At 31.7% G+C, this 72,089-nt stretch overlaps 5 protein-coding genes across 5 annotated transcripts; all 5 read right to left on the reverse strand.

Moving 5' to 3' along the window:
• Positions 1-845: 845 nt before the first annotated feature.
• LOC105155637 (tetraspanin-8-like) lies at positions 846-2,774 on the reverse strand. The gene is made up of 2 exons (XM_011071539.3): positions 2,186-2,774; positions 846-1,283 (listed from the first exon to the last, which is right to left on the reverse strand). Exons 1-2 carry the CDS (start codon positions 2,681-2,683, stop codon positions 981-983), a joined length of 801 nt encoding a protein of 266 aa, XP_011069841.1. The 5' UTR covers positions 2,684-2,774; the 3' UTR covers positions 846-980.
• An 18,209-nt stretch (positions 2,775-20,983) lies between these two features.
• On the reverse strand, positions 20,984-25,389 carry LOC105155638 (Acyl-CoA N-acyltransferases (NAT) superfamily protein). Its single transcript, XM_011071540.3, has 5 exons — positions 25,010-25,389; positions 24,103-24,258; positions 23,081-23,176; positions 22,671-22,791; positions 20,984-21,396 (listed from the first exon to the last, which is right to left on the reverse strand). The coding sequence occupies exons 1-5, from the start codon at positions 25,313-25,315 to the stop codon at positions 21,224-21,226; spliced, it is 852 nt and encodes a 283-aa protein (XP_011069842.1). The 5' UTR covers positions 25,316-25,389; the 3' UTR covers positions 20,984-21,223.
• Positions 25,390-29,338: 3,949 nt separating this feature from the next.
• On the reverse strand, positions 29,339-29,716 carry LOC105155874 (uncharacterized). Its single transcript, XM_011071858.1, has one exon. It carries the CDS (start codon positions 29,714-29,716, stop codon positions 29,339-29,341), a length of 378 nt encoding a protein of 125 aa, XP_011070160.1.
• An 11,692-nt stretch (positions 29,717-41,408) lies between these two features.
• LOC105155639 (cytochrome c oxidase subunit 6b-2) lies at positions 41,409-44,336 on the reverse strand. The gene is made up of 4 exons (XM_011071541.3): positions 44,177-44,336; positions 43,666-43,754; positions 43,091-43,172; positions 41,409-41,763 (listed from the first exon to the last, which is right to left on the reverse strand). The coding sequence occupies exons 1-4, from the start codon at positions 44,183-44,185 to the stop codon at positions 41,710-41,712; spliced, it is 234 nt and encodes a 77-aa protein (XP_011069843.1). The 5' UTR covers positions 44,186-44,336; the 3' UTR covers positions 41,409-41,709.
• Positions 44,337-63,257: 18,921 nt separating this feature from the next.
• LOC105155640 (putative E3 ubiquitin-protein ligase XBOS32) lies at positions 63,258-69,593 on the reverse strand. The gene is made up of 10 exons (XM_011071543.3): positions 68,182-69,593; positions 67,985-68,044; positions 67,731-67,802; positions 67,447-67,622; positions 67,201-67,361; positions 65,919-65,977; positions 65,791-65,837; positions 64,667-64,807; positions 64,340-64,431; positions 63,258-64,243 (listed from the first exon to the last, which is right to left on the reverse strand). The coding sequence occupies exons 1-10, from the start codon at positions 68,383-68,385 to the stop codon at positions 63,714-63,716; spliced, it is 1,542 nt and encodes a 513-aa protein (XP_011069845.1). The 5' UTR covers positions 68,386-69,593; the 3' UTR covers positions 63,258-63,713.
• Between the last annotated feature and the right edge of the window lie 2,496 nt (positions 69,594-72,089).

The following is a 72,089-nucleotide window of genomic DNA, read 5'->3' on the forward strand; positions in this document are numbered from 1 at the left end:
AAACACTGGTCCCCATCATTCAACTAAAAATGTCTCCCTCCAACTACAACTTCCTACTTCTCATATACATGCATTTTCTATTTCATTTAATATATACATATTATATATATAATTATTTTTTAAATAATATAAATACTCTAATATTTGTATACACAACTTGTATATATTAAATATTATCGAAAATTACAGCCATCTTCCTTCAAATTTAATATAACTACAAAAATATTTTCTTTTTTAGCGAAATTGCAAACGCCCTTATGATTTATACATCTATTTAACAACGAAATTATTACGTTAACTTCCATTATATTTTCATTTAATTTTGTAGTTAATTAGTCAAAATATTTTTTTAAATTCCAAATTATAATTTATATATTTTTTTTACTCACCCAAATCTTTTTTATATTTTTTCAAATGTTTATAAAAAATCAAGAAAAAAGAAGTAGTAATTTCCACGTATCTAGTTGTTTTTTGGAAATACTTCTAATTTCCTAAATAACACAAAATATTATAATTATATAAAAAATCGATAGATGTAGTATAACTTATCCTAAATAGAACAGAAAATAAAAAAAAAATTGAAATAGAAAATCCAATTCGTGGTCGACAACCAAATCGGCTGTTAAAAAATACTTTTTCTTCAAGGTTAGAATTCGTGATTCGGGTATTATTCGAGAAAACAAATTAAAACAGAAATAAAATTTTGCTTATATGCAAGCAGGAGAGATACGCAGAGGAATCAAACTAGAGCATAGACGACGAATAGTACAATGAGCTAACAAGAAATATCCAAACAAAGATATGATCGAAATCTATGGTCTGAATATGGGTTGCAAGAACCCAAAGAAAATGAAGAAAAAAATGCACTGTACATCTAATGATCCAGCAGGTTTATATGTAAAGTGCAAGAAATCAGAAGGAGAGTCGAAAACTCTCTCCTGATCTCTCTACTCAAACACACACTGTCACCCTCACCACGTTCAAGGATATCGTTTCCAAGAATTGTCCTCCCTGTTGTTCCTGAACGCGCAGCATCCCACGGAGTAGACGATGATGAGGAAGACGAGGAATACGATGTTGATAACGGCCACTCTCTTCCAGTCGCTCTTGATGTTGTCAAGCAGCCCGGCCTTGCATGATTGGCAGTTGTAGCAGAGGGCGTTCGGGTCGTTGCTCCATGTACTGCAGTCGGGATTCTGCAAGGACGATGTCGGGGTCTGAGTCCAGTTTGTCGGGCTGACATACTGGAAGTTGCAGTCGTTCGATGGCTTACAGCAACCAGACTGTTGACCAATATCACAATCGATTAGTACCATGTGAAACAAGTTAGGAATGGGAATGCAGGGTTGGGATATATATAAGATTAGAACATAAGAATAACATCACGAAAACGTAATCGTTCGAACCAAATTCATGTAGGATCTGCACCATCAGGACTCCGCAACGAACAATCAAGAGCACACAATTCTACAGATTCACATAAAGGAATGTTCTCTGCCTCTCAAAAATCAACTCTTGATGCATATTCATTCCAGTGTTGGACAAATTATTCATGGGACAGTTGATAAATTTTTGGGGGTAGAGAGCAAATAATTTGGAAAGTGGGGTCAATTTGAAAACAAAAAAAAGGAACAACCTTCAGGAAATGGCACAGTAAGTAATCAGGCTGAGGCGGCAGACAAGAGAGAAGAATTTGAAAAAAGGCACTGCACATTTGTGCGAAAAGGAGACAACTTTATGAAACTTACTATGCCAAAAAATCAACTTAAAGGTACTCAACTTTCCAACCAAAATGAATAAATTCGGGAACAAAAAAGTTCTCTCAATTTTTCAAAGAAGTATGCATTTTCTTTGCTGTAACAGATATAATAACCATAAGTCAAATGCTATTGATAAACTTCCACCGTTTCCACCGATTCTTGGATATCAATCCCCATAGAAAAATCAGATGATTTTTCACACACTCACTCCATGTTAATCCACACAAAAGCTATATTCAGACCCGTATCAAGATCAGATTTGTAAAACAGTACCCAAAAAGGCAAACAAATCACACCAAGATCCAGAACCATCGCAATCGCCTATCGTCAAGAAAACAGAAACCCCTCATGCATATGAACAAACATCCGGAAAACAAAGATTGATCCGCCTAAAAACAGAAACAAAAACACAAAAACATATATACCTGAAGAGCAGAGAGGTGTTCTTTGTAAAAATCTTCAACAGGGGTTGAGCCAGAATCAAGAAGCTTCTGGCAAATCTTACTATCAACCAGACAACTCCTGATCTTGGTCCAGTGATTGTTGACCCTTTTCTGCAACCAATTGGAGTAGTCTCCAAGCCTGTATTCCTTGTACCCTTTATCAGAAAGGGCCTCACCAGCACCCTTATTGGTAACCACAAACGCGAAAATCGTGAAGCAAAACAGCAAAACAATCAACAAGAACATAACCAACAGATACAGCCACAGAAGCCAAGAAACTCTGCAGCAAGAGCCCACCAACCCCGCTATGGACACCAGCAAAATGAACACTCCTAACGCGATCACAGGCTTATCTAGAAACCGCTCGCACTCGGTGTTCGCCTGTTTCGACAGCCATATCCCACCTCCAATGATCGGGATCGACAGAAGGAGAGTGATGATGTTCAGAAGTCCCACTAAATTGTTACTCAGACGCACCATTTTAATCCAAGAATCTCAGATAGGAAGAACAAGAATGCGAAAGAGTTGATGGGATCCAAGGAAAATATCAAATGGGATAGGATTTTGAGTGGGGAGGGGATTTGGGATATATATCGGGGAAGGTTTAGAGGTGAGGACGAAAGAAGAAACCGACATGAAACGACGCGTTGGCGAGTGGGGCAATGACGTGTAGAACTTGAGAGTATGGTTCAAGAATCTCACTCGCTGTTTGATTGGGAGATGTTTGTAGTTGAAAATTTAACTTGAAACATAAGGGGAGCGGGCCCCACCGGTGGGTGGTATGATATAACGGTCAACTCACCTAACGGCGGGGCTGTCACGGGTTTCGGTGACCGTCTGTTAATCTGGAGTATGTCTGAGGTTTTAATTCTGTATGTTTTAATATTTTTTCTCCTCTTCCGAAAGGTGGATTTATATTTTTGCTACCCAAGTGGTGAATATAAATTTTTAAAAATTGATATTTTCTTCTTAATTTACTTTCATTATTTTATATTTTGATAAATATAACAAAATTCAAAACGACCTTAAAATTATTGAACGCGTTTGGTGTTAAGATCAGTTATTTTTTAATAAATATATTAAAAATTTACTGAAAGTAAGAGTTACGTTGATATCAAATTAATTTCTATTTTTATCATGTAAAATTTTAATTTGTTATGGAATTTTTAATTAAGGAATTGATGTTGGGTAAGGTAATTACACTCTAATTAGAAAATAATACTCTACACTGTATAAAGTAAGAAACAAAGTTCTCATAATATGTTTAATTTGAGTTAATGGGATCCAAAGAAATTCATATCTTTAAATCTAATTTAGATATTTGAAATGAATAACTAGAATATAAATTTTAGATTGTGTACAAAGCTATTGAAATCCATCAATATATGTGGAAGTTAAATAAATTTTATTTAAAAAATTGTCGAATCTATAGATATATATAATACGAACAAAAATATTTGAGTCGATGAATAGAGTAGGATCATTTGGGCTTTTGGCAATCTTCACAAACTAGAACGTACAAAAAAGATATAAGCACTTCGATACCTAAATTAATAATAGATCAAAAGTTAAAAAAAATGATAAAATAGAGCAATAAAATAGTACGTACAATTTAAGTATGTGGAGTAAACACGAGTTGAGACCTGCTATTTATAAGTCTAGTGGTGGATATATAGGAGAGGATAAGACTGAATCCCCGATTTTTTTGATTCATTTAGGATAGATACGCCTGACTCTAAGTGGAATCCCTGACCTTTCGATCAAATGATTTTATTTTGACCAGGGTTGAATCCCTATTTCTTCTCTGTTATTGCCAAGTATCCAATGGAATTAGGATTGGTAATTGGTGCTTATCCCTTTTCCCGGCTGAGGTGGTGATGGTTTTTCATCCTGTGTGGACTCCCACGATGCAGCCATGTGGCTCCAAGTTCTTCTGGGCTCCAGGACGCGCTACTAGACTTCTCTCGAGAAAGTTGCGCTAAGGTTATTTGGTACCGTCTACGCAGCTTCGTCTAATCACTTTAGGCCTACTCCTCAATAATCGAATTTTGAAAACAACAATATATATATTTCAAACGAGTTATTAAATAATCTATACTCTTGTCTAATTGAGTAAATACGGAGTAGTATATTTTAAAAATAATAACTACATTTTAATTTTTTTGATTAATTATGCATAAAATAGTATGTATACGTACCTCAAGAAACAACGGAACAATTTGAAGGACGGAAAAATAAAAATAAAAAATGGTTGGTGAGTGACTGTAACGAAAAGTCTGTGAGTTTAGCATGCAGAAAAGGTTACGGGCATGGGACGGAACGACACGACGTGTAAATAGGAAACCCCACATTTTCAATTCAACTGCTTATTTTATTTTTCTTTCTCTTGCTTCCTCACTTTCTTATTTATTTATTTATTATTATATTAATTTATCCGATAATAAAAATAAAAATATAAACAAGTCAGGTTTCCACGTGGCTTTAATTTATTTATTTATTTTTTTTAAAAAAAAAAGAGATATAGAAAGAGAGAGACCTTTGATTAGGTCATTCCGCGTATATTTGTTTGGATTTTGCAATTGGCACATGTGTTGTGTTGCCCGTATACAAATACGAATGAATTATTACCCTAAGATATATATATATATATATATATATATGAGATGATGCGAAACTGCTTGGAAACTTTGTATATTCTTTGTCTATGATTGAGTTACATGTGTTTGTTTCGAAATTTCGTGTACTATGCACATGCCTATCTAATTTTATACTCATCCCTACTGTCTATATATATATATGATTTAATGTTATTTATCCTCTGTGATATTGTAAAATAACAAATTATTTTTATACAAAAAAAAAAATTAACGATTTACCTCCTAGTTAAGGGGTCAATTATTTTATTTTGAAAAATACAGAGGGCCAAATTGCTGCATTTTCAAAAATACAGAGAATAAATTGTTAATTTTTTTTCATAGGGAAATAATTTATACATTTACAATATTATAAATGGTAAATTTTATTTTTTTCTATACATATATATATTTAATTATTTTAAAATTAAATTTAAATGACGATGAGCATTTGCATCGAGTCATAACTATTTTGAATCTAATCCCGCCTTTTGAAAGACCGAAAATTTCGACATTTTGTTAATATCCGTTGATTTGAACTTAAAGATTTTAAATTCGTACTAACAAATTCATCAAATATGTTTGTTTGGAACTTGACACCATGAAATATTTCAAATTCTTAAACATTCACCTTAAATTATGTTTTATGTCATCGTAATGGTTTCAAATTTATTTAATATTGAGTGGTTTGAAATTCTTTCAATTACTCTAAATCCCATCTCTTAAAATTCAAATTCTTGAGTTCATATAAAGTGGTATGTGGACTAAACGTTACGTTTCATCCAATATATTTGTTTAGGGTGAACTACAATGGACATCTTTGATATTTATTATTATTATAAATATTTTCTTATTATTTGAACGATTGCAAATAACCTATGTAATTAATAATCATCTAATAAATATTCTTTTATAATGGGCTGTCGCTACTGGATATTTGCTAAACGATTGTTAATATTATAGAATGTTTGTAATTTTTTAAATAATAAAATAATAATTATAATTAAGGTAAATTACAATGATTTTTCCTGAGTTTTGACATAATTACGAATACTCTCTTATTGTTTGAAAAATTACAAATACCCTCCTAATATTTGATGAAATTATGTGATCCTTGAATTGAGATATGAAATTGTCAACTTTACCCTTACAATATTTTTTTTATTTGTTTAAAAAAAATTAAAAACTTATAAAAAGATCGAACGGGGCTGATAAAAAAATTTTAAAGATTATAAAAAAAAAATTATCCACTTAGTCCATAAAAAATTAAAAAAATAAATAAAATTATAATTTTTTATTTATAAATGCATTGTGGTCAGTTTACCACAAAAAATGGATGAAAATCTAACGGATTGAGCTAATTATTAGACGATCGTTAAAATCAGGGGAATATTAATAATATTTCAAACAACGATAAAGTATTTGTAATTAAGACAAATCTCATGCGAGATCATTGATATTTATCCTTATAATTGTTATAAATTTTAAAACAAAATTATTGTAATTTATCAATACGTATATCTTGCTACCGTGTCAAACAGAAGAACCAAACTAGGAAGCAGCTTTCTTGCAGCAGTGGAGGTTGTTTCTGTTTGTCCGCCTGCAGCACCCCACGGTTTTACCAAACACAACCTCCTCGATTTCTCCAATTTCATTCATATCTATTTATATATAAAAAAAAAAAACGTACGAATTATGCTAATTGCCATTACATAAATAAAAAAAAATACAAGCAACTCCCTTGTGATATTACAAATATGCAAATTACATCCTTATAAAAAAATAAATAGCGATTTACGTTTCTATATTTTTTAAAATACAACAATTTATCTCCATATGATTTTTAAAATGAAGATATTATCTCTCTGTATAAAGAGGTAAATTGCTTCATTTTAAAAATTATAGGGAAGTAAATTGCTATATTTTTTCCATGGAAAAATAATATGCTCATTTTCAATATCACATGGAGATAAATTACTATTCACCCCTACATAAATTAAAATAATATTTCTTTATCGTTTATATCAAACTTAGATTATTTGTCTTCAATTTTACCACAGTCAATATTATTTTACTTACGTTAATTCTATCGTACTTATTGCCATGCACGTTATTATTACAATATACAAACATTCTTTTCTTTATTTTTTACTATCTTTTTTACACTCAATATTTTATCTCTATATATATATTTATAGCAAAACGATGGTTAATCAAAATTAAGTAATTTTGACCGAATACTAATTTTTGATGATTTTAAATCTTTTAATTGTCAAGAAAAGACGATATTGGTTAGAAACATCATCTATTTAAATATATTAAATATTTACTTTGTATTCATTTAAAATTTTATCTTCAGGATTATAACTGAACTTTTTAATTGTCAAAAAAAAAATTATTGGGTTAGAAATATTATCTACTTTGAATGTCTTAAATATTTATTTTATTTTTGTTCGAAATCTTATCTCTAATATTATAATAAAATTTAAATTATGAATAAAACATCAGTTGGAAACATCACCTATTTTAAATATTTTGATTCGTTGTAAATATTATCTATTTTCAAAATCTTAAACATTTTTTTGTACTTATCCAAAATATTATCTCTAATTTAATATAAATTTTATAATTGTCAGAAATTTTTTTTATTAATTAGAAAAATCATACATTTTATATATTAAATATTTATTTCGTATTTATTCAAAATTTTATATCCAATATTATAATTAAATATTTAATTATTCAATAAAAATCTAACTCGCTGAAAATATTATCTATTTTAATTATTAAATATTTATTTTATTATCTATTTTAATTATTACGAAAATATTATCTATTTAAAAATTATTAAAATTATATATTTTAATATATTAAATATATATTTTGTATTTATTCAAAATCTTATATCCAAGATTATAAATAAATTTTAAATTATTCAAGAAAATCTAATTGGCCGAAAATATCATCTATTAATTATTAATTATTTATTTTATATTTTCCTAAAACATATCTCCAAGATTGTGATACTAACTTAATTTTTATTTATCTTAAATAATTACCTGAAGATTATGGTCTCCGTCATATTTGTATTTAAATACGAAAAAAAAAATATTTGCATCTCTTTGTTCAATATAGATGGATTCAGTTCTGTTAATTTTCTCTTCTCCATTAAATGATTTCTAAAGTTAACCTTCATATGCATTTTTTCATCATCTTTTTGTGTCTGTAGTGACATCTTACCCTTTTCTATGGTATTAATTAATTTATTTTTCTATTTGATCTTTAAAATTATGTTAATCTGTATCCCTTACTCATATATTTTTGTCTAATAATAATATTGCTAAAATTTTCTTATATTCTCTTGTTAAATAATAATTTTAATATTTATTCCGCTTATGGTGATCTCTATGGTGATTTCTTGATTTTTTTTTCTATAAAAATTAATAGATTTATTTGATGTTATAGGGTACAAAATCCAAGTGGTATCTCTTTCCAACAGAATGCCTAATCAACTACTATAAGTGATTTTTGGAGTACGAAACTCCTTAGAATACAAACCGAAGATTATAGACCAAAGAATAACAGAATATTAACAGAAATAAACGAATAAAACAATAGTTTGAAAATGGCTCAGGAACTTGGCCAGATTTAGTCAGATTAGGGTCACGGTCACTTGGCACCGCACCCACAAAGCCAACCCACGGTTGCTCCTCACAAAGTCGGGATCACAATGATCAACACAGAAAATCAGTGGTCACAACAGACCCATAGTTCACTCGGAACTTTTCAAAGGTAGAGATCTTAGTAAGAAAGGCTTGGATTTAATGGTGAAGAGAATGAGGGTCAAGGCCTCTACTTATAAGACAAATAAATCAGTGGAAAGAGGCAAGTTGCGGTGGCTTTCCTAAAGCCATTGTTTTGGCTTAGGAAAGCCACCGCCATTAACGGCGGTGAAGGGGTGAAAGGCAGCCATAGATGGCGGTTTGAGAGAGAGAGAGAGAGAGAGAGATACAGTCGGCATAAGAATGTAAGAGGGGAGAAGGAGAAATGGGTTAGGTTTAGGGTTAGGTCTACGGCCCAGAACAAAAGCATTTTGTGCAGGACTAATTAATTTGTCAAGCATCAACCGAATTCTCTTGACTAATATCTTAGTAATAACTTTGTAAGGCACATTACAGCATGATATAGGCCTGAAATCACTAACAGATAAGGGATTATGTACCTTGGGAATGAGAAAAATAACCGTGGAGTTTATTTGCTTCAACAGCCGACAATGATGAAAGAACTCCAGTATTGCATTTGTGACCTCCCTGCCAATGATAGGCCATGCAGTTTTATAAAACCCTGCCGAAAAACCATCAGGCCCCGGTGCCTTATCCTCCTCAATGTCAAAGAAGGCCTCTTTAACGTCATCTCTGGTTACTTGTGTTACAAGCATGTCCCCTTCCTCCTCCGTTAACACATGCATGGCCCTTGATCTCAAATGTTCTTGGTTGAGCTCCCTTTCTTGGTGAACACCGCCTAATAAGGCCTCGAAGTAGCGCACAAATTCTGCAACAATATCCTCCTGTTCGTTGATCATGTTATCATCAGGCCCTTTTATTTGGTAGATCCATTTTGTTGCTCGTCAGGTGGCCACTTTACGAAAGAAGATTCTCGAGCATTAGTCTCGCTCCTTCAACCATTGCATTTTAGCCCATTGTCGGAGCATGCTTTGCTCTAACTTCACAGCTTTTATGAGCACGATTCTACAATAGTGCTCCAATAACAACAATGTCTCATCATGTCTGTTGTGAGCAAGGAGTTCCTAGGCTCTAGCGAGGAATTCCTTGGCTTGCTGTACATTGAGCGAAAGATCCCCTTTTTGTTGCCGCATCGACCTAAAAATAGGCTTAAGGGCACGTAACTTTCTAGTTACCGCATACATACGAGTACCCTCGATTTCATGCATCCATACCGAGTTAACAACATCCAAAAATTGGAAAAATGATGCCAAGTAATTATCAAATCGGAAAGGACTTGCGTAATTCAGTCTGGATCCACCTTGCAACAATAGCGGAGAATGATCTGAAGTAGTAGGGGCAAAGCACCTATAATACGCATTCGGCCACATGTGTAACACCACATCATTGAAAAATTACTTCAGATCATCCCTTAAGCCTATCAGATCTAGTTTATCTATGTTTTGGTGAACAAACGAAGAACATCCAAAAACACGCAAGGATGAAATATCAGATTTTTTACCAGTCCAGACAAAATTAGGATTTTTATCAGATAGAGGCACAAAAGGAGACATATTTATTAAATGAGCAGCAGTAAGAATTGCTTCACCCCAAAAAGATTTAGGTAAACCTGAAGTTGTCAATAAACATCTAACTTTATTAAGCAAAGTGCGATTCATACATTCAGCCATGCCGTTTTGTTGAGGGGTATAGGGGTTTGTTCTATGCCTTTTTATTCCAAATTTTTCACATAGGTTTGAAAAATCTTTATTACAAAACTCAAGCCCATTTTCAGTCCTAAGAGATTTTAATCACTTTCCAGTTTGGTTTTCTATTATCAATGATAGATAGAAAATAACAATTACCACCATGCGTTGGAACACTAGAAGGACCCCACACATCAACATGTACATAATCCAGAATGCATGTAGACATTGAAGGGTTTGAGGAAGATAAAACAGGAAAATGCACTTTATGGTGTTTACCCATTATGCAATCATCACATAATTCCAGTTTTTCGATTTTATCGTTTAAAATCCCTTCCTTTTTCAGAATTTCAAGTCCTTTCAAACTTATGTGTCCAAGCCTTTTATGCCATAATGCAGTCATATCACATTCATTAACAGAAGCAGTCATAGAATCATAAGTAACAGAGCATAGATACAAGTTTCGTTTCTTTTCAGCTTTGAAAACAACAAGTGAACCTTTCATGATTTTCATTTGTCCCTTCCCCACCTACCTTCTAAACCCTCTTCTTCAAGAGCAGCACAAGAGACAAGGTTATGACTCAAATCAGGGACATATCTAACAATTTTCAAGGTTAACCTATAATCTTCTTTAAAATTCAAGGAAACGTCACCAAGACCCATAATATCACATTTCTTTTTGTTAGCCATTGAAAAAAATCCAGAGTTTTCATATCTAAAATTTGAAAAAATCTCTTTAACAGGAATCATATGAAACGTGGAACCAGAATCAATAAGCCATTCACATTTGTTCAAAGTGCACAGAGTTTGCTTCACACACCATAAAAACTTCTCCATTATCATCAGAAACATTATTCACTTTTTTTTTTTTTCATCAAAATTTCTATCACTGTTATCACGTTTAGGTTTCCTACCGTTTTTAATGTAATGACCCTTAATATCGCAATTGTAACAACGCCTTTCTTTGATTTTATCTTCTTTGTAGGGATTTTCTCTTGTTCTACATTTACTCCGACCACTTCTACTTTTACCCTGCTTCGACTTCTACTGTTGTTTCTAAAATCAGTGTTTCTAAACTTGGTCCTACCTCTAGCAAAATTAACCTCATAATGGTTTTGACTAGGTTTAGTAGCTTTAAGTCCATTTCTTTACTCTTAAGGCCATTAATGACTGTATTCAGATTTACACTATCCCTACCATATTTTATAGCAGCTTTCACATCAAAGTAGGATTCAGGAATAGTATTCAATAACACATTAGGAGAGTATTCGTCAATGTTTTTATCACCGGTAAGTTTAATATCTTGTATCAGTTTAGTAAGGTCATCAATGTTTTCATCAATCTTTTTGGATATATCAAGCTTATACCGAAAAAATTTTTCTAAAAGAAAAAGCTTACTGAGCAGGGATGTTTCAGTATATAAATCTTCCAATTTTTTCCGAAGATCTTTAGAGGTATTTTGTTTTCCTACTTTTCTAAGGACAGTGTCCGAAAGATTTAAAATAATAGATGAGTAGGCAAATTTATCATTTTTCATTTTCTTTTCTTCAGAAATGTTATCAGTGTATTTTTCGTTTATAGTTTTAAACACTTTTTGCTGAATCAAAATACCTTTCATCTTTTGTTGCCAGATTGAAAAATCACTTTTACCGTCAAAAGGTTGTAGGGTATAACCGGCCATTTAAAAAAAAAAGTTTTAATAGTTTTTAATGAAAAACAATTGTAATAAAAAATAACAGGTTTTAATATACCAAAAGTATTTTTCGGCCTTTAAGAAAATTAAGCAGATAGCAGAATCACAACAGATTTAAGACAGTAACCATAAATTTCAAACTTAATATCAGAAAATTTCGAATCACACAAATCACAGTAAATATCATATATAATAACCAAGGATGATGTCAGATTTCGACAGATCAAAATAATCAGAGATCACGATAATAATCTTAGATCAAGATTATAATGACAAATCAAGATAATAATCACATATCAAGATTATAATAAAAAATAATGTACGATCACAACAGATCTTAAGATAATATCAATAGATCCAAGGCATTTTCAGCCTAAGTCCCAACCAGATACCCGCGACCTCAAGGGTCCGGCCAAGTGGGGTATTAGGGGAAAAAAAGTCCTCGGTTAATAGATAGAAAACTTAAAAAAAAATTGCAGAAATTAAAGAGGAGGGGTTTATAGAGTTACCACCACCACGGCGAGAAGAGGATCAGAATGAGCCTCTGATACCACTGCATGGTACAAAGCCTAAGTGGTATCTCTTTCCAACAGAATGCCTAATCAGCTATTACAAGTGATTTTTGGAGTACGAAACTCCTTAGAATACAAACCAAATATTACACACCAAAGAATAACAGAATACTAACAAAAATAAATGAATAAAATAATAGTTTGAAAATTGCTCAAGAACTTAGCCAGATTCAGTCAGATTAGGGTCACGGTCACTTGGCACCGTACCCACAAAGCCAACCCATGCTTGCTCCTCACAAAGTCAGGATAACAATGATCAACACAGAAAACCACCGGTCACAACAGACCCACAGTTTACTCAGAACTTTTCAGAGATAGAGATTTCAGTAAGAAAGGCTTGGATTCAATGGTGAAGAGAATGAGGGTCAAGGCCTCTATTTATAGGATAAATGAATCGGTGAAAAGAGACAGGTTTAGGTGGCTTTCTTAAAGCCATTGTTTTGGCTTAGGAAAGCCACCGCCATTAACGGCGGTGAAGGGGTGAGGGAAAGGCAGCCATAGATGGCAGTGAGAGAGAGAGAAATACAATCGGCGCAAGAATATAAGAGGGAAGAAGGAGAAATGGGTTAGGTTTAAAGTTAGATATATATATATATATATATATATATATAATTGCACCTAGGTTGGGTCGTGGGTTGGACCGGGTTAGGTAAGGACCTCCAGGTGGATCGGCCTTGAGTGGGCTTGGTAAATTGGGCCTACCAATAAAATGGGTCCTAGGCCATAAATTACAACAGATGTTAATAGTACATATTTTATTTTAACAATTATTCGTATGATTTTACTTAATTTGTTATTTAGCTTTAATTTCTACTTAAATATTTAGTCTTTTGTATCTTTATACGGCTATTTTTATATATTATAGTTTTCATCCAGTATTTTTTTTTTAAATTTACTTTTGTTGTTCTTTTTCACATTTCATTTTTTTTTTTATCTTTCCTATAAGAATGACATACTAATATTTAGTGTTAATGGACACATATTTCATTTAATATTTATTTATATGATTCTACTTAATATGCCATTTAGTATTTATTTATTTAAATATTTAAACTTTGTTTATTTTTAAGCACCAATTTTTTTATATGTTATTTTTCATCTTTTAAATTTTTATGTTACAGTTTGATTTTGATGTTTCTTTTCACATTTTATTTCTTTTTTTAACAAGGAATAATTTATTTTTAGTGTTAATAGGTAAATATTCCATTTATTATTTTTTGTGTGTGTTGATTTTACTTAATTTATTTGATATTTGATTCTTATTTCTATTTAAATATTTATCCTTTTGTATCTTTTTATACACCAAATTATATATATATATATATATATATATATCAATGTATTCATCCATTGGGTTGTTCGAACTTTTTCTTTTTTTGTTATTTTAATTTAATTGAAAAAATTCTAGACGTGTGTTAAATTAATAACAAATCATGTAGAGGTTAATTCGATAAAATTTTTAAAACTATTCTTTTAACTATATTTATTTATTTTGTAGTTAAAAACTTTTATAAGATTTACATTTTGAACTCTTTTAGACACTAACTAATGCAATATATTCCCAAATATTTAAATAAATATCATTTCTTGAAATTATAAACGAATAGAGAATAGTTATTTGTAAATTATAATGTTGTATTAATATTAATACAAATTTAAATCAAAATCAAAATACATATTAATACAACTCATTTTTGGTATTTTATTTAAGCAGAATAGTTATTGCCTACTTATACATTTCATTCTATTTTTTATTTTAAATTTTTTATTATTTCATCTTTTTAATTATTGAAGTTTTTCTTTTATCTGCTAATTAACTTTTTTTTTTTATTAATGTATTCGGGCTTTTAAAGAATGCATGACAATGTTTGTTGTTATAATTATTGATTTATTATTTTTGTTCAATTTATTCTTTTGTTTGCATATTAATATTTCATCTTTAGTTTAGGATTTATTTGCACCAATGTAATTGAACTTAGTCATTTTTTTTATTTATAATTATTTTATTTTGTCATTCATCGTAGTTAATTTACTCTGCATTTTGTTGTTCAAATTGATGAAATAATATTGAGATTTTAAAATTATTTAAAGTTATTTTTTCTTTTTTTCGTCCATATTTCTTTTTTTTTTTTTACCATTTCGGTTGTCTTTTTTATAACTCATTAAAAATAAGTTTCTGTTTTTCTTTATATTTATTTTTTTAATAATGAAGATCATTTTCAGATTTATATATTTTAATATAAATTTTTTTATGAAAAACAAATTATATAATACAAACAATACATTTAACTAATATTTTATTTTTTATATTTTTATACAGGAGTGAGTATATATAAAAAGTGATCTATATATTTAATAGAATGCCATAATTGTGGGAAAATAATCATCATACAATACAAATTTTGGTAAACCGAATATGTTGTATATGTAAGACATTATCTTTGTCAATAATAATTAAAATAGATTAAAAATTCAAACTACTATATTTTATGTATTAAAAATAAAAAAATTTAATTTATATAAAAGGTTCTTTTTATAGCACAATATATTATAAAAAAAATATTATTTTAAAAAATAAAAATATATAATCGTACATATGTAGCACGGGTCCAGACTATTTATTTGTAGATGACGTGAAAGATGTGTCTAGATCATTAATTTTCCAGACTATTGATTTGGGACGAGCCCATAGTTCTTATTTGTACAGAAAATGCCAATAGTATGGCTTACGATATAATCGATCGATGCTCTTTTACACTAGGCTTGTAAATGGGTAGGTATTATCCTACCCATACCCAGAAAATAATTTTCAATTCCATATCCATACCCTACCCAATGGATAGAAGATCCTACTGTATTCTAAACTCAAGAAATTGAATGAGTGGGTATGAGCAGGATCTAATACTCCAAATTCCGATGGGTATGCACAATGGCTTAACAGCCTAAAATACACGTGGGTGTTAATATATATAGTTTAACCCAAAGATGTTTATTTATACAATAATTTTAAAATTATTGAATTCGTAAATTTTTAGTAAATCAATCGACTAAATTTATTTAATATTTTAATAAAATTAACTAGTATATAATCATTTCATTATATATTTATTTATATTAATCACATATTGGAAATTTGACCAAATATGCTACAACTTTTCATATTGATTCCGTAATTACTCAAAATTAATTTTATAATCAAATTAAGCAAAACTTAACTAGATATTTAGGGAACAAAAAATGCAAACGAAAATTAATTTAGTTAAATTTGAGTAATACATGGAATAAATAAAATTTATTTGAACTCAAATTATTATAAATTCATCAAATAAAAGTTGAATGCAAATGTAAATTCAAATTCTACTTAAGAGATTTAAATGAAAATTAGATATATTATACTTAGTTTCATTTATTTTTACCAACTCTAAGACCTTCAGTATTATTTTGGACTTGTCTCAATTTTATAATTAATTAATACTATCAGTCCATTATTGGATAAATTTAAGATTCTTATTTTAAAAATTTTATTAATATCGATTCGTCATTCGAATATAATAAAATTCATTATTTTAAATTTCAATGATAATCAGTTTGCCCCTATTGAATTTAAGTAATTAATTTTATTTTATCGATCGATCAATCATGAAAATCCACTAAAAAGTTAATTTAGTAATAGACATTGTTTGACTGTAATGAAAGTTTTAAATTTGAGAACTTTTATTTTTTTTAAACATATTGTAAAATAAGAAAAAGAACAAATGAGTCTCAAATGCGTAAGACCCTAATTCTACCAAATTCTTTTGGTATAATTTGGTTAGTACCCTAAATGTATTTTTATACGGTAGGGTATGGGTAGCAGATGAAAAATTACTATGGTATTTATTGGGTCCGACCGGATAGGGCGATACCCACCCATTGACAGACCTACTTTATGCAGGTATTGTCTGCTCTAACTTCCTATAAATTTTAAATTTTTATTCTATAAACACGGAGTTTGAATAATTTATAAGCCGTAGGACCTTCTTTCGCTAGCGACATACCTTTTCAAAAAAAAAAAAGGTAAAAAAATAAAATTTGTACGAAAATCAAAATGAACAATATCTATGGTAGATCAATCACATCGCACGGCACATCACTATATTTATATATAGTATTATATTTTTAACCTTCAAATTTCATTAAGGAAATAAAAAAGGAAAAGGAGAAGGAGAAGTATATTTTAAAATAAGCACAAAATTAGTGTTTAAACCTTTTAGGTTATGTTAGTATGCTAATGTATTCATTTGAGCAGCAAAAGGGTTAAGACTGATATCTCATCATGAGGATTTCGAAAAATGATGACGTCAGCAAAAATTGCTATGAATTTTCAGTTTTACCTCTTATTCGACATTCATCTAGTAATATTTTTATGTTTGTAAGGATGTATGAAGTATATATCAAGTCAAAAAGATGTAATTATAATAAAATATTATTTTAAAATTATGATCATTGAATAAAACATATTCATTGATGAATGAAAAAACTATTCATTTTTTGGTGCTTTTTTTTACTTTTTTTATATGAAGTGAGGTTAACATTATTCTTGTATATATTTCTTGAAAATGTCTTGTGCAAGTACTTTATCTAATGTTCCAAAGTGTAAATCGTAATTAACACTTATTTATTAAAATGATATTCACAATAAATTTCTGAAAATTCCATGTTTACTTTTGAGAATTGAAATTTATGTAGGCGGGCCTTACATCGGTTGCTGGGAACAAGGCCATGTGCTCGTCCGAGCCCCTTGTTTGAAGGGCTGATGATGTAGCATACTTTCCACATCAATTGTAGATGGAAAAATAAATGGCTTATAAATCCCAATATCTCATCCTTAAAGAGACGTCATTTCAACATGAAATTATAATACTCCTAAAAAGTCATAACAAACATATTTTACGCAATGAAATGTTCATCGTATCACATGTTGCATCATTTTTTATTTTATTCTTTTACCAAGTTCACACTTTTATCTGTCAAAATCACTTATGTAAAAGAACATAATCCCAGTTTCCATCTCATTTCCTCCAAAGTCCAACTATATTTAAATGCAGCAGCTGGCAATGTTGATTGTGACTGCCAAACGCGGCTTATCTTCTTCTCTTCTTCTATGATTTGACTTAAGAAAAAAGAAACACATTATTTAAAGGGGAAGAATAGAAAAAGCTATGCTGCTTTCCAGTCATTGAATTCATCCACTTTTGTCTTCGCCCAAAAAAACAACAAATAAAAAAAAAAAAAAAACTCTCTAACTCAAAAGTGTTGATTATTGTCCTTTTCATAAAGTCGTCATATTGATCTTTTCATAATTTTAATTTTTTGTAGTGAAATTTTATTGAAATAGTAATATTAGATTATTATTTAAATAAATTAAATGATTGAACAGTTGTATATTTATTTTATTTTATGTGATTTTTTATAATTATTACAAATTATTTTTTATTATATTGATGTATTAATGGAATATTGGTGTATTTATCGATTTGTGTTACTAAATTTATAAATTTTAATATTATCACATAATTATCTTTTCATTAAAAAAAAAAAAACAAGAAACAAGCCGTTTACTTTCTGAATCAACGTGCTTAGTTAGAAGAAGGAACAAAGTTTAACTAAGAAAATTTTGTATATAAATAAGGTATCATCATGTTACATCGACACTCTTTGCGATTAGGTCAAAATACATAAATAATTTCTATTTTTACAAGATCACAAATTCACCCCTTGAAGTTATAGTTACAGTTAGAACTAGACCTCCTCTTCAAAGAAAAGCTTACACAAACACCTTTTGAAAAACACAAACACCGTTTAAAAAGTGTAGCTATAATTTTACAAAAAAATATTTGTACATTTTGAACGAACATCAGAAATATCAATGTAATTTGCCCCAGCAAATAAGATAGTGGAGGAAAGAAGAGTTTATAAAGGTAAAATGGGCTTTTACCAATCAATAAGATCAAAGGAAGACCACACGATTTTTACTTTTTTATCTACCGAACAGATTACTGCATAAACCAACAATCACATATTAATTATTTGAAAGACAAGATTTTACATAATTATTTTTATCTTACAATCTTTTACAGTTTCATATCTTATTACCATCTTATTATATTTCACAATTTGTTGCAACATCATTTATTTTGTGATATTTTGTCTCCCATTCTTTTGCCACATTACAAAGAAAATATTATCTTCTAGTAATTTAATTTTGTATTTGATTATTTTTTTTAGGTCATAAATATATCTTCTTTTATAATTAACCTATAATTTTGTCAATGCCTATTAATTGTTTCACTTCATTCCATCTAACTCACTCAACTAGATATAATAATCCACTTAGATAGATGCTATCCGAAATTGACTAAAGAAATAATCAAGGTTTCAAATTGGGGTTGATTACATGCGAAGATTTATCTCATTTTATATAATTTATTTTTAATAATATATTGATGCAATGGTGTTGATATTTTGATATTTTTAATAATATATTGATGCAATGGTATTCTTTCTTTTTTTTTTTTTTTGGACTTGAATATTTGAGTTAGAGTATTATTTGCAATTTATATGTTGAATTTTTCTTTTCTTTATATTTGTAGAATATTAATTTAAAAAAAAAAATAGGTCTACCAGGTCAAATTGGCTCTAATTATTTTTTTAAGCAAAACGAGTCTCAAGTCCTTCCCAAAATTGGCGGGACAGGTCCTTGGTCCACCCTGCAACCCACTCCATGCTCACCCAATTGCCACCCCTAAACACTATGAAAATCGTAAGAACTAGTAAACTTGATGACGGAATGCGTAGACATCGTGTAGAAAAAGATAATAACGACAAAAAATTGTAGAAATCATGTGAGAAAGTCATAGAAATGTGGAAATGCGAGTGAAGTAAGTTGAAAAAAATAAGTTCTCCCTTGACCTACTTAAATAGGGAGGCAGTTAAAATATTTTTGAATTTTTTGGAATGTCTATTTTTTTGTAATATGATTGTTCCAATTATATTTCACGCCATTCGTGCTCCATGTCAACAAGAACAAAAAAATTAGCAAGTAAGCAACTGAAAATAAAGTTGTTGGTCGTCGTCTTTATTCAGCAAGCTACAACTAACATATTTATCTCTATTATGTGCCTTTGCAGTGACTGGTCATTCGAAGTGTTCAAACTGAGTGCGTCGTATTTTTAAAATTTATTCATTTTTTTCTTAAATTCAACCTGATGGTGTTTATTTATTTTTTTTTAATGATAAATCATGCCAAAGGAATTGAAATTAAAAATATAGGATACTAAAATCCAGCCGAATGGTGTTCAATTTTCATTTTAATGAAAATTTGATGTTCAAGTTTCAATTTATCAAACCGTTTTCAATATTGAAATATTAATTATATATATTTTTATTTAATTTGAATTTACATATTCTTATACAATTTTTGTTACTGTTGCTAAATAAATAATATAAGTACGAGTCTTAGCATTTAAATTTTTTTAACTATTTTATATTCTGTAATAAAAAAAAGTCTAATTTACCAAAATACCAAAAAAAGAAAAGTTAGTAATTATTAATTTTGATATTCAATACGGAATTTTGGCTTATCGAATTTGTTTATTTACAAAATTTTGGTTCGATACGATTATATTTATCGAACGAACATCTTTAGTTGTTTCTTAAGAATTTTTACACAGTAAATAGAGATGAAATTATGCCACAAAATATGGTCAAAATTTACCATTCCTACATTATTGTTGCAAAAGGCTTTTGGCAAAATTAAATAAGTGTTAATTCTCACGTAATTACACTGTAGTCTTTCACAATTGTTGATTAGCTGAAAGGACCTTATGTGCTACATAGGCACAACACAATTCTTCTCAACAGGTCTATGCGTGTCACCCTATTTTCCTATCTTTTATGCAAAAAAGGAAAAGAGAAATACAGAACTTAACACGTAGAAAATATTTATTAAATAAACTTGTTTTAATTAAATAATAAATTTTACATTTTCAATATGATTCAAATTCGTGAAATTTAAATAAATACTTCAATTGACCATAAAGAATAATGAAAGCCAATGTACAAACATTTATTTCATCAGGAAGCATGTCTCTTATATTTGGACCTTCAATTATAATTAGGAAATGGAATAGGAAGGGAAAAGCACTAGTAAAATGAAATTCCAAGACACTTTTCTTTGGTTCAAAGTCATATTAATTGATTCTAATGCTAAATCAAATCTTGCGATGTTGCTCACGTGAATTTGTACCCAAACAAGATTATAAACCGTTGGATCAACACATAACGATGTAATCATATATTGAGCTATGTAGATATAAATTCACATGAATATCATCGAATTTTCCAGGAATTCAGTTCTACAGACATTGTATATCACTTTTCATGCATAAACAGCTGAATGTACTAGGAAAAATGTAACTTGAAGACGTTCTTTTCTGTATTCCGTTGCTCATCGTTCAAACAGAAAACAAGAATCATAAGATGTAAGTATTTCTATGATTGAAGGGAGACTACCTTGTTTCTGATGAAGTCCATCTACTTCGACGTGGAACATAATTGTTGTGTTAAAAAAAGCGTGCAGAGGACATGATACAAGAATGTAGTATTACAGACATACAAAGCGGGAAAAGTGAGTATGACAAAGGGTTCAAGCCATTACAATTTGTATGTGATGGGAAGACCTGTCCACAGAAGAAGCCTACGGGGCCGATCCAAGAACCTGGCTTGCCATGCAGGTTCATCACTTTCTAAAGTGAAACCACTTTTCAAGTATAGATTCTTGGCTGCCTCATTGTCCACAGCAACGTGAACATACAAGTCGCTTATTCCTGAAAGAAAGAACTCGTGTTACTTGAGCCGCTAAAGAACAAGGCAGATGAAAGGTACCACAATGGCGTGCACCGGTGCAGTTCAGCAGAAAGACAAGAAAATTGAAAAATGCGTTAAATTCCCACATTTTAGGTGCAGTAGGATTGCACTTAAATGTTGACAGCAATGCGTTTGTTCATAAGTGAAACAGTTCGTTCTGATATACTGTCTCAAATAATATTGATATACACCTGAAAAGTTATAGCACAGCCAGTAATATGTAAGCCACTCTGGAATTCACATCCTAAACATCCCTCTTCAAGGAATCATCTCTTGCAGGACATGCCTTACATCGCTCTACAGGCCTCGTAGACGAGCATATTGAATTTTAAAATACAGTTCCTAAGGGCAGCATGCCTAAAACAATGCGACTCCGCTAAAGAATTCACCTCATTCAATGATCCCAACATTGGCATGATATCTAGTCCGGTTCGTGTTAACGAATCAGCCTGTTTAAATTCCAGATTCACGCCACAGCTCCATCTCAAATTCAACTATGCAATTTTATATCATTCTATGTCAATCTCAGGGTCCAGTGAACGAGAAGATGTAGAAACAGGAAACTTTTAGAAATTATGGTTTTTGTACTTGAGTAATTAGATGATCAAATATGATATTCTCCAAAAGCAACTGATTGATATGAAATTGGTTGGAACCAACAAGAAAGCTTTAACAAGAGAAAATGACATGCCAAGTCTCACGACAAAAGCGTTTCCTACAACTAGCCAACTTCTACTCAGATAACTTAATTACAGCATCTGACCTTGCTTTTCTTTCTAAATTTCTCATGTGAAACATTCTCAAAACAGTTTCGACACATGGTATTAATTACGTCACCATGGGAAAAACTAAGCCAAATTTCTGAAGTACATATTATTTTAGCAGAAAAAGGAAAAAAAAGTAGATGGAGAAAATGATCATTTCTATGTTAACCTATCAAAGATTTTGATGTGGAGCAAACTTCTGAATCCAGAGGCGTTAAGTTATTTTCTTAGCTGCATGCAAAACATGTTTATTACAAAATCAAATACCCTCAGAACCACAATATGCATATATTTGTGGGAGGGGCCCGGGGGACCGTTCTGCAGCTGGTGATCACTTTGGCACAGTTACAGAAAAGAAAGATACAATCTATAATGCAAAATTTTGAATTGGGAATGGAGCTAGAAAATGATGACATAAAATAGCAAACACAAGTGAGTCTGTGTTGTGTGTATGTAAATGTGGTCCATACCCCAGTCTTCAGCAACCACCTTTGACTCTGCAATCAGCTCATAGCCCAAACCATTACGATGCAGTTCTTTGGCCACACATACATTGCTAATGTATGCCCTAGCAAAATCAGCTCCAATTCCCTGTTAAAGTGGGAATTAAAGTCAAGTAAAAACCTTACAGAGGATCATCTGGCATACGCTAAATTATTTTCTAACTGAGAAGCATGAGTCAAGAAGCATATCAGAATCTTTATCATTTCTCATCATAATGGCAATTCTGCTAGAGATTTTATTCCATATCCATATGGAAAATATATAATTGAAATATCCTGTTCTGACGACAACAGATTCTTTTTGTTACTATCTAATAAAAGAAAATGGATTGTTAATAAGATTTAATGTTAAAGGAGCATTGTACAACTAGAAATACCTTAGGCTTCATTCCTGTTATTTCATCTGGGAGGCTGATGCACTGATTTAGATCTAGTGTCCCAACAACAACTCGATCTTCTCCATTTTGTGAAAACTGCAAAGAATGACAGAAAAGCCGCTATTTGTCAGCAGAGGATAGCATAATCAGTCACGTTCACACCATATACATATGTGAGTCAGAGTAGCTGAACATAGAGCTGTCGGAACTTTCATACATAAACATGACTCAAGTGATGATGAATACAGTTTACACATCCAAAGTAAATGCTTTCTTAACAAATCAGCATCAGATTTGAAAAAAGGACTGCTCGACAACAACTTTAAATGCTTAGCAAATTGCACAGTAATTTCTTCTTCCCTGGAATGATGGAAAAACATGTGTTTGGTGAAGCGCTGGGGAAGAGGTGGCATTGGCATATGGTTTACACGGCTATTATTGTCTGGTGAGGAGGAAAGATGGAGGGGAAGAGAAGAAGCTAGTGAGGCAATCACTCCTCACGTGCTCATTTGAATCACACATCACAGGGTAGAAGAGACTGAATTTAGAAACATGTCCCCTTCATCGTGTCCTCCTTTAATTAAAAAACCATATGCAAGGTTGGCATACTTCTTCCCTAAGAACTAAAACCCTTTCATGTGGCTTTCCCTTTCTCTTCCTGATACCAAACACACCCTTAATGGCAAAAGCTGATAGCAACCAAAGATGTTAAGCCCATTTACATTTTACTGAAAGTATTAAGGGCAGGACAGGATAATCTCGGAATGGGACTGAAAATTCAACCATGTATGACATACGAGTTATTTAGTACAAGATTGTAGCTAAAATCCCACAATACTAAGCAAGAATTGGATATTCCTATTTAGAATATAGGACAAAACATTGATAACTTGAATAAGCAACACTTATGATTATCTGCCTCGCATTTAAATTAAAGTACTAATATATTTCCATGTGACACGCTGCAGAAATTGAAGAACCAAAATTACCACAAGTCAGGTAATAAAAGAAAAGGCTCTTACATTGCAAGATGCGCACAAGTCATCAGAGACGTTTAACACTGATGACATCGGCATTGTAGCATTGATGCAGGCAACTCTTCTAAAGCCCTTTCTTTTTCCTGCCACACGTTCTTTCAGAGCTTCAAATTCACGTTCAGCCAAGTACCTTTTATGATCCTAATACAACTTGACAAGTACAAAATAACATCAGCTTTATATTAGAAAGACTATGAATACAAGTTTCAGATTCTACCATGCAAATGATTGGCAACCTTTCAGATGAATGAGAATACTGATAAAGTAATAGCAATAAGCAAGTGGAAACCTTAGGTTAAGCAATGAAACAGCCTATGAATAAGGAGAATGCTCTCAATAGCATGGAAGATGCAACAAAGCAGATAAAATAAAATGCCATCTGTGCTATACGAACACAATTTTACCCCACAAAAGTAGCAAAGGACCAAGAACCAGCACCCAAATAGCAGAGTTCTCTTATGTGCATGTTTCAGCGACAGAGGCTTAGCTCAATCAAATATATAGAAAAATTTCAATAAATTTGAATTGTTAAGATCGCGTATCAATACACATTACCAGTCATATTGTACATAGCATGTCCATTTTTTAAACTATGTTAAAAAGTAAAGATACTTAGCCATTCCTATTTCCTAAGATAAAATCAAATCTTGATTGGGAATTCCGCCAATTTACGCCATCCCATGATTCTTTCCCAAATCTAGAAACTTCCATAAATTCTTCAAACAACTACTCCGAAATCATAATTCCAGAAGACAACACGAAGAATGATGAACTGAATTTGACTCAGCCTAGAAACTCATAGAGATTTCAACCGAAACCCACTTCTCAGTTGACTTGAAATGACTAAACGAAGCCAAAAGCTTAGTAAAAAAGGTTACAGCTTAACACTCACTTCGATGCCAAATGTCTGATCTTTGAAGTCGTAGAATGTCCGGACACGGAGACACGAGGCGGCCCAGAGCTCGGCTTCGGAGCATGTCTCTGAAACAGACAACAACGACCTATTAATTCTACTTGTTTTGGGTGGAAGTGCCACTTGAGGTACCGTTTGGTGGTCGGAAAGTTGGCAGCGAATGGCCGGGATGCGGCGGGAGAAGGAAGGAAAACCGACAGGCGTGACGCCGCCGTAGAGGTGCTTAGAGGAGAGGTTGAGGGAAGCGTGTGGAGGAGGAAATGTTGGTGGAATTTGGATGGTCATCTCTCACTTCTTCTCCACCCGCTCAACTTTGGGATCACCAATTGAATGAAAGGGGCAATAGACTTATGTGTTAAAGAATTAAATCAGAAAATATACATCACTTAGAAATATTAAATATTTTTCAAAGAACAATTGAAAATTATTTGGAACTACCCAAAAAACAATATCCTGCTAATTAGGCCCATCATAATTTAATTCACAATTTGATAATAAATAAAAAATATAGATTCAGCCACCGCTGGAGTTCATATAAGGAATCCAATATGTGTAATTTTAATAAGTAGAACGAGAATATTATACTTGGCATATTGATATAAGTCATGGGTAGCTTTATAAATAAAATTGAAAGAGAAAGAAAAAGATTAGATGTAGGAGCGGATAGGATGATTGAACTAAGAAAAATAATAAGCAAAATCTGTAAAAACAACAAGATGAGTTCATTGAAAGAGGAGAGGAAAAGGGAGGTTGATTTTCCATTTGACTAAGGTTAAGATATAAATACATGAAACTAAAATGCATTTATTAGTCCTAAAGTTATTCTTCCTATCTCTCGCAACACGTAGGGGTTTATTTTCACCAAGACCAATATTTATTGAATAAGGAGGATGTGTTTTATATGTGGATGGATAAATAAATATTTTATTTGAAAACCTCTTCAGACTCTAATGATCTGAGTTTTTGTGGCATGTCTATTGGCTTTTTTTTTTTTTTTTTACAAAAATTATCTAGAGGTGGGGGGAGTTTTTCCTAGTTCCAGTCCTTCTATATTAAAATGCATAAAAATAATTACAGCGAATAGAGCTACCTCCTTAGAATTTCTAGCAAAGCCATAAATAAGGAGTACTACTCCCTTATGAATATAGCAACATTGAACAAGGAGTACTACTCCCTTATAAATAGAGCAACATTAAACAAGGAGTACTACTCCCTTACAACAAAAGACACGAATAAGTGTACTAGAAAAATTATGACGAGTTAAAAGGTTTTTGTTATCCCACCAAATCGTGGATCGCACAACACCTGCAAATAAATCTGTACCAAAAAGCCAAGTCAAAATGTCTGGTAATGTTCCAAAAGGATAAATAAATGAACATTAATATTTGCATGGCGATCATTTCTGTATGACTGGCTATTTTTGAAGCTGTGAAAGGGGTTCATAAGACCTGCAAAAGATATAACAACAAGCAACCAGATAAACAAGAACAACAAAAGTGATAAAATCAGAAGATATCCAGACAAACATTGGCCACAACATCAACCATATGAATGAGTAACCTCCAAGAAATCCATATAAGTACAATCACGTAAACAACACAAAAAAACGCAGATAGGACAACAAGTATCAACAAAGAACCAATCAGTAATGAAGTACCCGTAATTTCATGAAAAATATTTTAACTGAAATTAGAGGTACTAGTACTTCTGATTTTAATAGCAGGGAAGGAGCAAGCATCATTTCTAATCAAACCTTTAAGAATACCTGTGATATTACCAGAAGATAGAATGGGGAGATGTTGGTTGGAACATGTTTGGTTGGCAAAATAATCGCCCACTTGGTTGCCCTCTCTAAAGATGTGTGATATCTTGAACTCAGTTTAGGATAGAAGATTTCTAATTTGTTGCAGCAGATTTTGAAGGTGCCATGGCCTTTGGGGGGGAGAGGAAATGAGTTTGAGGGTAATGTTGGCATCTGTTTCCACCCAAATTTTCCTAATGTTGCTATCAATGCACAATTTAACACCTCTATATATAGCTTTCAGTTCTGCTGCTGTATTGGAGATGAGGCCAAGATGTTCCTAAAATTCAAGGATGGTCTGACCTAGATGATTTCTGATGATACCACCTGCCCCTACAACGCTTGGATTTCCTTTTGAGGCCCCATCCGTGTTCAATTTAAACCATCCCCTATCTGGCTTAATCTACTTAACAATTGAGTAATTGGATGATATCTTATGAGGGGGGAGTGAAATTTTAAAAAGAGATGCAACAGATCTGTCCTCTTTCCAGTTTATAACTCTCATGAGGTTGGTTTTACGTAGAAGATGAAGATAATTGAGGGTTTGTGAGATAATATGATTAGCTTTGAAAGGAGCCCCCTCAAATATGGCAGCATTCCTGCAAATCCAAGTGTTCCACATGATCATCGGGGGAAGAATATCTCTGATGTGAAGCTGATTAGAAATATTGCTTTTCCAGGCTTGAAGGATAATGAAAAAATTGTCCGTGACTGGAATATTGAGTTGAAATTTGGAGGCAAAGAAACTCCAGACTTTAAGGAGAACCTTGTTATGAAGGAAAAGGTGAGAGATAGTGTCCTCCTCCTTCAAAAGCAAACACATCTAGAGGTTAGAAAGATGCCCTTTTGTTTGAGTCTATTGTCAACTGGTATCCAGTTATAGAGTACTTTCTAAATGAAGATAGAAATAGTAGGCCTAACGAGGGAGGACCAGAGATTTTTGAAGATGGGTAGTGAAGGTTTGTGATCCCTAATAATCTCTTGAGCTGATTTTGTAGGAAAGGAACCATCGGGGATGGTTTCTAATGCATAAAATCTTGATGCTGAGGATTAATGGGGATTAGCAAAATAAGCTCAATGATATGCTGAGGAACAACTTCCTTCAATTTATTAATATCCCATGTGTGGTTGGTCCAGAAGTTTTTGACCATGGCATTTGAGGTTCTGTTGGGGTTTGTGACAGAATGAAGGGGCCTGCAGGGAGCCAATAATCATACTAGAATGATACATTGCTAGTTCCAAGGCTCCAGAAAATGTTCTCCTAAGAGACAAATTTAATGCTACAAATTTTTCTCCAAATGTTAAAGTCCTTATGTTTAGCTTTAGTAGAGGCAGGTGTAGACTTTTTAAAATATCTACTGATAGTAAAGCTAGCCCATAGAGAATCGTTCTGTCTCAGCCACCACTAGAGTTTATGGGTGAAGGCTGTGACAGTATCCTTGATTTTCTAATACCCAAGCCCCCCTCTTCACAAGGATAACAGATGAAAGCCCATTTAGTCCAATGAATTTTTCTGTGGTCAGTAGTGGATCCCTTAAAGAATTTAGCAAATAGTTGTTCAATTTTCTGCAGAGTGCCAACAGGAGGACTCAGAACTTGAAGAAGATATATAGGCATAGAAGAAAGAACACTTTTAATAAGTTGAAGCCTGACCCTTTGTGAAATATGTTTAGGCTTCCATCCACTGATCCTGTTTTTCATTTTGTCAATAAGGGGTTCAAATAGAATTTTCTTCTTATGTCTTTTATGCAGTGGAGCGCCAAGATAGGTGATAGGAAGACACTTGAGGTTGAAGCCTGTAATGGATTTGATATAGTACGCAATGTTATTAGCATTCTTACTAGGGATAAAGAAGCTCTTGGAGTTATTTATTTTTTGGCCTGATTGGTCCTGATATAGCTCCAAGAATTGCATCAGTTTGGTTAGAGAGTGTTCTTCACATCTGGTGAAAATAATGATATCATCAGCATAGGCCAGGTGAGACACTCTAGTTTTACAGCCCATCTGATAGAAACATATAAGGATTCTGTGAAAAAAAGTGATTAAGCCCTCTAGAAAGAGCCTCTGCAGCAAGGATGAATAGTGCAGGGAAAATTGGGTCACCTTATCTAAAGTCTTGAGATGATTTGAAGAAGCCAGATGGTTCTCCATTAACCAGAATGGTAAACCAACCGCGTTCAATAGCATGCTTGATGAGGACAATAAATCTGGAGGGGGAAACCCATCTTCTCAAGAATCACATAGAGAAATTTCCTGTTCACCCTGTTGTAAGCCTTGGACATATCCAATTTTAAGATAAGATTCCCTTTACTATATCTCATGTCAAGATGATATGGCATTTCTTGGGCCAGAAGGATATTGTCAGCAATGAGCCTACCAGGCACAAAACCACTCTGGGATGAGGAAATGAGATCAGGAAGAATTTGGGAGATTTTAGTGTAAAGAAGCTTAGACAAGATCCTATTAGTAACATTGTAGAGGGAGATAGGTCTGAACTCGAACCAGGATTAGGGTGAGTCATTCTTAGGGATGAGAATGATAGATGTGGCAGTGAAGCTTCTGGGCATAAGGGTGCCCCTAAAGAAATCCATGACAGCTGTAGAGATATCCTCCGCGATAGTATTCCAGCAAGCTTGAAAGAATGCTGAAGACAATCCATCAGGCCCAGCTACACTGACTTTATTAATAGAAAAGACTACTTCTTTAATATCTTCTTGGAGGGTGGTTAACAGAGATTTAAGAAGGACATCTTGATGAATTTGAGAAAATGGAAACGGAAAATCATGAGGTAGTGAGGTGGCCGGGATATCACATAAGAGACTTTCAAAGTAAACTGTAGATTCCTTAATTTGAGCAGAGTCGGTTATTTCTTGTTGATTATCCATCACTCTGGAAATTCTAGATTTAACTTTTCTTCTTAACAGAGGAGTGAAAGAATTGTGTTCCTTTCTATTTTCACAGCAAACGTGGTGATTTCGATGCCAGATTAGCTCATCCAAACTGCAGGATAAGAGAAAATTTGATAAGGTTCTTTTGTCTTTTAAGCAACAAGGACTCGTTGATAGCGTTACATTTTACAAGAAATTCGAGGAAGAAATTAGAAACCTTAAAGAAGCACTATAGGAAATGAAATCGCTATATATTAGCGAGGAAAACAAGTTTTATCTTAAGAATGTCAAGAGACATAGCCAGAGGAACTTAAGTGAAAATCCTCTGGCATGGTGAGATAAAACAAGATCGAAGCTACTCTGAAAGTCAAGGAAGAATGCAAGTATGAGTACGTTCGATACAAACCTATCCAGATGAATATAGATGAATAAGAGGGATATGCAGATGATTATCGAAGAGCATATCAATCTTGAACTCATCAAGTTTGGAATCTCTACCTACAGTAGCCCTCGATTTTTGGTTAGAAATCATGATAAGGTAAAGAGAGGTAAACCCAGGTTGGTAATTAACTATCAAGATATTAATAAAATATGAGAGTATAATGGTTATACATTCCTAGTAGAGAACACTTAATTGACTTTATTAAAGGTACAAAAGTATTTTCTAGATCCGATTGCAGATCTGGATTTTATCAATTAAGATGGAGAGTGAATCAAAGAAATTTATAGCGTTCTCCACACCACAGGAACAATATATCTGAAATGTGCTTCCAATGGATTTAGCTAATGCACCCCAAATATTTCAAAGAAAATTGGATATTTTTTTTAAAGATTATTTTGAATTCATGTTTGTCTACATTGACGACATATTGCTTGCATCTAAAAATATGAAAGATCATATTAAACATCTTGACATATTTTCTAATGCATGCCAAAAAGAAGGTCTTCGGAAAAAAAAAACTACTATACTGATCAATAAAATTAAATTTTTAGGAGTTCTTATTGACGAAACAGGAATTGAGTTATAGAAGCATATTGTGGAGAAACTCCCACAATTTTCCAGACGTACTCAAGGACAAGAAGCATTTACAAAGCTTCTTGGGAGTTGTTAATTTTGTAGGCATCTTAATTGAGGATCTTGCAAGATACAAGAAGGATTTTCGACCACTTTTGGAGGAGACGGAAAGTTTAAAGTGAAAATAGAAAGAAATCCACACGAAAAAGGTTCGTGAGCTGAAACAAGTTTGCAGTGACCTACCAAAGCTTGCTTTACCACAGGATCGAGATGAATTGATAGTCTACATAAACGCCAATGAATATAGATGGGCAGCAGTGCTCATGAGAAGGACAACTACAGGGGAAAAACTTTGTAGATATACAGGAGGGTTGTTCTCAGAACAACAAGCTAACATTTGAAACATTAACGAGAAATAATTCTTTGTTGTTTGAAAGGCTTTTAAAAAATAACCTTTATTTTTACATGCTGAAAATTTACTTTAAAGGTTGATAGTATTAATGTTAAGACTTTATTAAAAAATAAATTATAATCAAAGATAGAGAAAGCTCGTATTATCAAACGGCAAGTTGAATGCCACTATTATTATTATAATATTATCGTTATAAAATCTCATAAAAATATTCTTGTAGATTTCCTGACGAGAGTTGAAGGCATCTGAAGCAAACTCTATCATGCTGAGACTCAAGCACCTTTGTGAAAAACTCGAGGAGCGTGACAAGAAGTTTGGGCAGCTAGCGGCGAATGCCCAAATTGCTGGTCAAATCCAATGAGCTGATCTAGACACAGTCTAGGTCGCTATAAGGAGTTCTTTATTAGTATCTACCTCGCTATGGAACGATTTACGATAACCAATTCGGAAGGCATCACCTTCGGGATGACTCACGAGTTGAGGGAGCATCACCTTAAACATGCCTTTAGAGTACAGGGCTCCAGACCTGTAGCATCGGATTCAAGTACCGATTGCACTAGATCATCACCAAACTCTGGTGAAACGAAAACAATTGAGTCACAGGAAGTGTAAACTCCTGAAGAATCAAGTCAACCCAGCACCTCTAGTGTTAAAGAGGGAGAGATTAGTTATAGGCTGATGAGAGATATTTTTAAGTTAATACTAACGAATTCATATCTTCTTCTGCTTGGCAAGAAAATCAGCGCATGTGGAAAAAATTAATTTCCCGCAAAGAAGTAAATCCAGACAAAGACCCATCGAAACATCCAAAAAATATAACAGGGTCTGGATGTTAGATGGGTCCAAACCAAAAGATGTCGGAGAATTGTATGACTTTGGAGCTCTCGCTTCAGTTCATATTATGTCACCAAGTTTTTCAAAAATTTCAAAACTTTCGGAGTGGATTAGTGGGGCTGTCTAGTGGATTAGTGGGGCCGTCTTTGATTCATGGCAAAATAACCCCCACCTAAAGAGAGGCGGTATTTTAGAGATAAAAAATTCGTATCAGTTGCTCTAGAAACTGCAGGAAAGGGGTCTTATCCACCATTTAATTTTATGAAGTTGCAGAGGCCAGACATGGTGGCTTTCAATAAAATCAAAGCTGTCTCAAGAGAAGCTCCCCTGGTATCAGCTATTAATGAAGACGAGATCTCTACCAAAAGAGCTTGGGGATTATAGGTCTGTCACACTGAGATGGACACAGTCAAGTATCCATTCAAAATTTTCTCAAACAAAGTGAATAGATCGTTCCTGTTAAATTTCATGACGGAAAAGAGCACTGAGTTCGCAGAAAGCTTATTTGGAATAAGATGATGGTAATTTGGAAAAAAAACCTACCAACAACCAAAGCCACGAGGATGAAAACGTGCAACATGCTGCATGTTGGGCAATGACATAACCATATATGCCCTTGTTGTGAGAAACAAGAGGAACTCCTATTTGGAACAAAAATTCGGGTCACACAAAAACCTGAACCAAACCAGGACAAGAGAAAAACAAAGAATTTTTACAAAAAGAAGTAAAAATTAAGGAATGTAAAAAATCAAGAATAAAAATGTCGGCAGAAAACAATAAAGACCAACAATTAGCAAAGTAGGAAAGGCAGCTAGCAATCACATGACCGACAAGCCATTATGATCAACATCTGGGCAGTGATGATGAAATTAGTGATGCCATCTAAAAGAGACAAGATGATAACGAATGCAGTGACGTCATAAAAAAATAAGTTTGGATTCCGAGTTTGAAGTCCGCGAACGTCTATAAATAAAGAAGCAATGAAACAGAGGGAGGAATTAGAAAAACTTCTCCTACTCTTCAAATCTTTGTAATTTTGAGTCTTTTCAATCTTTGTGATCTTTTAATTTTTTAGTTTATTGGGGTTTCCCCAAATAGTCGGGTCCTCTATTATATGAGCGGCTAAATAAGTTGTCTCCTCCAACAAAGGATATAATATCTATATAATATTTCATATATTTCTTCATAAAAGTAAGGCTTCTATTCAATTTGTTATCCAAAATTCTATTAAGTCCCTGTATCAGAGTGTTTTTTACGCCCTAAGATAGGAAACAAAATAAGGCTATGCTGTTTTGTTGCTGAAGGGGCCAAGTGTGCTTGTGAACCATCTACTGTGGCAATGTGGTTAGAGGAAGTTCGTAAAATCGAGTATTTGGAATACCCGAAAATAAGGCGGTCCAAACAAAGTATGAATTTATGGAGACTTAATTTATTTTAGAAGATGTTGGACCTAAGTTGGAGCATGTAGTGGACTAGCGTTAATATTTCTCTAGAAGGGCAAAATGGGCATAAATTAGGAGGACCAGATTTATACAAAATTAAAAGATAAAGGACTAAAACTAATATTGCCAAAGTTAGAGGACTAAAATTAATCCATGACACAAAGTTAGGAAACTAAAGTATTCTTTAACCCAAAAAGAAAAACATCAAAAAATTATGAAAAATTTCTTACATTCTTTTAAAATTACAGAAAATCCCAAAAAAATTTCAGAAATTTCCAAGCATCATCATCATCATAAATTATAGAATTTAAAAAAATTGGCAAGCTTTTTTTAAAATTTTCAAAATTTTTGAAAATATTTTAATAATGCAATTTTTTTTTCAAAATTACTAAAATATAAATTAGTTTAATCTTTTGCAAAATTTCACACATTTAACAACAATTATTACACCTAAATTGTAAAAACATTAAAGAAAAAAATAAAACAAAATTGCAGAAACTAACCTGGCTTCAGACGGTGGTGGGGCCGGGGGAAAGGGAGAAAGAGAGAGAATGAGAGGTAGAGAGCGAGTGAAAGAGAGAGATGGGGCAGGGGAAGTGGCTGGCGGCGACGGTGGTGGGGGTGGGCGGGCAAAGAGAAAGTAGGGAAGAAGGAAGAGGAAAAGAAGAAGAAAATTTGCAAGTTTGTATATGTATAATTTTGGAATGGCCATGGCTGTTCCAAAAGCTATGCCAAAGAGAGCTACAAAATTTGAAAAGCCATTACAAAATATATAGTTCAATGTAACTGTTTAAAAATCGTTACAAAGTACATATACAACTTCGTTTGGATAAATTCTATCACAAAAGCAGTTATAATTAATTAATTTTATTAAAAAATTATTATTAAAAAAAGATGACGTTTTCGATGATTTAATGTTGTAGAAATGTATAGTACTGGAACAATATAATTGAAATATATTAAAAAAACAAAATATACGTAGTATGCATTTGTATATTTGTAAATGTCAGTATTACAGTGATGTAACTGTCATCTTACAGTTTTGAACTGAATGGGTTAATCGGGCCGTTAAAATTAAGATCAAACCATCATATATCATCACACTTACCAAAAAATCCATTCAGCCAAGTTATACTACTATGTTGGGATCAATGCCTACGAGGTTGATAGTTGACCAGGGAAAGACGTCAACATTTTGCTGTAAAAAGGTTGTTAATTGTCCAACTATTATCGAACTCAGCAGGGAACAAATCTTGGTGATTTTATTTGGCTCTCCGGGCACCTGTTGCATACTTAGTAGCTCTTCAACTTGCTGAACACGAGATCATCCTGTTGAATAGAAATTCGACTACTTTTCTTGTTATGAGGGTCCACATCCATCTTCTCGCTGCTACCTCTTATCGCCTCCACATAACTTTCGAGTTGTGTATTGGTCACATTTGACTTCTCCTACCTTGGTCCAAATAGGGAATTCTAGCTTCATCTAGTAAACAGAAAAAACTGCCTTGAAAGTGTTTAGAGCAGATCGTCCAAGAATCATATTGTATGCTGATGGCATATCTACGACAAGGAAGATAATCATCCTAGTCTTCCTGGTGGGCTCCATTCCCAAGAAAAGGGGAAGCGATGTCCCAGAGGATGCACAACCTCTCCTGCGAAACCATATAACAAGGTATCCAGCGGCTCTAGTGTGATAGCTCCATCTGTTGGTACACTTAGTAAAACAGGACATCTGCGGAACTGCCTAAGTCCACAAAGATGTGTTCAAAAGTATAATTAGCCACTGTAGCAAAAATAACAAGTGCATCATTATGAGGTAAATATACTCCATGTGCGTCAGTAGGACCAAAGTAGATCATGGGTCCCCCTGCTCACTCCTTGTCGTTTATCTCCACAGTGGTTCTGCATGGGCGCGCTAGCTCGTCTGAGTTCCCATTTGTGGGTCCTCTTGCTATCATATGGATCACACTTTTAGTGGAGATGTTTTCTGGGCTCATTTCTCTAGCCTAGGCCTCTTTTGTTTTGTTTTTTTTTTTTTTTCCTGTGTTCCCTTTTGAAAGGGTCTTCGGCCTACTACTCGCCCCTGTGGGAGCTATAGTGGTGAGAATGCTCTTCCTTCTGTTTGCGCCTTTTCTCTTTCTCCACGTTATCCTTCAGATAGCCGGCTTAGATGCATCTTTCTATCTCTTGCCTTAGTTGGCAACAACAATTGGTATCATGTTCGTATTCTCTATGGTACCTACAAAAATATTTAGATTTTGGGAGTTGAAGGTCTTCCTTTGAGTCTTTATGCCACTGTAAAGATTGAAATCGATTGATTGCCATAAATATCCTAGTTGGACTAGTTATGTGAGGTGTGTAGTGCTCGTTTCTTGGATCAAGGGGGTTGAAATGTCCTCGTGGCTTTCCTCTAGTTCTGCAAGTGGAAGACAGCTCATTCTCTTTTCTTTTATCACAATTGTTCTTTTACACCAGTCAGGCATCCTCCACGTTCATATATTTTTCTGCTCGAGCTAGTACATCCAAAAAGTAGGTTGTTGGTTTCTTGGCTAAGAATTCGAATAGGGGCCCTCCACGAAGTCCATGAGTAAATGCACTGACAAGCACCTCCTGGTGGGGTGTAGGGACCTCTAGGATGCTTTGTTAAAACATTAAACGTAAGCTTTTAAAAGTTTCTTTCTCTTCCTACTTGATCCCTAGAAGGCTAATGAGCTGATTTTCGGTACTTCTTGCTACTAGCAAATTGGTGTTGAAAGAGGAAGCTTAATTCTGCAAAATATATAATTGATCCAGCTGGAAGCTGGTCGAACCATTGCTGGGCAGAATTTGTTAACGTAGTAAGAAAAACCCGATATTTTATGCCATCAGTATACCTATGCAGCAGGGTTGCACTATCATCCTAAGTAGGTAGATGTGAAGGTGCTCAAAATGAGTAGGGAGTTCTTCCACCATGATGTTCTCTTTGAAAGGAATACCACGTTTAGCAGGCATGGTCTTTATTGTCACCTGCTAGCGAAGTTCTACCATTTCTTTTATCGGCAATTGTCAGATACATAAGGGTTGAGCCCCAGTTGCTTCCTTGCCTGCAAAATCAACAAGGGTGGATCGATCTTGCTGGAGCCCGACTGAAATATGCTCGTCCATTCCTTGATTTACGGTGTTTCCCTTTTCCTAGTTTGGAAGAGACACCTGCTCAACTAGATTGGGAACTACGAATGGTCGAATTGATAGTCTCCATGATGAACTAACGCAGCTCACAGAACAGCGGGTTTATAGTGATAGGTCTAACTCTTGAGTCAAGAGTTGGGACTCGGCCAAGAGCGCTAGCTCCTAAGGCCGATCTAGGATAGGAACATTAACAATTCCTACAGTAGGATCTGCAAGTGGGGTAGTAGGTCTAGCTGCAGCAAGCAGGGAAGAGTCCCCCTTCTAAAATCCGTTGACAGCTCCATTGACAAAATTCGCCATTTCTCATACCAAAGCTCAAGTGTTCTCACAAATGGCGCCAATAACGTGCATCAGATTTTTGGTCATACCACAAGTGTCGAAGGATCTTCCGTGTGCAATCTCAAGATTAACGGGGGACTAACCCTGCAAAATAGGGGTTAGCACTCTGATGCTTAAGTCAGTAATGGATTAAAGAAGAAATGAAAAAAGAATATAGCTTGCCAACACATTTTTACACATCACCCTATAATATCTCCATGCGGTTTCAAGTAAATTGGCGACAAATGAACATGAAAATCCACAAACAACCAACTCCCGTAGTTTTCGGAAGACATGGCAAGAATTGGTCCACCTAGCAAATCTCAGTCAAATCAAGTCCAAATCACAGAAGGTTTTCTCTTGATGATAGCTAACTCAAAGGGCTTTCTAACGCCGTATGGCATTTTGCAACAACACCCATATCCTACTCTATACACGCCTATAAATAGAAGTCTTGTGTAGTCCTTTGATAACATCATTCCTTATTCTCAAACTCTCACTTATTTTCTCCATTTTCTCTCGATTCTTTGCCTATTTGAAGCCTACATTTTGCACTCCCCATCAACATATACAATTTATCATTATTCTACACCATCATTCTCATTTTAATTCAAATTTTTTTTTTTATTTCTTCTTAAATCCGTTACTGACTTAAGCATCAAAGTGCTAATCTCTATTTTGCAGGGTTAGTCCCCAATAATCTTAGCATTTCATGGAAGATTCTTTGACCCTTGTGATGTGGCCAAAAATTTGGTATGTATTATTAACGCCGTTTGTGGGAACACTTGAGCATTGATGTGAGAGATGGCGAATTCAAACAATGAACGTGATAATGACCCTACGAGGGAAACTCTTCCCTCTCTTTTATAGCTGGTCCTACTACTCCACCTGCAGATCCCACTGTTGGAGCTGCCAATTCTCCCGCTCTAAATCTAACATTAGGAGCCGCCATGCTCTAGCTCTCGACCAAACAGCTGGACCTACTGCTTTGAACCCGTTATTTCATGAGCAGCTTCATCAATTCTTCATGAAGACCATCAACTCAACCCTCCGTGGCTCTTAAGCTAGCGGAGCAGGACCCTCTTCCTACATAATTAATCCACCCTTGCTACTTTACAGGCAAGGAAGCAACCTCCTACAGTCCTCTGATATTTGGCAATCAGTGAGGAAGGAGGTGGTGGAGCTTCATCAGCAAGTGACAGAAGAGACCATACTTACTGAGTCTGGCATACCCTTAAGTGAGCACATCATGGCAGAAGAACTCTCTGCTCATTTTCGTGCACCTGTGAACTTACCTGCTTATGATGGTACCACTAATCCAGCTAAACATATCTCTTCTAGCTAGATCAGTTAAATCTTTTGCAGAATTTAGCTCCCTCTTCCAACACCAGTTTGCTAGCAGCAAGAAGTGCCGAAAATCAACCATCAGCTTTTTCTAGGTCAAGCAGGAAGAGAATGAGACTTTAAGGGCCTATGTTCGACGCTTCAACACAACCATCTTAAGGTCCCAATTGTTCACCAAAAGGTGCTGGTCAGTGCATTCACCCCAGAACTCCAAGGAGGCCCTCTTTTCGAGCCTCTAGCTAAGAGACCAACCACTGACTTCCTATAGCATCCTCTATGGTACTACACCTAACTACCACTAATTAGTATACCATTTTCTTAATATAACCCATTGTATAAGAAATTTCCATCTAACCCATAAAATAAATTCTATTATATATATATATTACAAGAGATTATGGATATCGCCAAAAGTAATTATAAAGCAATATTATACCAAAACAACCAATATTCGACACATTTTACCAGCAGATGTAAGAAATCACATAGCTACAATCAGACATCAACCTAATACATAATAGTGGCGTTTTAGTTTATTTTTATAGGACCCTGCTTAACCAAACTGGACTGCATCACTCAATGAGCTTTGCCGACTATCACCATCATCATCATCTAAATCACAATACTTCTCTTCTACTTTCTTTTATTGCTTGCCCCCTCCCCCGCAGACATCACACATCACACAGCACAAAGCTCGTGTGATATCCTATCCTCATTGATACCACACAGCATATAGCTCGTATAGATCCCATCATCTCTATTGATCAATGACAGCACACAACTCGTCATTGATCATATCATCTTAAGCCATTTCAGTATGCTCCCCAGTTAGGTAAGTCATCGTTTCATTTTATTCCCAACATCAATATTATTAACTTCCTGATTCAATTTCATGTAATAATTATTCTCGTCAATAACTTTTTCTATTCGATTTCATTCCACAATCAATTATACAACCACATAATCATTATCCAACATCCGTATAACACAATCACAATTAAACACATAATAGTAGTTTCACAGATATAAAAGTAACAAATAGTCAACATCCATAATATAAACAATCCATATATTATATCCATATATATATATATATATATATATCCAACATTCAATATATTATATTCATATATATATATATATATATATATATAACCAATTAGCTATATTGACCTCAAATCTCAAAATAATTCAATTAACCCGAAGAGTTACTTAATCCTCCACTTTATCTTCACGTCCTATAGTAAATTATAATATATATACAATCAATACCTCGTAAAAATCATAAATTTTAAATAAAATATTATATAATATTCATATATTTTCTACCTATCTTTTTGTATTCTATTTATATCGAAATTCAACCCTCCGTTCCATTTTCTTTTACATAACTAAACTTTCTTCGCTTCTCAGGTATATATTTAATTTATCGACTAACTCATACGAATTTATTTTATCAAACTCTTATATATTTATAACTACCGTTTTAATAATATTTCTAACTTAAATTATTATAAAAATCTCATATTTTTTTTAAATATAATTTTCTAATATTTCTATTAATTTCTATCAATTCCTGGCTACTATATAATATAATTAAACAGCAATATATATAATTAAGTATTTAGTCACTAAGCCAGCTGAAATTGAGTAAATTAACTATAATACTGATTAAATCTAGCAAATCTAGCAATTTAATTAACCAAGTATAGCATTGTTAAATCAAATGTGATATTTAATTCAATACTAATTTAAATAATCAAACTCATAAAATTTTTTGGTTAAATAATAGATCGATCAATATAAACTACATTTAATACATAAATTAATTAAATAATATAATTATATAAATTAAAATTTTAAAATTTTCATACCTTTCTTCGTCTTCCGAGAAAAATTGCAACATTTAATACATAAATTAATTAAATAATATAATTATATAAATTAAAATTTTAAAATTTTCATACCTTTCTTCGTCTTCCGAGAAAAATTGCAATTGTGCTTCTGGATGTGAATTGTGATTTGTTCTATGTGTAAGGTCAATGTCTGGTACACAGACATATATATATGTGTGTTAACGGTGGGGGGGGGGGGGTGGCTCCCGCCCCTCTTTCTCTATTATTTTATTTCATTTTTTCTTAAATTTAAAATCTTTTCAAAAATTCCTATTACGTCCTATTTAATTTTTTAATTAATATAATTTGCTCTCAAATATCATAATGAGCTCGAATTTACTTCGTTCAAATTTTATTATATTTCAATTTCAACCTGTAATTTTATTTATAATTATATTTAAATTTTTTAGTAATTACCAATTAATCTCTCAATTATTTATAAAATCATATGAACGACACAATTCTTCCTTCCTAATAAACAATTCATCCTCAAAATTTAACTACTTACCCATTCAATAGAATAAATAGAGATATTTTTCTCTCATATGCTCCTCGATCTCCCAAGTTGCGCCTCTCGGGAAATGACGACTCTACTTCACTTTCACCATTGGTATCTTCTTATATCTCAAGCTTCTTGCACTTCTATCTAAAATCCTCGTTTGTTTTTCCACAATTGTCTAACTCCTCGAAAATCTCTATCTCGGATTCACGAATGACGTTGCTAGGATTAGATCGGCTTCATCATAGTATCGAAACATAGAATACGTGATGTATCTATGGCAACTCCACTGATAATGCTAGTAGATACACTAGGATTCCAGTTCTTTCAATATAGAAGCAAACTTCAAGAATGATAGATGTAATTCCCCAAACCACATAAAATCTACGTGTAATTGCACCAAGTCTCAGGAGAAAAGAATATAATTATCCTTAAATGATATAATCATTTAGCTCCATAGTTAGATAATTATTTATAAGATAATTGAACATGAGAGAATTAATCTTGAAATAATTAACTTTAGAAAAAATAATTATAGCATTAGAATTTACAATTTCGTAACACAATGTGAAAATGCATATTGTAGTTAAATTTTAAAAATAACATTTTTTAAGGTTAGTGAAGAAATAAATAAATTATTAAATGGGCATAATGAATAATTAAATAAAAAGAAATCATTGAGATTAAATGTTACAATTTATGTCGTTTATCAATACTTGCTCTTTATGGAACTTTATTCTTAAAAATAATTATCAAACGGCATGAAAAATTGCGTTTTTACTCAAAACACGAATTTGGCCTGCTCAATCACAGGGCCGAACCGGCATGTAGACTCTCAAGCAAACACAAAGGACGACAATAGGAACAACGCTATCCAATCAACACCAGAAACGCATTCGTTTCCTGCAGCAACTCTATTTTATGCAATGCAGAAGCATAGGAATCAACAAGAAGATATATGCAATAGTTACTTATCAACCTATTAAACTTGAAACCAAACCCAAGTGACTAAGTGAATAGCAAATCCGAGTACCGAAGGTCTCAAACCTAGAACTGTGTTTAATTAAAGAGGCCCCGGGAACGTTCCATTCTCCCTCTGCTCATTCCACTTCTCAATCTGCAAAGAAAGCAATGTGATCAACAGGAAACATCAGTCAAATATCGTCTAAAACTTTAGTGGAATAAGAAAATATAAGGACAGAAAAGGAATAAGACACTATTAACATGGTCTCAAAAGAGATACTAAGAACCATAAGAGAGGATGGCACATGCTGCTACTAGTGATTCTAACAATACTTATGCTTGAGGAGAGTAAAATGGTCTCTCACGTTTCAGACTCCATTTCACGGTCATTACAAGTCGGTTGGGAATACTAGAGCACAATAATATAGGGGCTGTTTCGCACGAAGTGAATCCAGCCACTTGTTACAAAAATAGAACGACCTCATAGACCTTCAGCAAGAAAACTTCATTCAGACAGTTAACTTGTACAGAAACTATGTTGGAGAACTAACAAGTAGTAGCAACAACGGAATAGTGTCTCTGGTAACATGATAAAACTACAAGAATAAGCGAAATCTATCCTTCAATTGAATGTTGAGTATTATAGGTTGCATCGAAATTCTGTGACTAGCTCAAATGAAACACTTCTTTTGAAATTATCTCCAATACCAGCTTTTAATAAACGATTACAACTTATAAAAGTTCTTATAGCATGCATGGTCAAGACCTGGGCATCAAAGAGCATGGATTTCATTGCCCCTCCTATACTTTGAAACTACAGGATTCGTTAATTCAAAGAACAATCCATATCCTCATATCCTTTTGAGATGTGTTTCTCAACCCTCAAAAAAATGATTGGAAATGCTTGAACATAGGAAGGACTTGATGATATAGGAAGCAACATTGGATAGAAGATCTTTAAATTTGCAACTATTTTAGGGGGTGTAAGCTCAAAGAAAAATATTTCCAGTATCTCAATATTATCTCCTTAAGATGTTCAAGAGACACCAAAATAAGAGATGTAAACATGGTACTTGAATTTCCTACGAGAAGGTAAATTGAAACAAAACCATACAATAAACTGCCCTTAGAACCAACATCTAAGTAATCATTCATCTCAACCAAGGATCTAGACACCGTAGATCTTGTCCTAATCCAGTGTTTTAACTGTCTGGGCTACAGATGTCGTCTTGGCATAACTACCTCCTGATTTGGCAAGAACAATATCACTTTTTTTCTAAAAGCAAAGGGCAACACTAGTCAACATGCTTTATTATATACGCATTAGCGAAAGTAAGCATACCCTCCTAAACTGACCCTTGCAAAGCATGGAAATGAATTGTATTTCCGTCATTACAGAAATATCATCTAAATGAACAATGCCAAACACATTTAAATCATAAACGAAACTGAAAGAATCTGCCACTAGCACATCAACTTACCCATTCGCCTGGGCAAAGGGAACGATAGTATCTGGCAAATTTGTCACAATCACTAGATCCTTCCCCCTTAGCAGCAGTGCACCTGACAGCACAAAATGAAGCTAGTTCATTACCGGAAAAAAAAAAAAAAAAAAAAAAACCACAAATAAACAAATCTCAGGTATTATGAAACCAAATTGTTAAATCAGCAATCATATATCATCCACCTCCTCCTCCTCCTGTTTTAAGGAAATCCATTCGCGTGAAGGGCCCTAAGTTCCTAACCTAATGTGAAGAAGGATAACCACAAACAGCTCTGAACTCATACAATTAGCTAGATTTCACTTGAGAAAGCTCGTGTACATCTCCTCCTCTATCGGACCTAATCACACAACTCTAGTTTCATTGTAATCATTCATTACAAGAATTTTCACATAAAATCCTAGACATTTCCACATCCTATCTAATCTAGCAGATGTAAATGTGCATTAATTTATGATTGCTCCTATGATTTGTAAAAGTAACATAAAGCTCATGAGCAGAAAAAGAATAAAAGAACAACTGTCCATTTGCGACTAAAAAATGCTCTGACTAACCTGTGGAACTCAATATAACGGGTGAAACAATGCCGGGTTTGGTTGGTTGTCGGGAATCGAAAATCAGCAGGCGCAGTTTTTAGTTCAATCTGAAAAACCAAGTTAAACAGAATCAAGTACAAGCAGGCAATGAATTATGCAAAAAAACAAAAATGATTTACCCTTTCAACAAATTATCGAACAAAAAATAAAAATAAACAAAGTTCAATAAAAAATAAACCTAAAATCAAATATACGTATACATACAGGTCAAAACACGCAAGGATTAAACAAATTTGACGGCCCAAAATCACGCGGAATGCGATTATTAACGGAATCAAGATTGTTAATGGGAAAGGATAAACAAACACCCAGAACTTGTATATGAAAAAAGCAAAAAGAGATTTGTAAATTCATAACAGATCATCACAAATTCCAAAACATTACATCTATTTTGCTGGAAACGAGAAAAAAGCATTCTCACAAATAAACCAAAATACGGAAACCTAATAAACATCTGAAATGGATATACCTCAGCCATGGGAGATGGGATGGATGCAATTGGAGGGCTCTTGGAATCAAAGAAAACTTGTGCAAGTGAAAGAAGAAGTTTGTGTGTTTACTTTTGGGCAGTATGAAACTCTGATCTGATTTTCCTTTTATTTTTCATCCTATTTCCACTATGTTAGGATCTTAGGTTTTACTCAGCAAATTAAAAAATTAAAACCGAGTTTGTTAAAGATTTTATCATAATGATAAATATTTTTTTATTTAAAAATTTATAAATAATCTTTTAAGACTAATAATCTAACACATACTCATATAATAGATTATTATGAAAAGGTATTTGCTCGACCACCGTTAATTCTATACATATTTATAATTTTTCAAACAACAGATGAATATTTATAATTATGATAAACTCTAGGAGTCTGTTGCAATTTATTTATACTCTTATATAATTAAATAATAAAGAACACCTATAAATAATTTTTTTATATATTTTCTCTCTCCTCTTATAATTTTTTTCCATGTCTACTATTTTTATATTTCTACTACTTATATTATTCAATTTATTTGTCTTTTATATTTTCTCAAAAAAAAAATTCAATTTAGTGATGTATAAAAGTACCTAAAATTAACATAATCTTATAAAATTATTTACGGCTTATAATTAAACTAGCGTAGAACTCGTAATATTTGCAGGGTTACATATATGTGTGTGTATATTACAAAATTAAATAAAAGATCTTATAATATATATTGGTATAATGGAATATTTTTATGTAAAATAAAACCTTCATTTTGAACAGATAAAACACAGTAATTTTGAATTTTAAATTTATTTTGATTATTATTCAAAATATTTATAATTAAATAACATTTTTTTCATTCATTCTTATTTTTTATTTTTTTATTTTCGTATATTCACAAACAATTTTGCTTGTTTTTTTCAATGTGATTAAATCCAATGAGATAGGTCAATTAAGCATCTTTTTCTTGATTATGGTCCTTAAAATATTGTGAAACCATGGATGGATTCATCCAACCATTATTATTTTTTTAACAACCATATTTTTTTCACAGCATATTAAAAATTTTAAACGATTACACTGCGTTTATTTTTTTTATTTAATTATATAAATATGAAAAAATATAAATTAATAATTAATCATAAATGATATTTGTTAAATACCTTTTATTAATTTTAAACATGTACGGATAGAATATTGGGTAAAATATACTTTGCCTCCTGAACTATTAGTCCTGTAATATTTATAACCTTATACTAATAAATGTAACACTTTTCCCCTACCATTAAATTTTTAGACTATATTGTCTTTATATATATATTTAGTTCAAAGAATTTCTTTTTTCTTTTTTAGAAAATTTTCATTTTAAGTTTAATAAAAATTTTCTTAATTGGAAAAAATATACTTTATTTATCATAAAGTAAAATACAACTAATGAATTAAACAGTTCGAATTTTACTTTTTTCACAGATTTAAAATTAAGTAATGAATGAGTACAATAAAAATACACAAAAAAAAAACATGGAAAGATTTTATTAATTTGGTAACAAAATTAAGTTGTGAACTGTTTATTCTTTTAAATAAAAATGAGTAATTGCATATCGATTTCTTAACATATTTGCTTTAGAAAAATATGATAAAATATATTTATTCACTTTTTTTTCTAAAGATATTATACTTTTGGTTCAGCATATATATTGTCAATTTCTTTTAGAAAGCATATATAAGTTGTTGGTTATATTATATTTGTTGTGTATCTACTATATATATATATCAATTTATACTCTATTTATAATATAATTTTTTTACTTATTAAAAAAATTAATTAAAAAATAATTTGGTGATGATTTAATGTGTAAAATAGTAAAATATATTGGGAATAATATAATTGTTGAAGGCATGAGGTGCATTTTTGTCCAACCAAAGGGGTAAGTGTTATATTTGTTCGTTTAGGGGGTAAATGTTATATGAAGACTAGTTCAACGGGCCAATGGTAGTTTATCCTAGAATATTTTCTATGTGTGACTGCCATGTTATATAAATTAATTATCGTGGCATGTCATTCTTACATGCATATAATAAATATTTTTTACGTTTTAAAATATTATAAATAAAATATATAAACTAACACATCACATTTAAAAAAAGAAAAGAAAATCGGGATATTATTGGCACAACAAAAGACTGATTTAATGATGTCAGAAATTGTTGTTTGTGTGTGAATCTTTTTTAATTATATTAGTATAGAGTATAGTTAACGGTATAATTAGAATACTTAAAACTGGTGTGACGGTGTAATAAACCATCACTATGAGTGTAGATGACCTTTCCTTTTTATATTAACTAGCAGTTGTGACACGCCGTTTCTGTGTGCATATAATAAGTATTTTTTCGCGCTTTAAAATGTAATTTTATAATAAGAGTAAAATATATTTAAAAAATTGGGTAAATACTATGTTTAGTCCCTTAAATTTTTGTTTAGAATCACTTTAGTCCCTCAAGTTCAATTCTTGACTTTAACATCCTGAAACTTTAGTTTTTGTCTCGATTTGATCCCTCTTATCATTTTCGGTGAAAATGTGGCTGGATTTTGAATTTTTGGAGGGTAAAATAGTTAATAAGTTTGATTTTATCACTTTAGTTCTTTAAGTTCATATCAAATTAATCTTTTTTTACACCAAAAATAACGTTTTATATTTTTTATGATGATACGTTGTAATTATCTTATATGAATAATGAAAATTTTGAGCTCTTGTGAAAATAATAATAAATATATTTAAATAAATTATATGATAAGTAGCATAAAACCCCCTAATTTTATGTGAAATAGCACCAAATCCCCCTGTCGTCTCCCAAATCGGGAGGCAACGTCGCTTTGTGCCCTTTAGAAAGGGCGATTATGATCGTTGTTGGCACTGTTTATTATATATAATATTATATATATAAGTATATATGTATGTAATTGTATATATATCATAAAAAATATATTTTTTAGATTACATTAAATCTGGATCGTTCATTTTTTAACTATTGAAGATCAACAACTATCATAATAAAGGTATTATGGGTAAATTCAATAAAAAATTTAACGCCATTAATGACAACTAACGGAAGGCGAGACTATGCATTATTTTGAAAAATACAGGGGGGGTTGTTTGTCTATTTTTTAACACAAATTTCAGCTAAATTTTTAAGACACAAGGGTTTTATGCAATTTATTCCGTAGAAAAAGGGGGTGAATTGCATAACCCCTCCTTCTAATTTAGGAAAATAACGCGAAATTCCCCTATGTTATGTTTATAGGCAAAAAACCCTCTGTATTATTTTAAAGGCATCAAAGTATCCCATCTTCATCAGAAATTAACGGCAGTGCATTTCACATACCTAAAATGAGAGTGAATTTCTTTTTAACACTTTTTGATACTATTTTATATTTGCAAATATCTATTTTACCCTTTCGTTTGATATGTAAGAAAAAATCAATATTTTAGTTTAAAAATATATTAATAAATTATCTATTAATGATTAATGACTTTATGATTTAGTTTCAATATTATATAATTAATTATGTTTATTTATGAAATATATTAAAACATAAAAATACATAAAACATATGTAAATTTTTTAAAACTTAAAGCTTAAAATACAAAACTAATATATTAAAATTATTTTTCAAATTAAAATTTATATGATTATAAATAAAAGTCACTTATAATAATTAAATATTATTATATAATTTAAATATATTTAAATAAATTATATTTATTCATAAAATACGTTAATGAAATATCAAAACACCTAAAAATTATATCACTTTTAAAGTAAATATTTAAATTAAAATATCAATATATATATATTTAAACTAAAAAAATTGATATTTTTAAATTTTGAAAAAAATTAAATTATTTTTACTTACATTTAAAAAAATTAAAAAAAATTTGACGTCTTCTTCTCAGTCGGCTGCCTCGTCACCGATGGAGCAGAAGACTGGGCAACGGGCCATGGCGCCCAAAACCTTAATGACAGAGGCAACGTCACCCCCCTTTGTGAGGCGACATCGTCGTTGCCCCCTTTGTGCGTGGGCGACGGCAATGTGACGCCAATGTTGTCCAGACTGTTTTGAGCGACATTACCATCGCCTAGTCTGGATAGTGAGGGGATGGCGACCGTCGCCACCTGCATCTATACATATGTATATATATATATATGTTATATTTGTATGTATAGTGTACATAATATTATACGAATAAAAACTATGTTTATAATTATATAGCGTAATTTTAGTGTATATAATATTATATAAATAAAAAGTATATTGTAAATTATTTGAGATGTGAACCTTTCAATCTTTTAGCAATTGAAGATCAATGATTATCATAATAAGGATATAACGGATAATTAAGCATAAAATTTGACACAGTTAATCTTATCTAACGAAGGGGGAGAGTGTGCAATATTTTTTAAAATAAAGAATTTTTTTGCTTATTTTTTAACAATGAGAGTTTTTAACTAAATTTTGAAAACACAGCGTTTATATAATTTATCCTTAAAAAAGTTAGGTAATTTCGTATATATACAGACTTAGAATTGTATGTGTACTATAATCATTTAATTTACTCAGTTGAAGGATATGTAAGAAAACTATAAGAATATTCTAAAATAGAGCAAGAAATGAACCAAGAGCTTGATTATTCATTCATCTAATTGAAGGAGTGGCAGCATAAAAATATATATACAGCACAGTCTTTTAAGAAGAAGGAAGAAACGAACTTATCCAATCGCTAATGAAAACTAACGGGAAATCGCTATTTTAATAGGCGTTCTCTACTAACAGACTAAACCACAACTTAATAGAGTCGCTAGGTCATTACACGCAGTAGCAATTCTAGTATTAGTTGTAGCCACGACTTTGTCTTCAGAAACTCGACAACCACAGCACCTATCTTCTTCAAGCCTCTGCAACATCTGCTTTCATTCCAAGTGTGAAGGTGTGTATCTGTCTTCAAGCTATACTAAATTATGTCTTAATTTACTTTTAAATTAATAAATAAATTAGTATATTTTGAACTGTAGAGTATTGTGGCGCAAAACAGAAGTAATTGAATTTGAATATATTGTTTGGTATTAAAATATGTGGAATAAAAATAATTATTATTAATAGAGTGATTTTTAAAAGAGTAATTAAGAAAAATCATATTAATAGTTAAGGATCAAGGCAAGTTTTAGGGATCACATATCACTTTCTAAGGATACTTCTGTCTATAGTTGGCATTGACAATCAACATAATTCTCACTTCGACAGAGGTATTGAAATACACAATCTTATGACAAAACGGTGGCCGACGGGCCGTTCTTATTGGTTGGGTCAATATACACAAACACCTTATAATAGTTATATTTGCTTCTATCCGTAGTCGATTATACATAACGACCAATCTAGATACAATTCAATGCCCTAATTATCAACTATTCAATTTTTTTTTACACAAGTATGATTAAACTAATTAAATTATAATAAGGGTAAAATTACAATGGATTCTTGTGAGATTTGTTATAATTACAAATATATTTTCTTTATTTAAAGAATTATAGATATACCCCTATAATGGTTGTCACGACGGTAATTTATTAGGCAACCGTTAATTTTAGGGAATATTTATAATTTTTCAAATAGAGAAATGAGCATTTGTAATTATGACAGATTTAAAAAAAAATAAGTCATAATTTGCCCTTATAATAAATTTATGGGATAATTATACTTTCTCCCGATGTTTGGTGCAAATTACATACAGACCCCTTGTGAATTGAAAAATTACATCTAGTACTCCTAAAGTTTGCTTCCATTTAACAAATAGGTTCATCCGTTAGTGAAAATTTATTAAATTTATTGATATTAACAAAAATATTTGAATCTATATTTGCCCTAAATTAACTTAATACTAACTAATTGAAAGTCAAACAAACATTAGAAAAAAAATAATTATTGGTTATAATTTTAATAGCTATGGACTAAAAATCATGGTAAATACTTTTTACTGGCCACAATTAAATAAAACTAATAAAAAAATATAGGTTTTCCATCAAGAAAAAGTTATTTGCTATGGCCACAATTAAATATTTGCAGTGGCTTTTGGCCATGGTAAATATTTTAGCTACCCTTGCAGATACCACGGCCAACAACTGTTGCATGGTCGTGGTCAGTGACTATTTACTATGGCGACTCGTTAACGTTGCCTTTTTGTAGTGAAATTTTTCTGACTAAACTATTCTTATAATGACGAAAATATACCTCCTTATATGCATTAACGTGTGAAGACAAATGAGTGTAATTTAATCATAAAAAGATTTATTTGACCTTCAATAAATCAGTAATAAGTCAATTGCGGTAAATTTAAGTTTTTATCTTATTTTTTTGTTAATATAAGTAAATTTGGTGAATTTTGACTAACGGAGTGACTTATTTGTTAGACGGAAACAAATCTCAGACTACTACATGTAATTTTTTAAACCATAGAAAGTTTACGTATAATTACATCAAATTTCAAGGGTGGGGAGTGTAATTAATCCTAAATTTATTGTGATAATGAAAAAATTATTATGACTTAATTAATAATATGTATATAATATAATATTTGATCATTTTACTTGATTTCATATTTTTTTTTAAAAAATAATATCATGAAATAATAGCTTGCAGGCCGTGTACATGAATGAAAGCAGTTCATAGATATATATATATATATATATATATATATATAGAAGAGAGAGAGAGAGAGAGAGTCTGAAGTTACTGGAATAATATTGCTTTTCCGACGCATCTTTACAACACAAAACAGCAGCTGCAGAAACAACAAGACGACGATGAATTAACGTACGTACACCACAAAACCCTACACCAATAGCAGCAGCAGCTTTACTTTTCAAATTTCACCCTATCTATCTATCTATGTATGTATGCGTGTACGTATTTACGTCGTCTGACGCTTTTTGTTTATTGATTAATTAATAACAATTTACGAAGTAAAAACTCTCTGATCGCAAAGCTGTTTTGTGTTGCTATTACACTCAAAATCGTCAGACCATCTTCCTCTTTTCACAGTGGATTCTGTTCAAACTGCATTCATGCATGGGTTATTGTGCTAAAATACAAGTCCGTAGTCAAATCTCATGCACGTACTAAATTCTCTGGGATTGAGGAATTATATTTAGTAACTATGATGTTTGTTTTTTTTTTTTATGATATTCACAAAATTTGCTAACGACAATTATTTTGACCGTCCTTGGCTTTTGAATTTTCTCATTTTTTTCTATAGAATATTATAATATTTTCAGGCATATTTTTTATATATATGCCTGTTCCTAGTGGAAATTTAATATTATTCCCGTATATTGAGGAACAATTTAATTTATGACCATTCCAAATAGGAACGTTATTCGGAACAGTCCGAACTAATATCGACCATTTCTAATTCGCATTATCGCGCGTTAGTACACCCACATACCATAAATCTGCAACTCCTCGATTAGCGGCTCCCAGTAAACATCGAGGAGATGTTTCGGATTCAAAGGGATAGGGATCACCATTGCTAGGAGCATATACTCTGAACTCATGCAAATTCTCAGTGGAAGATTGTACGGTGTAAGTATAACGAGCCAACATGAATACATCCATCGTACTGCCCGTGCTATGCAAATCCATCCGTGTAGAAATGCAGTCTAACATTATGGTGGTTCCGCTGCAAAATTGGGATATGTCCGGTCAAAATGCTTCCATACCTCCGTATCAGACGGATGATACATGGATCCCTCCTTCGTCTGATAGTTGGCATACCACGTCATGTGCTCGACAGTCGCTTCTCAAGCATACAACCTGTACAGGCAAGGGGTAATTGGCAAGTATCTAAAAATGGCATACGGGGTTTTCTTGCGGTTAGGATTTCGCTCCCTAGTCGGTTTATAACTAACTTCTCCACAAAACTTGCAGTGGTCTAGATTAAAATCGTCCTTTCAATATAACATGCAACCTTTCTTACACGTATCAATCTTCTCAACAGGTAAGCTCAAGTCTCTTATCAACTTCTTCATATTATAGTAATCAAGGGGCAGGGTTTGGTCGAGGGATAATATATGATTAGCCCACTGTGATATTGAATCATATATTCTCATGAAGATGGTCATCGGCCTTGATACTCACCAACTTAGCAACAGATGCTAATTGAGATCAGGTGCAATCGTTCCACAACGGCTGCTCGGTAACATGCACTATATCATGAAATCGATCTGCCAGCCCAAACACATAATCATAGAGCCCTCCACCGTAATATGAATTAGACTCGACATAAGTAGGACATGACCTCTTACCATCATCAGGCACACCATCCTGGTTATAATTAGAAGAACAGAAAGCCGGACCGACGGCACAAAAAACTATCCTCTGAGCCGGATTACCCCAATGCGTATTGCTACCCTACTCCTCAGGAGTCGTGAGAGTTTGCTCCAATTGCAAAGGGGGGTGACGGCCTCAAAGTACTCTTTCACCCTCTCCTCACTATGTGAAGTACAATTATAATAGTGTGACATAAAACCTTTCATATACAGGTCAAAATTTACCTCTTCCAGGATTTTGAAAACTTCATTTTGCACTTTCGATAAGGACCCTTAATTTTCTTATCGTCTATATATGCATGTTGAGACTTGGTCCATTCTATAAATGTAGTAACACCATCCTCAAACTCCGTAGTAAAACCCACCCTCCTCGGCATGTTCTTCTCATATATCCATCTCCTCAACTATCTCAACATAATGAGTCCTACACATATACAATACACATATATATTATTATAACATTAAATTTAATTGATAAAAGTACAACAAATATAATCAACTGATAAATAAAGTGTTAAAGTTGTTACCTGACCAAAATAACTTCAAATATCAACGAAAATTTAAGAGAGATTGACGAACGAAAGTATAAAAATATTAGTGGGATAGTGAGAGATCAAGAAAATTCAAGAGAGATTGAGGAAATTGGGAGAATATAAGAATGGAAGAAAATAGTGCGATTAAATGGAATGAAATGAACATGTATATATCGAAAAATTTGGAACGGTTCCTAGCACATATAAATAGCCGTTAATTTATATTTTCTAAGGGTCTTAGAATCACAAATTGGAACAATTTTTATCCGTTAAATTATAGCTGTTGTACTCTCTTCGGAATGATCTTAGTAATACAATAATATTAATACACATAAACCTTTGCAAATTGGAACACATTTAGTCACGGTCTTAGAAACAGAGCAGGTTTTAAGAAGAACTCTAACTTAGGAACAATTTTTGTAATATTAGACAAGCTGCAAACTCACTCTGTTCCAAATTGCATCTCATTTTGGAATACACTTACTAACTATCATTTTTTGGACATTAATTGTCTCACTTATAGGAACTATCAACTCAAGACCATCCATAATTTTAATAATGTGTTCCAAACAGAGTTCCAATTATTTGTCATTATAAGTTTGGAATGGTCAAAGGAACAAAAACTGTAATTGCTATTTTGAAACACCATTTGTAACGGTTTTTCCGTTCCAAAAAAATAACACATAAAAAATATAGATCTTTCATTCCTCATGAGTATCAACACCCGTTCCTATATGACACGGGCTTTGGAACGATCGCTGGATCCGTGCCAAATCTCGTTTTTTTTTTGTACTGCTAATTGCTCATAAAAAGTTATTTTGTTTTATTCACTTCAAATAATTAAATTTAGTACTTTATTTTTTTTTTGAGTTTTTTGTATTGCAAATTTAAGTTTAATTTTAGTCAAAGTCTTTAATAATGCGATACATATTTAATTTTTTTAAGCCTATATATTTACATAATATGATATGATATGATTGATTGTTTAAATACTAAATAATTTGATGAGAAAAAGAAGAAAGTTTTGTAGAATTTTAAACTATATTTTGTTTAGTTTGTTGTTTACCCTCCACGTAAAATCTTCATATATTTATTTTTCATACGATCAAATATATTCGAATACAATATATACTTACATTTATATTATTTCAACAACATTTTATTTAGTTGCTTTTTTTTTTTACCCTTCAATTTCTATTTTTTCTTTATTCTTTATTTTTCAATAAATAATATCATTTTAGGTTTAGGCACTTTAATATTTTTTTATTTTATCTAAGCTGAATTATATATTATAAACAAAACATTCAACTAATTTTTTATTTTTTGTATTCTTATATAAAATTATCCATATGCAAAAAATTGATTAAGGATTTAGATTTAATATAATAATTTTCTAATAACTAGTATTGTATAACAATATTGAAAATTATCAAAAATAGGAAAAGAAAATTTTGATTAGGCGGGTGATTTTGGAACGATATATATAGTAGTGTTCATTCAATAGATTGATCAAATTAAATTGAAATAAAAGAAATTGCGTAAGTACCAAAATTAAGCTAAATTGTGTTCATGCAATTTCTTTTTTTTTTTAATGAAAATTTGATATCAGTTCGATTTCAATTTATGGAATCATACGAAATACCAAAATCTTTATATATATATATATATATATTTATGTACATCTTTTAATATCAATATATTCTTTTTATACCATTTTTATTAATTTACTTATTAAATATAAAATGTAAATAACAATTTAAGTGTGATTTTTAGTAGTTAATTTACCGAAAAAAATCCATAATTAATTATGAAATCGAATATTCGGTACAATATTTTGACGACTTATCGATTTATTAAGATTGATTGGGTTAATTAATGAGGCTAAATATATTTTTAGTCCCATTGGACAGAGAGTTCAACGCTTTTAGTTCTTACTTTACAAATTTTAAAATAATTCAAAAATTGATGAAACTAGAAATATACTCTTATATTTTACGGGATTTTGAATACTACAAAACCATGACTAATTGACATGAATAAAAACAAAATAACAGTAGTAAATAGTCATTAACCACAACCATGTAATGGTTGTTGGCCGTAATATCTGTGAGGGTAGCTAAAATATTTGTCATGGCTAAAAACCATATTTTTACCATGGCTCTTATTAATGGCAAATAACTTTTTCTTGATGGAAAATTTACATTTTTGCATCGATTTTATTTCACAGTAGTCAATAAAAACTTTTACCACGATTTTATAGCTATTGAAATTGTAACCAATACTCATTTCTTTTTCTAATGAAAATGATCCAAAAATTAAAAATACTAATGCATTTAGTTCGATAAATCCCGTAAAGCAGATAACTGTAATTTTTCTAATAATTTTGAGAATATTTTAAAATTTTCGTAAATAGAAAAGTAAAAATTAAATCCATATATGTCGGACTAAAATATAATTTTGGTCAATTAATTATTATTTTGTCTACTTAATTTCTAGCATGAGAAGGAGCAGATGCAGAAAGTTTACTTAGCTGATACTATTGCTGCATTTGCCATTTCCGGAGTTTGAAAATTGGAAAGTGGAGCAGTTCAGTGAGTAATGATACACGTAAAAGCGTTACTGTAACAACTTGAATAAGGTTTCAGCAATGACAGTCTTCTTCATCAATGGTACGCGAAGACGGAAAACAGAAACACGCTATCATCACTCACTGCATATGTTCATATGAACTGTTCCTGTCAAGAAATTGTGCGTCAGAAGAAAGGCATTTACGCCAAGAGCACAGTGATCAAGAAACACAGACAAGTATGACAAAATGGTCAATATGTGTAGGAGATGTCTTCATTCAATACAAGATAATATTTTTAATAATATAATATTAATTGATAGGATAAATTACAATTGTCTATTAAATTTAGTATAATTATAAGGGTAAATTATATCTGATCATCCGAACTATGTCTGTTTTTACATTTTGGTATTTAAATATTTTTTTTTTGTCAACTTACCATATCAATTTTGTGAAATTTGTACTTTACCATATACGACCTTTTTTTGCTGATTTTTTTGTCGGAAAAACATCACATGCTATGCATATGTGAAAAATATTACATCACATAATTTTTTAAACAATGAAAGAATATTCATAATTATGCCGAATTTTCAGAAAGAGACCTGTAATTTACACTAATTCATAACATTAAATTATTACTAAAATTTTATACATTGCATAATAATATTTATTTTGCCTTAATATAATTGTAAAAATGTATTAGTGGCAAAAAAGCTGATAATAAACTTATTATTACTCACAATAATCAGCAACAAAAAATTAAGTAATAAAATTATTATTATTATTATTGTAAGCAATTAGTAATACATTTACAGTGACAAATAACAAAAATAAATATAGTTATCACAATAAAGTTATTGTAAAATTAATAGGGAAAAAAATGCAATTTACCCTCATCTGATATGTGAAATGAGCAAATACCCCCTGTGGAAAAAGAATTAGCAAATTATCCCCCTGTGTTTCAAAAAATGAAGCAAATGACACCCCTTTTTAATGATTTAGATAGGGAGTAATTTGTTTCATTTTTCAAAACACAGAGAATAATTTGGTATTTTATTTTTCACAAGGGGTCTTTTATTCAATTCTCATATCACATGGGATTAAATTGCATTTTTCGCCTATTAATATTACAACAACTTTATAGTGATAACTATATTTATTTTTGTTATTTTGTCGCTATAAATGTATTATTAATTGCTTATAATAATAATTTTATTCTTAATTTTTTGTTGCTGATTATTTTGAGTAATAATAAGTTTCTCTACAATAATTGCTACTATTATTTAAAACTACGAAAATCATTTCCGTTTGCAAGATATATATTTCTATCATTCAATATACGTAATTAGCAGAGAGGTTCAGTTGATTATTTGTCGTTGATATTCTCATTTGTCATAGTAATTCTGAACAGAGATATTGCATTTTTTGTCCGAAATATTGCATTTTTTGTCCTGTAATTATGAGAATATCACTTTAGGTCTATTTAAAATTAATTTTGATAATTAACGACAATAATTTTAAATAAACGGTACATTGATGACATTTGTCACCGGAAATTGCTATTTTCTAATTGAAAATATCCCAAATTTTCCAGCGATCATGTGATACACACGTAATATTTTCTAATTCATTATCATAATAAATTACAAGTGAATCAAAAGTGACGTCTCGTATTTACAGAACAAAAATTACGATTTGACGCCGGTTTTCCTTTGTAGTCACATAAATGAACAAAAAATCAAGAATCATATTTCACAATCCCGTCATAGATAATGTGGATTGAATTTTTACGCCCGAGTCCTATCAGACATGTAGATATATATTTGACTGTATATGAGTGCGTTTGTATTTATTTATAATTCTTAATCATACTGATGTGTTGATTGAACTGATATATTATCTAATTTATCAGGCTATTCACATAATTATTTATGTAATTACCACTTAAAATGAACTGATAAGTTGAAATAAGCAAATAAATCGAATTTAAATCTCCTAATTACGAGATATATAGTACCAAAAAAACATGCCTATACATATATATACTGCTAATTGTGGCATGCATTAGTTCAATCGGCCATCTTATGGGATCGTACGTCGTCCGTATAAACCCTCAAAGTTTGAGCTCTGTGGATCATCGATTTAATTCATAATTTAGACATGACAATATTGTCAATTTTGATTAAATTCTTTGAGATACGAAAAATTAGGGAAAAAAACATGTCGAAAAAATAACAGTTTATCTCTCTATATTTTTTGAAATGAAGGAAAAATACTCCTCCCACGATCGGTGAAATATATGTGTAATTTTTTTTTAATTTAAAATTTAATCAATAGATCTTGATTTTAATTTAAAGTTCAAATTTAACTAATAGATTAACAGTTTAAAATTTAAGTAAGTTATACAATTAAAAAATTATTATATTATATAAACATTAAACTTTAATATATATATATATATCTATAATCAATTGAAAGTATATATAAATTTATATATTTATATATGGAGAAAGAAGGGGAGGTGTGACCGTTGGTAGGGTGGAGGGCAACGGTCGATGGAGGCATAAAGGGGGAGAGGGAGGGGGCCGACAGCGGTGCTAAGGGGAGGGAGAGCTGCACATCGGCAGCTCGGAGAGGGTGGAGAAAAAGATGAATAAAGAAAAAAGTATTATTTTTTATAAATAACATATTTATATATATACATATATAATAATATATATCATTATATAAATATAAAAGATAATATTTTTATTGGTTAGCCGAGTGCAATGCACAATTGGACATAGGAGTATTTTACTTTATTTTTCAAAATACAAAGGATACATTTTACTGATTTTTTATTGGGATTTCCTATCACAAGAAGATATATATATATATATATTGTCAATACTAAATGTAAGAAAAATTCGAACGCACGTTGTTGGTGCGACAATGTTCGATCCCGATTATTAGACCACAACGATTAGTGGTATTGACAATTATTTTTGAAACTGAACATCAAATGCATGATGAATTAATGGAGTGAGCAAAGCAAAAAATCGCCATAAAGAAGTAAGGGAAGTGTTCTTTTTTGGACCAGATTTAGTCGAATCAAACCAATCACAAAATAAGAATATCACGTATGCTATGTAATTAATTATTTTTTATGAACTGTACACCAATCACACGATAAGTATATTATATTTACCAAATAATCAATTCAAATTCGATGATTTGCGCTAGAATTTTTCATATATATATATATATGTATATATAGGTATTAAATGGTGAAGATGCAGATTCAGGCTCTGTCTTCTCAAAAAAAACCTGGAAAAAGAGTTGGGAGAAAGTGCGGGTTTTACCATAGAGCTATTCCTTCGCAAAATAACGTAACTCAGAAGGTAAAAGATATGTGGAGTGGTGACTGCCACTGCCACTGCCACTGCCAGAGACAGATGCGATGTAGATTAGAGTTCTTTGTTCAGTCACTCACTACCCCTCAAATCTCTCTCACTTTTCACACACTCTTCACCTACACTTCAAACAATACCTGAAAAAGAAAATTCACTATTCATTATAATTTTACCGCTCACCAATTAAAATTGTGATGAATTATTATTATTAATTATAATTAAATAATTATTAATATAATAATTTCAATTATTTATTAAAAAAATACAAACAACCCCCCTTGATATCGCAATGAGCAAATTACTCCTTTATGGAAAAATAAATAGCTTTACTTTCCTATATTTTTTAAAACACAATAATTTACCCCCTATGATTTTTAAAAGAAGCAATTTACCTTCCTATATAAGGAGGTAAATTGTTTCATTTTAAAAAGTATAAGGGGGTAAATTGTTATATTTTTTTTCCATAGGGGATAATATGCTTATTTTCAATATCACAGTGGGGTAAATTGCTATTCACCCTTATTTATTATAGAAACTATTTTTGTTATCGATTTGAGCCATAATAAATATTTTTATCATAGTTTTTTGTCATAACAAATATTTTAGCTAGATTTGCAAAAATTGCGGTAAACAATCATTGCGTGGTCGTGATCAATAACTGTTTATTATGATTATCTATTTTTAATAATAAGAATTAACCATGATTAAATATTAAATTTGATTTAGTGAGATAAGCGTATAGAGTAAATATATATTTTTTAATATGTGTAAAATTAACTAAATGTAATAATTTATAAATAAACTTGTATGTAGTAATTAAACTATAAGAATTAATTATTGGGGATTTAATATTATTATTCTATAATTTGCTATTGTTAATGCGATATAAATGTAATTTGTAAATAAGTAAATTATCCTCCTATATAAAAATAATAATAATTTATTTCTGTAATTTTTAAAATAATACAATTTACATTCTTTTGTGTTTTTTAAGCAATTTATCTCTCTAGACAGATAGGTAAATTATTTCATTTAAAAGATACAAGAGGGTAAATTGCTATATTTTTAAAAATATAGAGAGATAAATTATTAATTTTTTTTTATAAAAGAATAATTTACACATTTACAATATCACAAAAACGTTGCTTAAGTCAAGTGTTGGTGCTACTACGAGACCACTATATAATATCAAAGTGCAATAAAAGATCTTTTAATTTTCTATACGTTTTTACTAATATAAAAACGAGTAAACTGAAATCTACCTATTTGTGTTATGAAAAATAGGCAAACAAGCCCCTCATGAAAAATAAAATAGTAATTTATCCCCATGTATTTTTCAAAATATAACAATTTATCCCTCTATGTTTTAAAAAATAAAACAATTTACCTCCCTACCTAAGGAGGTAAATTGCTTCATTTTTTTTAAAACATAAGGGGATAAATTGCTATTTAATTTTCATAAAAGACAATTTGCTCATTTTCAATATCGTAGGAGGATAAATTGCTATCACCCTATAAAAACTGCCTCATTGCCCCCCCCCCCAAAAAAAAAACCCTTGATTAATAAAACTGTTTATAAAAAGAAAAAAATTAATTACGCAAATTCCTTGGACTATTTTGATCTTACTATATTAATATAAAACAAACAAATAAATAAATAATATCCATACTAATATTAAAAATTAGACAAATCTTTTCCATCTACAAATGGCAATTTGCGAGACCAAACGACATAATATGATATATTAGTTTATATATTTTATTTTTATTTATAATCTATTTAGATTATAAAAAACATTTATCCTATACACTTAGATACAACATACCACAACGAGACGTATATCTTATTAAAGGGTAAATTATATTTTGTTATTCAAATTATTCATGTTTTTACATTTTGACATCTAAAAATTTTTTTTGTGTCAATTTACCATCTTAATTTTTCAAAATTTACACTTTACCATATATGATCGATTTTTTGCTGATTTGTTTACCGAAAAACATCATATGCTGTGTATATATGAAAGATATCACATTACATAACCATTAAATATTATATGTGTACTGTGTATAATATTTTTTTGACAAAAAAACTTGTGAGAAAATAGTATAAATGACAAAATATAAAATTTGATAAAATTAAAATGATAAATTGATATAAAAAAATTTAAATTTCAAAGTATAAAATTAATTTATGATTCAAAGCACAAAATATAATTAATCCTTTATTAAATTATGTTTCTTTGTTCTCTATATAAACTCAGCTGCATCTCCACCAACATATATGCCATATTCCATCACTTCACACCACATCCGAAATTCTCAGTCTATTCATGCCTGTCTTTTCATTCTCTTCTTCTTCACCGCCGCCCCGCCCATGCCGCATCCACCATTCCTCTCCTGCTAACTATGCATGTCCGGTGACGAACATATGCCGCGGAACACATCCGATAGGTTTCCGAAAGCCATCGAAAACGGATCGAACGGAACAAATTTAATCACATCGGGCGCTATCCTCGCTGAGCTTTTTTATTTCTATGTTGTTTTTATATTTTTAATTTGTGTTTGAATTTCTGATTTTTCTTTTTCTTGACCTTGCAAGGCTTTTGGCTTGTTTGGTTTTTATTTTTTTAATTTTATATTTTTTTGTTGTTCTTTGCATTTATTTTTATCCAGTTCAGACCTCCCATCTACTCTATTTTTGTCTCTTCCTCCTGAGCTTGCGATTGTAAGTACTTCTGTACGATGTTTTCTTGTAATTTTAATAATTTTTCGTAATATGATTTTTCAATTGCAATATTCTAAATTTCACATGATTTTTCTCTTTTTTTTTCATTTCCACTACATATCGATTGGTACGATGAAACAACTCATGCTATGGTAAATAAAATAAAATAAAAATAATTAATTAAATTAAAGTTGCATTTTTAAATTTTGAATTAGATCTATTTGCATTTGTACTCAATATTTTATATTTTTATACGTTATCCTCATTAATCAAGTTAATTATTATCTTAGTATAAATTGTGAACGTGGGAAATTAGAACGTCAGTGTACAATTTGGGCCACCAAGAAATTATCAATATTTTTGTGGTATATATGATAAAAATTTTATACATGTGGAAGAATGAGTATTTAAATTACTAAGTATAATGTTTATCATAATATTGAATTTGTGATACATCATAAAATTGGATTGCGAATAATATTTCAATGAATATTTTGTGATTTTTACAATTTATAAGAAGCATGGAAATAAACTCATGCTGTGTAATATTTTTAAAAATTATTAATCACTTTTTCGTATTACGAAATAGATAATAATTAAGATAAAATTTATTTAAAGACATAACCCATGTTATGAACAATTTCCAATGTTTTCATATTGATTAGTGGATATATTATGGACATAAAATTAGTTTGTATCAGTTAGTTTGATAAATTACATTATTTATTATATCAAGATATAAGAGTAATTTAATAGTAAGGGTTAATTATACTTAAATTTTAAAATATGAAATTTCATTGTTCTCTAAAAAAAATGTAAAAAATTATACTTACATTTCTTAAAAAATTCATCGTTTATGCATGACCCATTTTATTACGATTTTGACAAAAAATATTGAAGTTAGCAAAAAAATAATATAAAATTTGAATTTTGACCATCATATGATATTTTTATGTATATTTTTATACTTATAAAGTTATAAACATAATATATATATATATATATATAGTGGGGTTAATATTATTACAGTTTGTCCCTTATAAAAATATTTATAAAAATATTAAATAATAGGTAAAATTAAAAATTTATGTAATTTTCTTTTAACATTGATTTTTTCATTTGAATTTTAATAAAATAAGGTTATGTATAAATGGTAAAATTTTGGAGGGATGCCATATTATTTTAAAACTTGGAGAGAAAGTATGATTTTATATTTTAAAGGAAATCTAAGTGTAATTAACCTTTTCATACAATCAATCTGATATACGCCTACATAGCATGTACCTAAGCAACAAACTACTATTAAGGAAAATGAAAATAAGAAAGCTACTAATGAGAACAAGAAAATCGAATTAAATTTTTTATTCTAAATTCTATTGCATAGGTAATATATACACAACGCGTGTATAATTAAAACTTTCATTGAATAGAATAAAAGATGCAATAAAATTTAAAATAAAATATTCAATCTAGAAATCACGTGTTGTTATTCAAACTCAAGATCTCGAATTCGACATCTCAACCTTACCGTCCGAACTCAAGATCTCGAATTCGACATCTCAACCTTACCGTCCGAACCCAAGATCTTGAATTCGCAAGACATCGTTGGTGCAAATGTCCTTTTTTCATAAGCCAAACAAGATAATTCTTATTATTTTTCCTTTCTCAAATACAAAATTTCAGCAAATCACAAGAGAACATCCTCTTCTAATTTTGGCATTTTAAGGCCATAACAGAGCAGTTTCTTTCATCTAACAATACAGCAATTTGACGATGTCCCTTTGGAAAAATCATGACAAACTCCACATATTTACACAAATAATTTTTCATTCACAATAATTACCAAGTTTTCCTGATAATTATTCTTTTCGAAGAAAATACTGCGCATGAAACGAGTACGTAGTGGAATTAATACCTCATCAATCTCTAGCAGCTGCTTCCAGTTCCCATAGATTGATTGAAAGAACACCACCATCTCCTGCCCTCATTCTGAGACGTAGAGCGCCTAAGGCTCGATGATCTCGAACATCTAACCAACTGGCTCCTGAGGCTACGGTCCGTGGTTCTTGGAACCAAACATGGACTAGTTTCTGGAGCTCCCATGCAAAGGCCGGGGCTGATTTTCACCGAAGGGAACCGTTTGCAGCTGAGGGAGCGGAAAGAAGAACCTAGAGGGGAGAGACTAGCACAATGGAAATCCGGTTTGCAGAATGGTGTTTCCAATGCGTCTCCCAGTTCTGGCACCTCAGCCGAACAAGTGCAGAAGGGCAAGGATATGCTTGTTCTTGCAATTTCTTTTATGATCGGCCTTGTCCCTTCAAGCTTAACAAAAGAAACTATGCCGTGCCGGCATAAAGGACAGGCAATTGAACCGGGAGGCCCGTGTGCGACTGTAGACGTGCTATTTGTCGAGCATAGATACAGAGCGCAATGAGTGCAGAACTCATGGAAACAACCTGCATGATTGTTTAATTACACATAAATCAGAAACTGAAGTTTTGAAAACTTTTCTGTTCTCTTTCAATGTAATCTGAGAGTTGCACCAAATATACCTTCAGCAGCAACTGTGCACTTTCTTTCTAAGCAAACAACACATGGATCTAAACATGTCGAAGGTGAATCGTTGCCTCTCCATCCACATTCTCTGAAATGTCACAAGAGATGGATAACAGTTAAGTTGGCTCCAAATTCTTGTGAAAATTGTAAACTCAAGAATAAGTTCTCGACATCCAAGGAGAAATTAGTATCAATACAAACTCATGCCAGGCTATGTGGTTCAGTTCCCATATCAAAATAACCTAGGCGATGATTCTACCATGGGAATTGGTTAATTTCATTACTCGACGATGCTGGTGGGAATTAGTGTGGCTTCTGCTCACCTAGCAATTTCAACAATGCTCATGAGAGGAAGACATAAATATGGTGAAGGACTAAGTTTTGGTTGGCTTTCTGGTCGCTCGGTTAAAATCTCCTCAAGCCAATCTCTATGCCATGAACGAGCTACCATCAACGGGCTCCACCTTTGGACACGCAATGAGAGAACCGTAAGTTAGACGAGAAAAAAAATGCTCAACAGGAAGTAACAATAGGTTAAAAACTACAAAATTTCAATAACAAAAAAGTGTGATAGTATAATCCGATAAGGAATAAAACGATCTTATACATCATAAGATATTGTAAGAACTTTCTTTACTGAATGTAACATGAAAAAAATCTTCAATGGGTATAATAAAAAGATTCGTTGGTTTAACTGAAATCTACATATTTGCATTACCCATGCCTTTGACAGTAAATACTATCTCACATTTCACGGGTAAAAAGGACCAGCAGACAATGAGGACTGAGCACAATATTTGTGATATCGAGGATTTGTGTAGAATTACATCACAAACGGTGATCCTTATGGAGCTAAACAGAGATGGGATATCTACAATTAGGTCGTAAAGCCTGGATCAGGTGTAGTGTAGAAAGCTACTTGGTGTTCTGGAAGAGAATTTGAGAAGAGGTAGTAACTTATTCGCCAAAAGACATTTGAAGTATGGAACTTCCGAAAGGTCACTTATTTAACGTTTGAAGGTTAATGGATGGAGGGAAAAAGGCGATACTTATGGAGTTGTCACGTCTGATTGCTATTTTGAAATAAAATACCACGCAGACGTAAAGCAGCTAGTATAATATAGTATTGGCTGCTGAATGTCAAAATCTAGAAATGAACTAAGGTTGCATTTTAAATACAAGAATTTATGTTCAAGTAAGGATTTGTTTGATTTGAATGACTTCATATGAATTGGATATCAAATCCACCAAAATAAATAAAAAAATAGCTTAAAAAGAGAGCTTGGTGATTTGAAATTCATTTGTAACAAGAAATTATCCAAACAAGTACAACGGATTTGTTATTAAGGACTTACGACCTTTAACTCCAAATCTATCAATCCGAATGAAGTATAAAAGTATTCTGAAGACAACAATTCGATACATAGGGAACAGGACACTTGCGTACCCGTTTGCGTTCTCTGTTGTCAGACTGGCACCCTTGGCAATCAAAAGCTGAAAACAGCCAAAATAGAAATTACATTTTGACCAAATTTTGGTGGAGATTAATATTTATTAGTCGCCAAATAAACCAACCTGACAACACTGTGCGTTTCCACCACAGGCAGCATAATGGAGTGGTGTGCTTCCAGCACCTGTCGGGAGAAGAAGTTTGTATCCATGGAATTAATAGGTTTCAAATAGCACCATTATCACGATATAAAAATGTGAGAGTTTCATCATTTGAATGTCGCTAACAGAAGAGTATGAACTCTGATGCTTTAGATATTCCATGTAAAAACTTAAACTTGTGCACTGACAGGCCTTTGATTGAATCAAGCTACAGTTCTGCAGCTTAATCATTTATTCATCTACAGCTACATTGAAGTTTTTCAAGTAGCAAAGTCTGTGCACTGCAAACCGATAGCTAACGCAGTGTTTGGTATCTAATAACTGAAAGCCTTAGAATTGGAATTAGAACTCTTCTGCTCAAACATGACCAGATGTTTCATCAATCCGTCCAATTCTATAGATCCAAACGCAATGATATTCCAATTTAGTATCCTTTCTTTTCTGGGATACAATTCTTAGAAGTCGTTTTAAATAAATCAGGAAAGGGCCTCTGGTTGCTTATCAAATGCCTGTTCAAATACTAAACAGGGTTATTTTAGAGGTCAAGCACTATGAAACCATCCTATTGCTGGTGTCGGCTTCCTTTTTGACATCAAATCACAAGCAATAACAAAAATTTACAGCAAAACAAGTTTATTTCAAAAGGAAAAATCACAAATGAGATTAAAATTTATGTTTTAGGAACTTATAAGGCAATTATTCAATAATCAAACTTCTTGATTTTTTAGTAGATATTAAAATAATATACATTCTAATTTTGAGGGAGCACCACTAGCAAAAATAAGCCGACAAAGCTGAGATACGATGAAGTTTGAGAGCACAAGAGGAACAAGGCACACAATTTATTGAAGATGCAAACGACAAGATAGAAGTTGTTGTCATCTTTACACGCAACGTTTTCCGTTAAGATTACAGTGATGTTATTATGCAGCTAGATTGTTGTATGGCCAAAAGGTGTCTTAATGTGACCTAATCAGAGAAAATGCTAAAGAGGGTCGAAAATCATTTCCGCTCCGCTCTGACAGGGCAAAGAGACATGTCTATCGAGATTTCATTCTGGGAAGCTCAACAGCAATAACATAACAAAAGTATTATGAGAGGAACAAAACAAATCAAACACAATAAATCAACGAAAATTGCTTGGTATCATTCTCGATACTTAGTCTTAGACAGAAAATTAAACATTAATCAGTAAGAATTTGCTGTGAATGTTATATGACTGTAAAATAATGAAATATCTGCATACCTATTAAATCGATTGTAGTGCCATCTTCAACCGTTACCTCAGATACTGAAGCCCCTAAATCGAGAAGAAGATGAAGAGTTTCAGCATGCCCATTCAGGGCCGCCATGTGAAGGGCACTGACGCCTCCATCGGCAGGTCTATTGATTACTTCATAGAGTGCACTGACAGACACAGGAAATTAGATCTACTCAGCTAACTTCATAGGAAACTTATGTAATTCAAAACAAAAAAATTCAAATGGAGTACCCTTCATCGAACTCTGAAACAGATTCATTCGTTTTTGATTTTTTCCTTAAGATACTGCAAAAATTGGGAATACTAGGAATGTAATCAGCAAGGAGAAGCCGGATGCATCGGGAATGGCCGTTCAGAGCAGCTAAGTGGAGTGCAGTTCCTCCATTGAGGTAATCGGCTCTGTGGATCTACGTAACAACACAATCATAAACTTACCCAGTACTATTACCAACATGAATCTCAACTTATGAAATAGTAGCAATTTGAAACCATAAAGCCGTCATAATCCGTCATACATTGGCTCTAAAGAGTATCAGAGTCTGAACAACCTCCCAGTGACCATATTGACAAGCTTGCATCAGAGCAGTCTGCCACAAGATAAACATTACAACACTCTTACTTTCCTACTAAAGTATTGATCATTGAGCAATCAACGACCACGCACATTAATCATCATTTTTGCTTTAGTATTAAAAGAACTGAACTTGGTAATGCTCGATATATCCGAAACAACTGTTCAAAAAGCTGAACTAAGAAATAAAAATCTAACCTGCCCCCGATAGTTTCTGAGATTAATATCAACTCCAGACTCCAGCAAGAGTGAAACAATCTAAATACAAGGAATGGAGGATATAATCCAAGTTAATGACTTACTATTAAAGGAAGAATTGCACTGTATGATTAAAGTTAATTGCACCCAATCCACCAGATAGATGCTGACGAAGATCGCACAAAACTTCGACATACCTCGTGATGACCCTGAGCTGCAGAGTAATGCAACGGAGAATTGCGAACGCCAAAGGTGGAATACCTCGCAAGACGAGGATTATACTCCAACAAAGCCTTGGCTTCTTGAAGATCCCCATCTCTTGCTGCGGAGACCAGACGCTCTCCCGATGCAGAACATCCGAAAGAATTGCCCACCAGACTAAAAAATCTCATGGTCATCATATTTTGCACAATCCCACAAACATGAAATCAAGAGAGTGAATGAAACCAAGGTATCAGATCAAAGCTCTGAAATGATGACCTTTCTATTCCAAGAATGAGAAAACACAGTACAGACAGGCAGACACATACATCTGTTTTGCCTGTCGCTATGCAAAACTAGTGTTCCTTAACCTTTAAACCATCCGAGGAATCTCCCTAACATGACAAATTCACCAACTCTTTACACGCATTTTCCATGTTTTGTACCTAAACAGTAACTAATCCGGAACCAATCCTTACCCATCTACATACACCCCTAAAACAATCTGTTGTAACTATCAGTATCTCACTGAGCTCTGATTGATTGTCCGAAGGTTATAATTCAAGAGCGGAGAAAGAAAAAATTTCACCATCATAGACCTATTTGCAATTGCCACTTGAACTTTAATATATGTCATGAAGTAAACAATTCTTATCTTGATAAAGACAGATTACTGTATCAGGCTATCAGCCTGAAAAAGCTGCGTCAACTCCTAAACACCAACACCAAAGAGGAAAAAACAGAATAGAAATTTGATCTTCACAACCCAATTGCTAAACTTTCGCGAAAAGTTGATCGAAGTGAGAAAAATTCAAACACCCACTTCTCTGTTTCCCTTCAACATCAAGATTCTGCAATGCCCTTCTCAAGAAATTTCCAGGGAACCCGGATAAATCCTTCAAATCCACCTCCAAACTTGGCCTGAAAATCAAGAATTCCGGCACCCAGATTACAAATTTTCCTGGAGACCCCAGAACAACGATCACAACAAGAATCCAAGATTCACATGTTTGATGAATGTCAAGCACAAACCCCACCACCCCATGAACTCCCCTCAACCAAAGAAGTTCTTTCCTTTTTCCTTAATTCATTTTCTAACAGACAATAAACAAATATTAATGACAGACAATCATCCCCCAAAAATCTCTCTGCACTTCCTGTCTCTCTCTCTCTCTACATTAATTATCATAAAGATATGTCTTGGATGAGGTGTAATGCTTAATATTCGGCTTAAATTAACACACATACACACACTCTTATGTGCCAGTTATTAAGGCTGGCTTTGTATGTTTGGTATTTGTTTAGGCAGTGGGGATGAATAAAAGGGGAAGCGACAGCGAGTTTTACGGCAACCTCAAACCAACAGGCCTGCAAGAAAAGTGTGCACTTCATCATTGGCACTACTTATTATTCTCATTATTGCCAGTCATATTTGGTAGTTGGGTTGTTATTTATTCTCTTCTCTCCTATCTTCTCAATCTTCTTTTTTTTTTTTTTTTTTTAAATTAACACATAAGGCCCCCAACACACACACACATCTAAAATTTGAGACCTTCATAGAAAATATTAGGAATTATTATACTCTCCCTTACTGATATATGGTGTAATTATATGTAATTTTTTTATGGCATGAAATGTTACATTTAACACCTTTGAATTTGCATTGCACTAACAAATAAGTTCCTTCGTCAGACAAAATCTATTAAATTTGTTGATATTAATAAAAAAATCAGATAAAAAATATGTATTTACTCCAAATTGACTTATTATAACTTACTACAGGTCAAATAAATCATTTTTTTTACCAAATTACTATTATACGTTTTCACATGTTAATACATGTGAGGAGATATATCTTCACCATTACAAGAGTAGTTTAGTTAGAAAATTTATTTGGCCTGCAATAAGTTAATAATAAATCAATTAAAGGCAAGTATCTCATTGTTAGTTTTTTCATAAATATCAACAAATTCAAAGAATTTTTACTAACGGAAGGACCTATTTATTAAATGGAAGCAAATCTGAAAGAACTAAATATAATTTTTTAAATCACAAATAATTTATGTTTAATTACACAAATCCTCATAAAAAAAGAGTGTAATTATCCTAAAATATTACATTCAAACAATTGAACTGGTGTGTAGGAATCTTACCTTGTCAACTTCTTTTCTCAATCTTCCACTCCAAACTTTTCAACATTTTTTACTTCTTAGCCTATTCCCCATTCTTGTTTCTATGCTTTTATTAAATCTGCTATATTTGCAAATCACTCCCTTCATTCCGTAATATTTCAATTGTTTGCTTAAAAGGGTTACTTTTATTTATGCTTGTATAATTTTTAATATAATTTATTATATCGTTCAATACATTTAAATATAAAAAACCAATCAAACATATTATAATTCCAGACTAATAAACAAACACATCGTCCATGGAATTAGAACCTACAATATATTAGATGTTTGATTCGAGCAACGCCTCGTTGGCTAGTTTATATTTTTCGAATATTTCAAAATTCAAAGGGGTTTTGTGTAAAGGTAAGTTTTATGTTGAAGGATCACATGTACGGATGCCACATGTTAAGACAATGTATATTCTCTACTTAGGATGATTCGAGGAATGTCACTCGCAGTTCTTAAGGAAGAAAAAAAATAAAAAAAAAAGATTCTTAATAAATTTATTATACAGAGGAGGCAGTTGACTTCTTTTTCAAATGTTGAAGTGGCCAAAGCGCCTTATGTAAGTATATGGGAGAATTACACTCTATTTTTCTGAAATTTCGTGGAATTATATGTAAATTTCTTGTGGTTTGAAAAATTACATTAATCACTCTCGAGGTTTGTTTCTATCTAACAAATAAGTCCACCCGTTAGTCAAAATTCATAAAATTTGCAGATATTAACAAAAATATCGCAAATAAATTTATATTTACCCCCCATTAACTTATTGCAACAGGTTAAATAAATTTTTTATGATTAAATTATCTTCATGCGTCTACATGCGTTAATGCATGTGGAGAGGTACATTTTCTCCGCTATAAGGGTAGTTTAGTCGAAAAAAAATTATTTGACCTAAAAGAAGCTAGTAATAAGTCAATCAAGAGGTCTGGGGTGCTAGATGTAATTTCTCAATTCACAAAAAGGGAGAGGAGAGGGGAATTATCCCTAAGATATATATATATATATATATATAAAGTAAAATAAATACTCATATTTAATAAACTTAACTCTTATAAATTAAAAATTCTTGAGCCTCATGCAACTTTGTAATATTTAAAAAATAACAAAAAATAAAAAATGTAAAGCACTTTCGTACGTCCATAATTTGCTTTGAGATATAACAAACAGAAATATTTTTATAGAAAAAAAGTTGACAGTAATGATTTTTGATACAGTAACAATTTATTTTGAGTTTTATACATAAAAATTAGCATAGGAATAAGATTTTCTATTTAAATCATATTAAAAGTAAGACGACCTAAGAAATCCTTAAATTAACATCCTTGTTGGGCTAACGAGGTCTAGGTCAGTTCGTAGAGCTAAGCAGTCCCCATCATTATAAGGTTATGGGTTCGAATCTCATTAACATTTGAATTATGATTTTATTTTACTAATAATTATTGATTGATTACATATATTTGATACTGAAGATTAGTATATTGACTATTTTAGTTGTTAGTGATTCAATTAATCATATAATTGTAATTGATTTATTTAAAATGGTCATTTTCAACTTCCATTTTAATTTTTTTAAGTATCATTTTCATGATTTTAAAATTTATTCAAAATAATAAAAATGAGATTGACTTTTTTTTCTAATTCAATTTTAAATTATAAATACTTTCTCTACCATTTGGGATGGAGTGAGAATATCTTTGCCATTTAAATATTTTAAATATTCAGTG

The sequence above is a fragment of the Sesamum indicum genome, linkage group LG2 (genome assembly GCF_026168435.1).
Source record: "Sesamum indicum cultivar Baizhima isolate 11 linkage group LG2, ASM2616843v1, whole genome shotgun sequence".
NCBI lineage: Eukaryota > Viridiplantae > Streptophyta > Magnoliopsida > Lamiales > Pedaliaceae > Sesamum > Sesamum indicum.

Coding starts and splice junctions, on each gene's coding strand:
- LOC105155637 (XM_011071539.3), bottom strand. CDS start 2,683: ATGGTGCGTCTGAGTAACAATTTAGTGGGACTTCTGAACATCATCACT. Junction 1,284..2,185: donor AACACCTCTCTGCTCTTCAG/GTATATATGTTT, acceptor ATTGGTCAACAG/TCTGGTTGCTGTAAGCCATC.
- LOC105155638 (XM_011071540.3), bottom strand. CDS start 25,315: ATGACCATCCAAATTCCACCAACATTTCCTCCTCCACACGCTTCCCTC. Junction 24,259..25,009: donor ATCAGACATTTGGCATCGAA/GTGAGTGTTAAG, acceptor AAGTTGTATTAG/GATCATAAAAGGTACTTGGC. Junction 23,177..24,102: donor ACTTGTGCGCATCTTGCAAT/GTAAGAGCCTTT, acceptor CATTCTTTGCAG/TTTTCACAAAATGGAGAAGA.
- LOC105155874 (XM_011071858.1), bottom strand. CDS start 29,716: ATGGATAATCAACAAGAAATAACCGACTCTGCTCAAATTAAGGAATCT.
- LOC105155640 (XM_011071543.3), bottom strand. CDS start 68,385: ATGATGACCATGAGATTTTTTAGTCTGGTGGGCAATTCTTTCGGATGT. Junction 65,838..65,918: donor GAAACGCACAGTGTTGTCAG/GTTGGTTTATTT, acceptor GGCTGTTTTCAG/CTTTTGATTGCCAAGGGTGC. Junction 64,808..65,790: donor ACAACAGAGAACGCAAACGG/GTACGCAAGTGT, acceptor GCGTGTCCAAAG/GTGGAGCCCGTTGATGGTAG.
- LOC105155639 (XM_011071541.3), bottom strand. Junction 43,173..43,665: donor CGTTATATTGAGTTCCACAG/GTTAGTCAGAGC, acceptor TTGTGCTGTCAG/GTGCACTGCTGCTAAGGGGG. Junction 41,764..43,090: donor CCCTTTGCCCAGGCGAATGG/GTAAGTTGATGT, acceptor CTTTCTTTGCAG/ATTGAGAAGTGGAATGAGCA.